The sequence below is a fragment of the Lathyrus oleraceus genome, chromosome 3, assembly GCF_024323335.1.
Source record: "Lathyrus oleraceus cultivar Zhongwan6 chromosome 3, CAAS_Psat_ZW6_1.0, whole genome shotgun sequence".
Taxonomy (NCBI): domain Eukaryota; kingdom Viridiplantae; phylum Streptophyta; class Magnoliopsida; order Fabales; family Fabaceae; genus Lathyrus; species Lathyrus oleraceus.
In genome coordinates this window covers 104874015-104946103 of record NC_066581.1, presented here as the reverse complement: position 1 = coordinate 104946103, position 72089 = coordinate 104874015, and the positions used below count along the sequence as shown (strand labels likewise).

Here is a 72089-nt window from a genome sequence, read left to right as displayed (position 1 = left end):
CTGCAAGACACTGAAGTAGACTCTGAAGGAGAAGTTATTCAGTGTGCCATGTTAGTAGACTCTGAACCCATAAGTACAGAAGAGGCTCTTAAGCAGAAGCTCTGGCTGAAGGCCATGAAAGAAGAACTTGATGCTATAGAGAGAAACAAGACTTGGAAGCTGACAGAACTTCCAAAAGACAAGAAAGCCATCAGCGTCAGATGGGTTTTCAAGCAGAAGTTAAAGCCAGATGGTTCAATTGGCAAACATAAAGCAAGGTTGGTAGCCAGAGGATTTCTACAGAAACCTGGGCTGGATTACTCTGAAGTGTTTGCACCTGTAGCAAGACATGAAACAATCAGAATGGTGATTGCAATATCTGCTAACAGGAATTGGCCTCTGATGCATTTAGATGTAAAATCTGCATTTCTGAACGGTCCATTAGAAGAAGAAGTTTACGTGTCACAACCTCCTGGATTTGTGAAAAAGAATCAGAAAGGGATGGTGTACAGATTATACAAAGCTCTATATGGATTGAAACAAGCACCCAGAGCTTGGAATCAGAAGATTGATTCATTTTTCAAGAAGCAAGGCTTTCAGAAATGTGAGATGGAGTACGGTGTCTATGTTCAGCATACTTCTGAAGGAAATATGACTCTGGTATGTTTATATGTTGATGATATACTGCTGACTGGAAGTTCTGAACAGGAGATAGCCAAGTTCAAGAAAGTTCTGATGAATGAATTCGAAATAACTGATCTAGGCAAAATGACATACTTTCTAGGGATGGAGTTCAGATACTCTGAGAAAGGTATTATTTTGCATCAGCTCAAGTATGAATTAGAACTTCTGAAGAGATTTAATCTGAAGAATTGTAAGATTGCTGTCACACCTTCTGATACAAATCAGAAACTGGATTCTGACTCTGATGGAAAGGATGTGGACGCTACAACCTTCAAACAGTTGGTTGGTTCTCTGAGGTATTTGTGCAATACCAGACTTGATATTTGCTATTCAGTTGGGATGGTTAGTGGGTTCATGAGTAAACCTAAGTGGTCCCATTACCAAGCTGCTGTCAGGATTCCGAGGTATATCAAGGGAACTCTGAAGTATGGAGTATTATTTCCTTCTAGAAGAAAGGATGAGTCAGAACTTCTGAGTTATTCAGATTCTGATTGGTGTGGAGACAGAGTTGACAGAAGAAGTACGTCTGGATACTTATTCAAATTTCTGGGAGGTCCCATTTCTTGGTGTTCCAAGAAGCAACCTGTTGTGGCGTTGTCAACTTGTGAAGCTGAATACATTGCAGGTGCTGTTACTACATGCCAAGCTGTGTGGATTCTGAATCTATTGCAAGATCTGAAGATTAAAGTAAACAAACCTCTGAAGCTGATGATTGACAACAAGTCTGCAATCAATCTTGCCAGAAACCCAGTGTTGCATGGTAGAAGCAAGCACATTGAGACCGAGTATCATTTTCTGAGACATCAAGTTCAGAGGGGAGTGTTAGAAGTTGTACACTGCAGCACTCAGAAACAGTTGGCAGATGTTCTGACGAAAGCTATCAAGACTGATCAATTTCTCAGATTAAGGGATGGAATTGGTGTTACAAGTTTTGATGGAATATGAATTAAGGGATGGTATTAGAAGTAATTCATATTTAGTTGTACTATTTTCTTAGCCCCTAAGTTTGTTAAAGGGTATTTTAGTATTTTATCCTATTCTAGTAACCCTAGTTTTAGCTTATAAATAGGGTGACAATCATTGTAACTTTTATCATGTTTTTTTAGCCGTCATTCTCTTAATAGAATATTTCCGTTCATCATTTATTCTACCTTTGCACCAACAATTCATCATCATTGGAGACAAACTCATATTCCACATCTTCACCATCTTCACTTCCAATTTGTTCTTCATTTTCACCATATATTTTAGCAACTTCCTAAACTCACTACTACTTGCATCATTGATCCCCTTTGGCAGATTCACAATAAATTATTTAACAAGCTTGGATAAAATAAGCCAATACCAGACACAATCTTCCTGATCAGTTCATCTTGCAACAACTCCATAATTTCATAACATTTTAAAGCTTCCTTTGAAGTTCTCTATCAATTGCAATGCGCCCGTGGTAGTCATATTTCCATTTTTGCAAACTCTCTTCGGAGTGGAAGGAGATGTTGTCCAAGGACATTGAAGGAATGTTGTCAGGTAATTTCTTACCTCCAACAACCTTTTTTATTTTCTTATTAATAGGAACTAACATTTCATGAGAATTGACAATGACATCTTCAATGACTTCCACTCCTCGAACCTTCTTTCTCTTCAACATAGACTTCTCCTTACTAGCAGACCTTTAAGCAACATTTTTTTTGTTACATCCAAACTTCTTTTTCTTTAGTACATCCTCCTTCTTCTTAGAGTTTTTTCTCTTCTTGTTTGGAGCGATAGACATTTTGGTGGTGTTTTACTTGGGTTTCCAAGCAGATTCATTTTTCTTGGCCTACTTCTTAGATCGTTTTGAAGACTTTTATTGTAGTTTCATTTTCATTAATAGCATGAATTTTATTTTCAGTATTGTCAATGACATTGTCATTGAAATCCGACATCACATCATTTTGTACTTCAACTTCTTCAGGACTTTCACTGATATCAAAGATATGTTGCTCAACATAATTCTAATTTGGAGCCTCAATCTCCAAAGTTTCCTCCAGATTGTTGTTGTCATCTATTGGAATATCTTTATCAGTGGTTATATCAACTTCATCATTGACATCATCATTTTTACCGCCTTCTTATCTCACATCTTGACTCAAGTCTTCTTTGCTTACCTCTGGTTCAACCATTTGTTTGTCTTCTTCAACCTCTTTAATACTTTTCTCACTTTCCTTTTCACTTATTTCAGAACCATCTTCTTCATTCTTATAATTATTATCTTAAAAGACATTTTCTTCTGACTCATTCTCTTAATTCCGAGGAATATCATCAATGTTGTTGGTGACATCCTTGTTGCCATCATCATGACTAGCATCAAGTTCTTCATTACTAGACTCTTCATCTTCTAACACAATGTCAATCATGATGTTTTTGACATCTTAAACAACATTTTTACAGATAGTACTAGGATAAATATTCACATACGTATTAGTAAAAGGTTTTCAAAATAGGTTTCTCACTTAGAATCTTATAAATAGTGTTTTCATTTGGAGGATTATCGCATGCATTAAGAGTTTCTAGGGTTTGAGTAATTTGTCTGAATCATTACCCACAACATCCTTAGTATCATTACTAGGTATGGGTGCTACAAAAACTAGCTTATGAGCTGAAAATTTTGAGGGAATACTAGATTTTGTTGGTTATGAGGATTTGGAAAACTTACCATTTTCTTAAGGATTGATGGATTCCTTGGTGTTTTTTGGTAGCTTTGTAGCAGTTTCCATGCCTTTCCATGTTATGTCATACATGTTGAGAGGAGCAGGTCACTGATTTTCTTGAGTTTATTTTTCTTAACCTCCTTAGGTTGTTCAATGGGAAAGCAACTTCGACCTGATCATTGGCCATCCCTCAATAATAACACATTTCATTTTTAATCCATGCAAGTTGACTACAACTTTATCCTTATTGGATGACTTCGTTACATTCTTTACATTCTTCTTTTCTTTGCCAACCATATTTTTAACTTGATGTATTCGAACCTGTTAAATTGTGGTATTTAAAATTCATGATTAATTTTAAAACTTTTTCAGTTAAGATCATTTTAGTAATTTTTAGGGGAGTAATTTGTAGAGTAAGTAAAATACAAAAAGTAAATTGCAAAAAATAAAAGGATATGGTTAAAATGATTGCACCTGAATTTTATACAGGTTTGGCCGAACGTTGGCCTAATCCCGTACCAAAGAGATTCTCTTGAGAGTTTGACTATAAATTTGAGCTCTTAAAGATTATGCCCATAAATCTGATCTTGAGATTTTAACAGGCTTATCCCTAACCACTAACATCTTACATCATATTACTGATCTCAATAACCAAAACAAAGATTTTAATGGTAAAGCTTAATAAACCACCGGTGAAGCTTCACTTACTAGCACTAAAGCAGTCAAAAGTGTATAAAAATATTTTCTAAAGAGAGGGAGAAAGATAAATTCTAAAGAAAATTAAAAAATTGGAAAGTGGCATGATTTGAAGTGAGGGCGTCTTTCTCTTATATAATATTTTAAAAAACCAAGAATAGAAATAATCCATGGGTCGAATTAATTATCTAATCGATTGGAAAAACTTTACAATCTATTAGATAACTCATTTACAATCGATTGGTAAACCAAAATTGGAAGGTTTAGATATAGAGATGTGACAAGTTATTAATGTGTTGCACTTATTGATTTTGTAATCGATTGACACTCTTATAATCAATTAGCATAGTGTTCTAATAGATTGGATGGTTAGAAAATTTTTACCAATCGATTGACATATCTTTCCAATCGATTAGATATTTAAAAATAATTTGAAAAAGGTTTTGAATAAATTTTTAATCACTTGGTTCTTGCTTAGAAAACAATTTTAGGATATAAGCCTTTTGAAAGATATTTTACGCGTGTTTGTGAGTTGCCTCAACACTCTTAAGACACTTCCTTACTTTTACAATACTTGATTCACTCAGACATACTGATAGACATGACTTGGCGAGCTTTCACTATTTTCTCCAAGATTTCAAGACTTTTTCTAGATAGTTTATTATTGTACAAGCACTTTGATCTTGAGTCCATTTGTTGATGAGTCATAAGATACTTTCTTTGTTTATACTATCATCATCGAGGTTGAAATTTATTACCATGCGTTGACGTCATCAAAAATTCAAATGCGGAACTTCATAGTCTACGAGCACATAGATCCATATTCTCCCCCTTTTTTATGATGACAACATATCTCTCACAGAAGGTGGTAACAAAAAGAGATACATGTATTTTTGAAGGAATCAAACTCCCTCTCAATTAATCTGAGAGTATACTCTACTCTCCCTAAGAGTACACTTCTCCTCCTTTGTCATAATCAAAAAAGAAAAAAAATTAAAGCATATAGATCACATGTAAGAGGAATAAGTTACCTTATAGCTATGGACATTAGCAGTCCAGAGTAAGGAGTAAGAAATATGATTTAAGATTTTATTTCTCCCCATAGAAAGTAGCATCCAACTTTGAAATCAACCAGTAGGTAAGCTTTGGATAACTTCTTCCTCTTGATTATTTCTTGAACAAAACTCAGAAGTCTTTGAAGCTTTCTAAACCGAGAGGGAATTATGTTGACTACTTATTTCTTTCTCACATTCTTTCTAATGGATAATCATTTCATTTTAGGAAATATTTTATAAAACTTCTCCTTGCACCTTAGATTAATCTTGATCTATGCATGTTGTATTTGGTACCCCTTTGCCTCAAAATAGCTTGAAACTCAACTATATGCTAGTAGAAAATTTAAATGATTAAGACGTTTAATAAATCACTTACTAGAGAATCGATCAGAGTTTTTTCGATTTTTCAATCTCTATTAATGTACTACCTCGAAATATCAAGATAACTTGAGAAACTTCCCCTTTTGAGGAAACGACAAGCCACCGTCGATTTTCCTTCTTTACTAATCATTTGATATGAAAGCCGATTCAACCAAAGAACTGATAAACCCATTAAATATATCATCTTTTCACCTTTTAATACGTTCCGTGATCACAATCGTTTAGTGATACCATCAACGTTAATAACTTGATCACATTAGTTGAGGGATATCATCAACATAAATAAAATTTGGACAAATGCCATAAGGTAACCATTTTTCTTGTACACCTACGATATTTCAGGAAGATATCCAATCTTTTGATATAAAAAACATCCATTCTAAAGGAGTGTTGAGACTATTTACCTTAGAAATATATCTATTAACATTCTAAATGAGATGGTCCTTCATTCTTTACTTCAACATTTATTCTCTTAAGTTAACTTCTTTGAATTTCTTCATTTGGACTTCTAACATTTTTCTTTCCCTTGATTGTCATCTTCCTATGATGTTCTCTAAGGGATACCAGAAAAAAAGTAACAACCTTTATTTCTACCTACTAGAGGTTAGTCCACAAAAAGTAATATGTATGAGTTCTTCCATAGTCACGGTGCTTTTGAAAATAGGTTTTAAAACGATTTCACATTAAGATTTTTATAGGCCATGCATAAAGAGGAACTAAACATACTTTATTACCTTTGTTACACAACTTACTTAATATTATGTAACTTGTGCAATAACGTTATAATTAATCAGGACAACTAAAGGGTGAGATTAGAGATCTTACCAAGACTCAAAGATCTATTGATTTTGTCTTGTTGTTATTAGACAAATGGATTTCTTCTCTCATAGGAGAGGAACAATAGAGCATATTTATTTCTTCACATGAAGAGCAACTGTCGGTATCATTATCTGCACCATAATTTGACTTTTCTACCTTTGGTATCCATGTCTTTTTGGATCCTTTAATTTTAATGGAATAAATATTATGACCAAACATATTTTTATTTTTATGTTTACAATGTTCTTTATAAAAGTGTGAAAGAGGATATCCTTCATTGCTCTCATAACTCTTTTTAATGAAACAAAACATGGTTACATGTATGTCTTTATTACAATAACTGCATTTAAGGGTTTTGCATTTAGATGTTTATTTGGCATTGTAGATATTGCTAAAACTTTGTTTATTGTTTTTGGGTTCATAACCAAGACCAATCCTATTGTAAGATGCTATTTGGTTACCTAAGAGTAGACTAAGGTTTTTCCCCCTTTAGTGAATTCATCAAGTGTGTTTTAAAGATCATCAATTTATTTTCAAAAATATCACTTTGATCACAATTGATCTATTCTTATAAGGCTTTATGAGATGATCAAGTATTTTGAGTTAGATCATATTCTCTCTCTCTCTCTCTCTCTCTCTCTCTCTCTCTCTCTCTCTCTCTCTCTCTCTCTCTCTGAGACTTTTTATTTCTTCCCGCATGTTTTGTATTTTTAAATTCAAGAAAAGAAATAGTGTCTTTGGAGGTAGAGATAATTTGTTATAATTTACTCGTCTCTTTTGTTAGCTTCTTACAAATGCAAAATAAATCTTGATAGGAAAATTGAGAGGTTACCTCATCATCTTGATATGTATGTTATCTTTTTGGATTAAACTTTATCTGAAGATTCCATATCATCGTTATCCCATGATATGTATGCTCTCTTTTTGGATTTCTTGAACTTTCTTTGATTTTGTTTTCTTCTCGGGTTTTGAGGATAATTTGGTCTTATATGCCCTTTCTCTCCGCATTTATGACATGTAGGAGTGTATGATGAACTTTCTTCACTTATGGAGTCATAAAGTTTGTTTTTCGTACCTTAGGAACTCCTTAAATTTTTGAAACATGAGCTTAAAAAATTATTAATCTCACTTTGATAGTCTTCATCTTCTTATTCCATACCTTCAATGTTAGTAGCTTTAATTGCAATACTTTTCCTCTTCTTCTTGTTATCTTCTTCATCAATAGCAAGTCCTTTCAGCTTCATCTCATGTTCCTGCAATTTACCAAAGAGAGTGTGTGTGTCCATGGTGTCTAAATTCTTAGATTCATAGATCATAGTGAATTTAGGTTGCCAACTATGGTTCAGGAATATAAGAATATTTATAACCAATTCTTCATTTGAAAATGTTTTTCCTAGAGTTCTAATATGACTCATAATATGGGTAAATCGTGTTTGCATCTGATTAATACTCTCTTTAGGTTTCATTATGAAGAGTTCATACTCATGGATTAATCTGCACAACCTTGTCTATTCACCTTAGTAGTACCTTCATGGGTGATTTGGAGGATGTGCCACATTTCTTTTGCAGTTTTGCAGTGAAAAACATGCAAAAACTCATCAAGATCGAGAGCGGTAGTGATGACAACTTTCACTTTCAATACTGCAAGTAAATTCATGATTAATTTTAAACCTTTCTCAATTAAGATCGTATTAGTAATTTGCAGGGGAAATAAAATACTGAAAGTAAATTCCTGAAAATAAAATGATATGGTTATAAAGATTGAACCGAGAATTTTTACAAGTTTCGCCGAACTGGTTTAGTTTTGTCCCTAAAAGATCTTCTTAAGAGATTTGTAATCACTGAGTGCAATCCAGGGGGTTTAGATTTTCTGGTATTTTAGACTTTTAAGTGATGGCTCTTATGTCCTTATTTTTCTTAGAATAAGTGTAAGTCCTTTAACTCGAAGATTTAAATGCAGAAAAATAAAGAACACAATGATGTATACTAGTTCCCTTTACCAACCAATGATACATCTAGTCCCCTCACACCCTGTGAGATATCTTCACTATTGTTAGTTATTTATACAAGCCTCACACCAAAACTCCTCCTACAATCTTCTAACAATAATAAAGAAGCAAACTAATTTCTTGATTTCACAAACACCAAACCTATGGTGGAATTTGATTCATGTCTATTCAAAGGACCTTTTACAACAATCACCAAAACCTTTGATGATCATAAAAAATAGAAAGTGCACCACTTTCTATTTACAAAACACGACACCATACACTTGGTGATTAAATACAACTTTTTAAACAAATATGAATATATGATAAGAATTATTGCACTTGAATCAATTTATGTATAGAGATTGATCTTCCCTTCCAATGAAAAATACAAATATAATACATCTAAGTTGCTCAAAAACTTTTCTTACTAATATGAAAGTGATGCGGAAAAAGTTTCATGTTAAACATATTTGAATTGATGTAAAAATTGAGTGGAAGAGATTAATTTTAATCTGAAAAATCTGGTTTAAATAGAAGATGAAATATCTCTTTTAAAAGTGACAATGTTTAATCAAAATAATCATGAATCATGTAGCAATGATTTGGAAAAGGTATGATAAATAATTGCATTGAAGAGGTATCCTAAAAGTTTCAAAATTTTCAAAAAGTATTAGGTGTAATCGGTTGCACAAAATGTTCAACTGGCTGCACATTTGAAAAATGCTTTGAAAAAGTGAACATTGCAAAGAGTGTAATCGATTGCATATTTTCTTCAATCGGTTGCACTTTTGAAAAACACGTTGAAAATGTTTGGACAGAACCAAAATGCAACCGGTTTCACTGTTTATGCAACTCGTTGCACAAATGTGATTTTTTGAAAATTTGCCTTTTAAAATGTATGATTTGAAAGAGCATGCAATATGCATAATTGGGAAATATTTAGAGAATATGAAATGAATTTTCTTGAGCATCTAAAGATTATAAAAATATATGAATTGCCATTAAAGTACCTTGACCAATCATCCAATCTTTTGAATTTCGAAGCTTATGCAATCTTGATACTTGATTCCAATCATTTTCTTCTTTGATCTTTCTTCTAAGATAAATTTTTGTCTTCACCAAAACTAAGTTAAGAAGGTGTTGAAACTAGTTTAAGTGTCGGGTTTTTGTTATCGTCTCCACAGGGATTGTGAGATATCGCCGCCGTTCGACAGTTGTTTTAATTCTTAACTCGTAGTAACAAGGGGGGTTTTGGTTTTAGTCACGGTAGCTTGCATAAAAGTGTAAGAAAATGCGGTAAAAGTTTTGGTTTTTCTATTTGAGAAAGATTGTCAAAGTTAGGGTTCGACGATCACTTTGCATGTATATGTTCGATCAACAAACTCATAAACTCCTTTAGATGATAAATCATTTCACAAAGTCCTCCCAATGTGTTTATCTCTAACACACATTATGGATTTTCCCATTTTGATCCATTGTTTATCTCTAACACAATCTATCAAAATGACAACTTTTTGGTTCAACTTTATCGTGAACAAAATCATTCATTACTATCTCTAGCTAACAAACAAGGTTGGATGAAAACCTAGGTAAAGAGTTGGTAAACATCTCTCGATCATAAACCAACACAAAGAGTTATCAATAAAACAAAGTTTTCACCATATATTCATCATTAAAGAGTTTACAAATGAAGATCATCCCATTTACACACAAAGCTAATGATCTTCTACATCTAACCTTGACAAAATGAAGGACTTAGCTACTCATTTTCATGGTAGCTTGGTCGATAAGTTTCGGAAGAAGGTTGATCAACATCCGAGTCGAAGAATCGAGATTGGATGGGAATCCACCTTCTTTTTGTAAAATATTGCTAAGAGAAGATCAAAGATGAAAAATGGGTTTCTAGGTTACAAAATATCTCTAGAGAAAATGCAGAAAATATCTAAAAAATGCTAAGTTAAAAGTACAAAAGTTTTTGTCTCCAAAAAGTAGCCCCTGCTACTTATAGTGCTGCTGTCTGAGCTGTCATGCTCGCTAGGCGAGCAGAATGGTTCGCCTAGCGAGCCCCAAAATAGGCCACCAGAAGTGCCTGCGCCCAGAAAATATCTAAGTCCAGATTTCACATGTTCGCTAGGCGAAGCCCACGCTTCCACCTTCGCTCCAGCGAGTTTAGGTGGTTTTGCTACTGGAATTGTTCGCAGGGAGCTCGCTAGTGGCTCGCATAGAGAGCAAGTGCTGACTGTGCTTTTGCCCAAGTCTGGGAGTGTTCGCTACCTCCTTCACTGGGTGCTCGCCTAACGAGTTTGCTGATTTTGCTACTGTAAAATTCTGGGGATGTTCGCTGGAAGCTCGCTGGGTGCTCGCCTAGCGAGCACTTCGCCACAGCACTCGCCTAGCGAGCATGCTGATGAATGCTTCCTTTTCTTGGTCCCTTTTCCAACTTTCTTGTGCCTTCATTTTCTATTATTTCATGCCTAATTCCTGCACAATAACGCACAAATTAAAGGTACCAAGATCGTTTAACATTGTATTGCAATTCATCTAAAACAAAGGCGGTTTCGAACACTTTAGAAACAAAAAGGAGTGAAAGATGCCCACATTTGATAGCTCAAATAAGCACTTTTGGGCATCTAATAGAAGGATGAACACATATTCTTCACAAGTTTGAATATAAACTTTGAGCTTTTAAAGGTTATTCCCACAAACCTTAATATAATACGATCTTGATATTTTAACAAGCTTATCCCTAACCACTAAATTTTTTATCCTAGGCTAAGCTAAGGAACCGTTTAGAGATCTATGGTTGATCTTATAATTTTATCATTTTTTTGTTGTGTTTAATGTATGATAACAAAAAAAAAGTAAATGACAGTAATAAACATGCGTGATGAGTTTAATAAACATGTGAGATGAGTTTATACAATGAATATGGTGATGATGAGCATGTAAATGACATAAAAGTAGATAACAATGAAATATGATAATAATAATAATAATAATAATAATAATAATAATAATAATAATAATAATAATAATAATAATAGGTTAGTAATAATCAAAGTTAGTAAAGTTAAGATTATGAACAATGGACCAACACTTGAGGATTATCTATCCTTAGGTCAATAGATTCAAAATATGACGCATCAAGCGATAACTTATCAATTGATGCAAAGTATGGAAGATGATCAATGGATCAACTTATCATAGATTTGTAGCAATGATAGTTATTCAAACCCAAGCCCATCTATCAATAGATTGACAAAAGGAAGACTATAACCAACCCAAGTTTGAAAGATTATGATTGATTAAGGGGTTAAGTTAGTAATCTATAAGGACAAGGTATAATATTAACAAGTTAGTAAATGGTTGGTGTATGATATAAACAAGTAAGTATAATGTTAGTGGGTTAGTATAATCAAGAGAAACAATAATGTATCAGATGAAATCACAAATTAACAAATGCACAAGTAAGACTTCATCCACAAGTCAAATGATCCAAGTTGTTTGAAATAGGGGCAACCTATCCATGCTTCAAAATACCATGGATGAATACTTGATCATCCAATGGTAGGTTTGACATATGGAAGGTTTAATCAATCCTAAACCAAACAAATCATGACCTAGGTAGATTTCATTAGTCCACAAGTTCAAGACTCCATAAGTCTCTCAAATATTATTCAAATAATTTGAAATAAAACAAAATCAAATACTTGAGGCGGAAATAATGAGGGTCTATGTTGGACAAATTTTCAGAATAAATAAAATAGGTGACATAAAAAATAGAAAGAAAATGGAAAGAAATGGTAAAAATAAATAAATAAAATAAGACAAGTGAAAAAGAAACAAAGGATTTACACACGCCAGCGGTTGAACCCATGACCCATGACCCATGACCTTGAGGTCATGGGGGGATCAACCCCCTCTCCCACTGGGCCAATGGCTCGGTGGTGTCAACAAACAGGCCAAAGTGAAGAAATAATAAAAACAAAGTGGAAATGGGATACGCACGTCGAATGCCCAATCTGAACACGCCACAACTTCGTTTCATATTCAAATATCGCGCGAAGCAACAACCTCGATGTCGTCTTCAACCTTGGAATTTTTGAAAATCGAAACTTGGAAATACACACTTTTAATCAGATTTCTTTTATGGAAACACATTGTATGATCATAAACAAATTGTTCTCAACACCCATGAACCATTGATTAGCTCTGAGTGTGGAGTATTCTACCATGAACCAGAAGAAAGAACTTGACCTAATATAAAAATTAAATCCTAAATATTGATTAATCGAAGCTGGAAACTTAGGGGAAATGATCAGAAGATCATTTCGAGGGGGATGGTAACTTCTTTTGATGATGTGGGTGAAGAGAACTATCTGATCATAAATAACTCAGGGAGGTTTTACGATGACTTGACTTACCTCATATGAAGCTTGGGGAAGGTAAGTTAGGAGTTTGGAAAGTTTGAATGAAGGTTGATAAAGGTTTCTGGATGGTTGTTTGAAGTTAAAACACTTTGAAACTCAGAAACACGATGTCTGTTTTGGATGCTTTGGTTCAACAGTGTAGTAGAGGTTTAAGGGGATTTGAAGCATGGTTTTAAAGTGGAACACCTTCCCCTATTTATAGGGAATGTGATGGAGTGGTTTAGAGGGAGAAAAGAGACGGTTTGCTCAGAAATGGGGAGTGGCTCAAAGCATGCTTGAGATTGACTTGGGGAAACATGAAATGGTTGTGTTTTGACCTTGCTTGCACCTCATACCAATTTTTTTGGCCCCTTGTATCAATTTGGAACAACTAAAGGACTTGGTGTTGTTTGCTACATATTTTACTTTTTGCCATTTTTAGAAATTTCTGATTTTGCACATGGGGTCGGGTTTTGATCCTTGACATGTTTTGGCTTGCAAGTTGACCTCCAAACACACAACAATACCATATGCAACATGTTTGGGAACCATTGGGATCAGATTGGATTGGTTTGGAGACTTGGATAATGGATTTGCAAATTCTGACTAAGGTGTGTTTGGTTTGTGCATCATGGCAAGTCAGGAACTTTGAACCAAGGCCATATAAAATTGGCTTGTGCATTTTATCTCAATTTTGGGCCATTTGTTCCTTGCCATGATCTTGATTAAATGCAAAAAGAACCAGGTAAAAATGGTTTGTGGTTCGGAAATGGCAAAGTGTCAAAGTAGTGGTCATGACATGATTTCAGGGCATGGTGGGCATGTTGGACCAGCTTGGGCAATAGCAAAATTGAAGCTCTTCCTCAATGAATTAGGCCTTGTACCTTGAAACAAAGTTGGAGAGGGAGTTATTTAGGACCTTTTGCTCGAAGTGGAATTTAAAAATCTTGAAAATGAGAAAGTTATGGTCTTTGGAACTTCCCATAGGCCATTCTTGCCAAAACGTGACCATCCAACATGACCTAAAAATGGGATTTTGTGATTTCTTGATTTCCAAGGCACAATGATGGATGTTTTGAGTTCATATGATCATACCATGATGGGAAATAAGTTTTGGACCTTTGTGGGATGATTTTAGGTAAAATTGATGGATGGATCAAAGCATTGAAAGTTGAAAAATGATGAACAAACCAACTACATGTAACATGGATTGAATGGATGTTTAAATGATGGATTTTGAGTGTAATGGTCAAGAAATGATGTTGAATGGGTGGTAGGGTGATTAGGTGATAAAAAATGAGCAAGGTCAATGGTTGAAGGATCTCCAAATTAGGGTTTCTTGAGCTTTAAGTTTCATCAAGATCCAAAGCCAAATGAATTAGGGTTTGAGATGCAGGGGTCAAGTTGAGATATTTAAAGGGTATAGGGCATGAAAAAACTTTGGATTTTAGGGATCCTCAATGTCATGGTCAAAATCCATGGTGAATCATGACTTGTACAAGTCAAAAGGGGGGGGGGGGGGGGGGGTTAAGAACTAGGGCTTGGTCCTTGGGTGACCAGATGAATCTTGAAACTTCTTCAAAGGGGACTCACCACCCAAATTAGGTTTATGGAGTGAGTGAGATGCCTTGAGTGATCTCCTAAACTTTGTGGGATGCTTGAGGATGAGATTAGGATTAAGATGGCCTGGGCACACCCTAACACGATCAGAAGATCTTGCGACTTTATAGATGACTGACATGCCTTGAGCTTGTGGATTATTGTGGTCATTAAGTACAAATACATATGAGATGATATGTATGGGATGTATGCTTAGGGTTTAGGGCTTAAGAAGATGGTATGGGGTAGGGAAAATTTGAGGGTATGACAATAGGTAAAATGACTTTCAAGACGTGATCCCCTACTGAAAAAACTTTTGACTTAATTTTTTTACTGTAAGCTTTAGTTATTTGTTCATTTTGTCTTATAAGAACGTTTCATAAGAACGTTCTTTTTTATTGTAAGCTTTAATTACATAGAATGTTATGCCATAGAATGTTATGCAAATTGTCATAAATTATTCTCATGGTGATAGTGGTGTATATCACTCTTCGACCTGAAACCACTATGGACCCTAGATGTGGAGTCGAGTACTTTATTGCTGATCAAATATTGTCCATAACTGATGATCGTAAAGACATATGATGGGTAATCCACAAACATGCAGAGGGACATGAGTGACCTAGATGGAATTTTCCCATCATGCTAACATGATAAATGTCTAAGTCCCCAATATTGAAATGGACAAGGGTGACACGGTTTATGCTTTGTGATCAATATATACATGATGGAAAAAAAGCATTATCACGTAAAGGTTTTTGTCAGATCACATGACATATTTGTGACTTGAGTAGTAGTGATGTGTTGCTAGATACCGCTCATTGTTTATTATATTAAATATGTGATTTAATATAACTGTCAACGTCATGAGAACCTACAGGGTCACACACTTAATGACAAATTGATGAGAGATAGAATAAATAAGGAACACCGTAAGGTATGGTGTACTTAAGACAATTATGAAACATTGTAAGGTACGATACATTTAAGTTGAATACGAAATACAATAAGGTACTATGGGCTTAAGTGAAATATAGTTCACCATCAAGTACCGTCCATTTTACTGGGTTTTTTAGCTTGTAGCACACATAAGTGATTCTATAAATAGAACCCTTGTGTAAACGCTTTTATACTTGATGCAATTTAATTTGTGAAACTCTACCCATAATTTCTCTATTTCTCTCTCATTATGTTAATCACCACAAGAGTTAATTGTTCTATTACTGGTCATGCATCATTCATAAGGATCAACTAAAGGGAATTTTTTGTTTTCTGTTGCGCCTTATATCACGATTTCCCTTCAAGCTCACTAGAAGATCTTAGAGAAGGAAAAGGCAAGGGCGAACTATATTGTTGATGTGTTATCGATATGTCACAATATTGTGGCTATTAAGAGATAGATCATCTAAGGGAGAGTTTCAGGAAGACACTTCTCATATGGTAACTCTATATGCCATCTTTGTAGAGCCACGACATGTGTTGCATCACCGAAACTAGAGGAGGGACAAAGGTGTTCGTTCTTTTTTACTCTGTATATTTCGATATTCTGTGTGGGAGTATTATGACATTTTGTATTTGACATTTTGACATTCAGATATATGCAATAGTTCTTCTATTTTGATCTAACTATTAAATGACAAATGTGTATGATTTATTACGAAATTTATTTATAAATGGCATATATTGCAAGGTTTATTATAAAGTATCAAAATTCTTCTAATTTACTGTCTAAGGATGTAAAATACTATCATGGGCTAATCCACAAATTTGAAATCGTGTTTTTCTCACTTGTTAGAAAATATAGAAAATATGCATGCAAGATTAATCCAAAAATTGGAATTTGGACCAATTTTGTTTTTGACAAAAGTAGGGTGTCACTCTAATAAAATATTATGCGTTCAAATTTTGAAATCTGAATTATACTAAGGAAATTTTGGAATTTTCATATAGTGTGTGATCACTGCTCTTTTCAAGTCTATTTAAATTTTGATTCGTATGAATTTGACTTTTTAAACCACAAGTTATGCAAATTTAATTTGGGGATTCACAGCTTTATTCGCAACTTGATTAAAAATTACTTCTAAGATTACTTTTAAGATTTACTACAATTTTATCCCATATAATTTTAATGATAAAAAAGTACATATACTTTTTTTTAAAATAACCATTTTTTTCAAAAAAAAAATCGAAAATAACCATTTATTCAAAAAAATTACTAAAATAACCAAGTTTGGTAGAGGATGCGCCAGATGAATTGGCGCATCCCCAATGCTTAAAGAGGAGGTGCCAATAGCATTGGCGCATGCATTGGGCTCCTCATGCGGAGGCGCCAATGCTAGTGGCGCCTACATTGGGCCTCATGAGGAGGCGTCAATGCTAGTGGCGCCTGTGTGTGTTTGGTTGTGTGGGCGCCAATTCATCTGGCGCCTGCATGTGATGGTCATGTGGGCGCCAATCCCTCAAGCGCCCACAAGTTTTGTACAATTGATGTTCCGTCTCTATAAATACCACGCATTGGATACAATATTTTTCACTCAAACTCATCTCCTAATACCATAATTTTTCTAGTTCAACCATCAGTTTCAATTCTCTCTGTTTCAACAATGTCTGCATACATTCAGAAATGAAATGCTGATGTAATATTTTTTGCCGTTGCGGCTCCGATACAGGTTCGACTTTGGAACACAGATACGTTTGAACGTCTTAATCGGACATTGTACAGTTGGTTAGAGGGAGAAATTGGAGAGGATGAACAGATTAGAAGAATACAATGACTTGTGTCCATGTTTAACCAACACGGAGAAGTGCGCGAATATGTGGATATTAAGACCGACCAAGACGCTCGTAGGATGATGCATTATATGTTCAAAATTGTTTTGATGGTTGTAATTGCATAGTTCTTGTATTGTATTTGTTACAATTATTTGTGTTACTATTTATGTAATGGTACTTTCGTCACAGACGTCTAATATGAAATAAATTTAGTTTTTCATATATTGCAATAGAGGTAGATGTAAATTTATCTGGTTGTGCTCGTTCCAACACTAGGACAATTATTACGATTGTGACTTGGTTGACGGCATGAACTACATAGTCTAACCATTTTGTTTATCGTATCCATTTCGGTTCGAATCCGAGTGCTGTTAGGGCTACCCTTTTTCTTCCTTCGCATAACTTCGTTGTGCCAAACGATGTCCCCTTGATATTCTGGCCAATAATCCTCTTTTACCACTACCGAAAAACTAATTTTATAAACATTTGAAATGCTGGCGACTTTGTAAACTTCAGATAGCAAGTAGGATGGATCCCTTCGAACCTTTGAGCATGCCGCAATGACATGGGAGCATGGGGTACGAAAGGCTTAGAACTTTCTGCAGTCACATCATCCTCTATCTAGTTCGACTCTGTGTTGTCCCATCGACATGCTCTCATTGTGATCCATGAACTCGGCAACACTAAACCAACCTTTAGATCGGTCAAATACCGTAACTACATGTGTGTTTGATTTGGCAGCTTCATGTCTGATGAATTTCATTGAAGCATCACAGAACAACTGTCCAGATTGCAACACTGAACTCCATTTTGAGCGTCTGGTTTCAAACAACGCCCCTAGCCTGAAATATGTAGCATGCACCAAAGCGGTTATTGGTAGGTTACGGATGCCTTTGAAGACAGAGTTCATTGATTCCACAAGATTTATTATCATGTAGCCCCAACGCTGACCGTTGTCGTATGCCATAGTCCACTTCTCCAACGGAATACTATCGATCCACCGTACCGCATCTTCGTTTGACAATCTTATTTCCTCGCGATAGTATTTGAAAGAAGGTTTTGATAATGCGTAACCTGCATTGACAACCTTCTTCCGCAACGTCTTATCTTTGATTTCCCGCATGAAATTCTGAGCAAAATGTCTAATACAGAAGACATGCGTCGAAGGAGGATTTTGCCAGCCGTTGTCAATGTTATTATATGCATTGATGATTGAGGGGTGTCTGTCGGAGATCAAACACAAGTTAGGCTGAGGTGCAACGTGCAATCGGAGATTTTTTAGGAAAAAACTTCATCCCTCAGCAGTCTCCCCTTCAACTAGGGCAAAGGCGATTGGAAAAATATTATTGTTCCCATCTTATGCCACTACCATCAGTAACGTTCCTTTGTATTTTCCGTACAACCATGTACCATCAATTTGTATAATTGGTTTACATAAAGAAAAACCTAAGATACATGGTTGATACACCCAGAATAGACGGTGAAATATTCTATTTCCAACAGCACATGTACCATCTGGTGTATTGGCGAGCAACCTTTCCATCTTGACAATTGTCCCGGGAGCATATTATTTTAGAGCCAACAAGTATTTTGGAAGTTGTTTGTAAGACTCCTCCCAATTGCCAAACACTTTTTCAACAGCTTTTGTTCTAACTATCCATGTCTTCCTATATGATGGAGTGTACTCGTACTCTGCCCTAATATGCGAGATTATTGTACTCACCTTTAATGATGGATTATCACCAATGACAGACAATATTTCATCGCATATTAGCTGAGAGCTTAATTTACGATGATCCTGCATTGGGTTTGTCAGCATGCATGTGTGATCTGGACCCATTAATCCAATCTCCCAAGACTCGCTCCTCTTCCGGTACGAAGCTGACAACCTAAAAAGGCAGTGCTTATTCGGACAATAAACTTTATACCTCGATGCGTCAGTTCTGTTATGGGCAGTATACATGACTTGCTGGTATTGACTCCTCTTCCTCTTCAGCGTTCACCATCGAATCAACCATGATCTCAGGTTCCTCTTCTTCGTCGTCTGGAACATTCACCTCAGCTTGTTCGTCATCAGTATCACAAAACACTTGTGACTGATCAATGTACTGAGACACTTGTTGTTTTGATGTGATAATATATACAACTCTATATCATTGTAACCGGATTGTTCATGACTGACAAACATATGTTGAACATCATCATCATCATCTCGAATCTTCTACTGATAAAAATTTACCTGGTTTTCTACAAATCGAACTGGATTTTTATAGATAATTTGGCTCACATTATTGTACTGCAATTTCTTTTCTATTCTTTGTTTCAGATGTGAAAAATTTGATCGTCGATTTATTGTAAACCGAGTTACCTCTGTGTTTCGAAAACAAAAACCGAACAACTGATGATCAAATATTTCACCGTCGACATGGGCACTGATCATGTAATGTTGTGTGGAAGATATTTTATTGAAATATTAAATATGTAGATAGCTTGAATGGAATTGAATGCATTTCTAAGTTGTTCATTTGCACAACATCAATAGCTTGGTCATTGCTAAGTTGGTCGTTGCATTGATAACTTGGTCATTGTCTGTACAGACTTGACCGTGCATGCAGTAGAAAGAATCAACCATGCAGAGAAAAGAGTGAAAAGAACACACATGCGCCAGGGAATCAAAGAATCTTTGAACCCTGAGCCCTAAGATTCCCACCTAGGCGCCCATTCCCTGGACGCCATAAAGTAACTGGGCGCCAAAGGGTTGGGCGCCTCTTCACAAAAAATGGTCTTAGGCGCCACTAGGAAGGGCGCCCCTTCCTATTGCCCTACACTAAGGCGTGAAGAGGAAGGACGCCTCTTCCTTGCATGTGATTTCTTCACATGCGCCTAGAAGAGATTCCTCACATGCTTTGTCTCACACGCATTCCGAAGTTTGTCATTCCCCTGTCTCCTCTTGCCATTCCATGCAACCAATTACATTCATTTTAGGTTGCAAACCTACTCACTCATTTATCTATAAATATCCTCTCATATCAACAATATCAAATCATCTTCATCAATACTCAATTATATTTTTCTACCACACTTCTTTCATCTACCACACTCAAGCTTTGCAAAATCAAATCATGTCTTTGTTGACTATGGGCGATGCACACATAGGCACACTCAAGAATATCTCGACATTTGTATGTTATCTCTCTCTTTTTACTTTTTATGTTTTTAGTCTTATACCTTTGTTATCTCTCTCTTTTTACTTTCTATGTTTTTCTTACTTCTTATAGATGTGTGTTTGTTGAGTATGTATTTCTTCTTCTAATTGTATTTTCTTACTTTTTTGTTATTAGGATCCGAAGCGGTTTAGATGTCATGTACATGAATATGTACCCCACGATCCTTTAATAGAACCATATATTAGAGGATGTGGATTTGGAAATCTACTAAACATTGTTTCGTACTCGATGGACTACAAGTTCATTCTGGCTTTGTTGGAGAGGTGGAGACCCGAGACCCACACATTTCACCTTCCGATTGGTGAGTGTATCGTCACACTTGAGGACATGTACATATCTGCAATGAATCGCATAGACGGAAAGACAGTGATGGTCAAGTTAACCAAGACAACAATATATGCAATGAATTATTAGGTGCCCCTTTGTTAGACGATGAAACTGAGGGAAACACATCCGGTCAAGCAAGGGGGCAAGGTATAAATTTAAAATACCTAAAACAATATTATGCCAGTATAGTATTGTCCGAAGATTCAACAGAGTATGAGAAAATAATAAAAGCTCGGTGTTATATTATGATTTTATTTGATAACTTTTTGTTTCCAGAAAGTACAGGTAATTTTGTGAATATAATGTATTTATCTTTATTACGTAACATTAATAAGGTAAACACTTATACTTGTGGTTCAGCTGTGTTAGCCCATCTATATAGTGCAATGTGTAGAACTGCAAAAAAGAATACCTGTACTTTTTTTCATGTGCGTATTTGCTTCAAGCTTGGGGGTGGTCAAGAATGTCGTCGCTCGCCCCGATAAATGAGCGCCCATTCGTGTTCCCGTTTACAACCAAGTAAGTCTAACACTTTATCATTCACCATTTAGTTAATTATTTTATTATTATAATTAACAGTAAATAATATTTTTCACTTCTTTTTATCTTAGGTGGTCAGTAAGGGGAATGAACTACAACAGGTGTCCGAAACACGTTATTGTAGTCTATCGAAATCTATTAGACCACATTGGACATGACGATGTAATAATCCTACCCAACTATATTTTAATTTAAAAATACATCTCAAATTATTTTCCATCTAACCGTTTCGTATTGTTTTACAGTTTGTTTAGAGGCCATATCTGGGTCTGAATCATGATGTGAACCATGACGACGCTGCAGTTTGGACAGCGAAGACACCGATTATCCGATTCACTACGGTGAAAATGCACCAGAGTGACCGGGTCAAACTACAGTTCGGAATGCTACAACAGATTCCAAAATCTCCCACGTGTTTGGGGAATTGGCATCAAAAAAGGGTTGATGCACAGTGAGATTATTCTGACTTGAGAGACTTTGTAAAAGACATGTGTCGTCAATGGAGGAATCGACGACAACACATCTTGAACGAACCAGTCATCCATGGTGCAAGATCCACTCAACAATATATGGCATGGTTTAGGTCGGTAATAACTCAGCAATTTGTATATGAGTCGCGGTATTTGATGGATCCACGCTAACTTGCTTCGTCATCGTATGCCCCACAACAATTCACCACCCAACACCAATATGAACCCACCCAAACCCAACAATCAACCACACAACATCAATCAACCACATACACACAACAACCAAACACCCAACATCGCAACCCGTTCATGCCAATCACCCAACAACCAACCATCCAACGTCGCACCCCGTTCATACCACCCACCCAAACTCAAAACCAAGAATCAAACCTCGGATCCATAACCGTCTACAACCCGGATAATTCATATGAGTCACTTCATCGTAGCCCCCCACCAATGAACATTCAACCATTGTTTAACTATAGTACGCCCCAAGAACCATTGTTTCGTTTCCAAAACGACTAAACGGCCCAATTTGGACAACTATATCGTCCCCAATTCACCCAACTCCAACGTCCTAACTACGATGATATGGACACCGAACTCCATTACGGAAGCGCTGTTGGCCATAGCCCCTTCGGATATTGGGAGCAAATGATGACACATTTGTCAAATACCGCTGAAACTTCTGCCGAACCTTCCAACCAGCCATCGCTCGATCAAGTCAGTACCCAAAGACCACAAACACCTCAAGAAAATCGTGGGAGACCTCATAAGACAAAATAACGCACCGGGATGTGGAACCGGGAGACGTTATAATCGGGCCGGTCATTAGTTTATTGTCAGTCCAATATAACCAATTATTACATATTCAATGAATTTTTTTTCATTACTATTTCTTATTTATTAAATAATAAAAATTAAATATTAAAAATTAAAAAATTAAAAAACTAAAAAAAATTTAAAATTTTTTTTAAAAAAAATGAGGGGGTGTATGCGCCAGATGAATTAGCGCATACACCAACCAAATGAACCTAGGCGCCGCCAGCATTAGCGTCTCCTCATGATGCCCAATGTAGACGCCACTAGCATTGACGCCTCCTCATGAGGTGTCTGATGCATGCGCGAATACTATTGACACCTCCTCTTTAAGCATTGGGGATGCGCCAACTCATCTGGCGTATCATCTACCAAACTTGATTATTTTGATAATTTTTTTAAATAATTAGTTATTTTCGGTTTTTTTTTTTAAAAAAAGATTTTTTAAAAAAAAAAATCAAAAAGTACAGCTACAGAGTATATAAATACTACAAATAGTTAATTTATTTATAAAATATTTAAAAAGAATTGGTTTTGCCATCCAAATAATATATATATAGACAGAGTATATAAAGTACAACTATATATATATATATATATATATAGACAGAGTATATAAAGTACAACTATATATATATATATATATATATATATATATATATATATATATTATATATATATATATATATATATATATATATATATATATATATATATATATATTAAATTTTAATAAGACCGGAGAATGGAGGGAGTATGCAGATTTATGTGGCACTGGTTATAACAGGGCGGACCAACAGCCCGCATCACCAGCTCTAGCAAGGTTTACCACCAAGTCATTGTCATTAAATGGCATCAAACAAGCAACTTGTTGCTGCAAACTGTAAATACATTTGCAGGCTTCATTTAATATACACCAAAAGACATTAGAACAGGCTAGACTGAAATGCCTGCTAACTTATTACCAATACACCAACTGTATGTTACATTGATATCATTATACAAACAATAATTTAATCAATTGTTTCTTGAGTTAGAAAAATCATGTTCATAATATTTGTTCATTGAGTATATATCTGAGCAGTGGAGGAAGTTGAGGAGGGGAGTACCAAGATAGCTAACTACTGTTTCACCATGAAGGAACTTTTACAGCTACAACCGCCAACTGCACTGGGGTTCTCAGTCACCTGAAAATGAAACCAGTAAAACATTGTAAATTTGTCTTTGTTTAAATGTCTTAAGAATGACATTCAATGTTATAATGAGCAGATGTAGGCACAATTACATCAACTCTAAGGATGTGTAAATGTGTCTTCTTCTATTATGAAAGTGATGCCATCAAACATGTAAGACAACATCACTGTGAAATTTGGCAAGAGCAGTTTTTTTTTTGCGCAAAATAATTACCTAAATAACTGGACCACTATGGCAAACTGTGATTGCAAAGGATAGTTAACGACAAAAGCAAAGGGAGAGACACTAATTACCCACTCTTTTCGATATTCTTTAGTATTAGGTGAAATCTCTCACCAATCTCACATATAGAGATCGGGCTAAGGTTATTTAGTTTGAGTAACATGTGGCATCACCCAACAATGGAGAAAGTGTCAACAAATTTTTTTGTCAAATAGTATATTATTAACATTCTTTAATCAAAGTTCACGGAATGATGCACCTTAAGATTGGAAGTATCTTTGGTGCTTCACGTATTTAAGGAGCACATCATGCTTTAAAGTTGTTTAAGACCCCAAAAGTAGGATAGCGGGATATGACCGCTATTTGATCACTTTTTGGACAAATCACATGAATAATAATTATAAACATATGAGGTCCAAAGGGAAGAACGAAGTGCAGAGAGATGTAAGGGAGGAACTTGTGATTTTTCTTTGGAAGGACTGAAGTGCAAAAATGTCGGTGAAGGAAGGTTAGGGTTGAGTCTCAACTAAAATTTGATTGAAACTCCAAATTACCCTTAAAACAGTTTAAATTTAAGGGGTAATTTCGGTTTTTCAGAGGGGAAAAGGATAGCGGGACAGAAACAGCTCCGGACCAGAAACCGCTACGCCCCCGCTACCTGCTATTTACCCTATAGCGGCCGTTATAGTGTTCTGCACCGCTAAGGCTCTTTCTAGTGTCCGGCCTCCGCTCCGCTCTGCTATAGCAGGACAGCGCTGCTATTGGCCGCTATTGACTACACTGGTTTAACAAATTACACAACTGACATGTGTGCTTGGTTTAGGTTGCAGTGCTACAGTTGCTCCTCTCGACCACTATTTTGCATGAACAATTTTATTCTAATGTTAAATTTTCCAAGGCATATCTCAACGGTAGCTTTATTTTTGTTTGAACTGGATGGAGGTGTGCCTATGAATGGTTTTGGGAGAGAGGAGTCTAAAGCAAAAGCTTCGTCAGGAGAGAAACTGCATCATCCACATAACATGAAATGAAACTTGCGTCTGTTGTTCACAAAATAGTTCACGGCATAATATGCAACCAAAATAGATAAGGTGCAAGACTAAGGCCCATTTTGGATGAACAGACTAATTAAGCGTTTATGTGTAAGCTATATAGACTCCAAATACATATAAAATCTAAATACATTGCTTGGATGATGACGAAAGAAGTCACCTCTATATAGAACAGGCTCATCCTGAAAATATACAACTTTCGATTCAAATCTGAACCTGAATATGGTTGGGACGTTTTATATTTTTCATCTTTCATAAAAGATAAAATTGTTAAATGTATGCTCATGGACAATTTTACAACCTAACATACCCACTCTTAGAAGAGCCCCGTGGGCTTGAACCATGTTCAATTTACACATACCTATTCGACCTTGTTCTGTTCAACTTTCTATTATAGGGGCAGGGGCTTTAATTTCTTGATCAGAGACTCTATGATTTTGCGTTAGGCGGTCAGCTACGTGGCACCGACACCTCTGAAAAAAGGCGTGTCCATGTCCTTGTCAGACATCTGCACGGACACTTGTGATTACATTTGATTTATTCATTTTTTCAAATTATTATTTGTGTCGTCTTGTCAGTGTCGGGGTCGTATTTGGGGTGTCCGTGTTTCATAGGCGGTCAGGCTAAGGCTGACGAATGATAGAAAAGAAATGAGTAGAAGAAACAAGCTCCCTGCTACTCCTGAGAGCTATGCTCACTGACTCAGAATTCCTTAATACTCAGCAACTAATTCCTTAGATTCTCCACAATGCCTTCTCTCTCCACTACCCAACCCAATAAAATAGAATTGGGTCACACATTACACCCCACTACTGCTGGCTCATCATTCTCTCCTTTCTTCCTATTTTTCCTAACAGATGCCCTCCATATTTTGTGAACAGCGTGTGGGTGACCATACACGTCATCAACACCCAAATTCTCATCTCTAGCTCTATAAGAAGATCTCAAATGTTTCAAGATTTAACTTGATAACAGGATGTGAATGTGGATAGCTACTATAGTTCACCGAAAAACGTCCTAGGAGAATACAATCAAAACAATTTCTTCCCTGATTATTTCCATGTTGTATCATAGTTAATGTGATTGGAATGGAAAGAATGTGAAGATAGTTAAATTACTAATTTTCAATAAACACCAGTCTACACATGGTTCACAAGTCACAAATGTGCATGACTTACTACGAAAGCCGAACGGATTAGCTCCTCGACATAATCAACAGTCGCGCCTTTAACAAAGTCGTATGAAATATTGTCAACAACCAATTTAATTCCTTCCTTCTCGAAAACTCTGCCAATACATTAAAGTAAAACTACATTATAATTTATCAACATATGACAAGCATATCAACATTGAAATTCGACTATCCAAGACGTAATACCTATCGTCCGAGTTGACTCTGTCTTCCAGATTAAAAGCATACTGGAATCCCGAACATCCGCCAGTTTCTACACTCAAACGAAGCATTTTTCCAGCAGATGATGGTTCATTAGAATCCAGTTCCTTAATTCTCTGTTACAAATTCAAAATTCAAAAAGTTAGAATCAATTACATGTAATGAATGATACACATAGTTCCTGAGTCATATATTACATGAATATAAATAATAACCGGTATAACCGATAAATAAGGTCCATCAATAAAAAAACCTAATGTAAATTTCCTAAACGTGCAATTAGATCACAAAATCAGTAATATAGAAAATCATAAAAGGAATAATTGAAAAGTAAGCAATTGAGAGAACAAAGAACATACTCGAACGCAGTTTTCGGTTATGTGAACAGGTTCCACGTCAGCAGAAGAAGAAGACGAAGACGTGGCATGGTGAAGAACCGAAGAAGCCGAAGAAGAAGAAGAAAAAGATAAAGAAGAGAAAGAGGTTAGAAGATTCTCGTTGCGTTGATATCGTGCTGCCAACGATGGAGCGAGCCGTCGAAACAGCGTCCTTTGCATCTCTCTCGCTATGATCTTCTCTGATTCGTTTTTTTTTCTTACACCCTCAAAATCGAAGTTCAACCTAACTCACGGTCCATAATTCGCCACGTCATCATAATAAATATCAATGGCTCAGATTTTAATAAATAGCCGAAAATTTGTGAATATATAAGGAACGCAAAATTACCTTTCGTCAAACGGCGTCGTTATCCATCGGAAATTCCTTCATCGTGAAACCCAAGTAAGTAAGCGTAAAATTTCCGAATTTCTCTCTCTGTTTGATTGTAAAATTATTTCAGTTTTTACTTTCTGTTTCCGTTCAGATCTGAGATTCATACTATGAACTGTAAAACTTTCGTTTTTTTTTTGAACTTTGAATTTCAATATTCGCAGATTGTTTAGAAATGCAAAACAGCGAGGAACAAAACTTTAGAATCCGAAGATTAGAGATTACAGATAAGAGAAAAGGATTCATAGAGTTACTGCAACAGCTTACAGTTTGCGATTCAGTTTCTGAGAAGGATTTTGAGGATCGATTTCGGGAGGTTGATTCACTTGGAGATGATCATGTTATCGGCGTTATTGAAGATGAGGTTGCCGGAAAGATTATCGCAACGGGGTGTGTGTTTGTTGAGAAGAAATTTATAAGAAATTGTGGTAAAGTTGGACATATTGAAGATGTTGTTGTTGATTCCAGTGCTCGTGGGAAGCAATTGGGGAAGAAAGTGGTTGAATTTCTCACTGATCATGCTCGTTCTGTTGGGTGCTACAAGGTTATTCTTGATTGCACGGTTAAGAATACGGTATTCTATGAGAAGTGTGGTTTTAAGCAGAAGGATGTTCAAATGGCTATGTATTTTGGTTGATTGATTCTCTGTTTTTTTAGATTCTGAGTTTGTTTTATTTCTCATGTGTTTGATGTCTTTGGAAGGCATGGTTGATGTCAGATACTATTGTTATATTCAATAGTTCATTTTCTCAAATTGTTGCTTATGTGTTCTTTGTGAGTTCTTAGTTGATTTTAGCAAAGATATTCAAGCTAAAAGGTAAGGAGTATGAGATGCTTGTACTCAGGTGGCAAATTTTTGCTGGTTAAATCTAGAGAGAGGTGTTTATAGATGCAAATCTAGAGAGAGGTGTTTATGGATACAGTTTGTTTTCTCAAATCAACTTACTAATCACTCAATCCGTTTATTTAGAGTTAATTAGGTTCAGTTTTATCATTAAAATTACATAAGCATACAAACTATGTAATATTCACATTCATGATCTACTTGCCTTTTTCTTTTTAGTTCTTGAATCACTAGCATATTAGTGTTAGAAACAAACAAACATCAAACTGTAATCAAGACACCTGCTACAACAACAGAATTTTTTAAACTAATCCATTTTGAAATTTGAGCATAATCCTGTTCAATAGACCGAAGGTGCTTGCAGCAGTGATAATGTGGATTACACATACATAAGGTTAAGAGTGGAAGGACACTTGACTAGAGAGAAAACTAAAACACTAAAGGCACAATCGAAATACAAGTTGTTAAGTTTCTTGGTCTCAAAGTTCATGATAAGAGATTGGTTCTCTTCATACTAGTTTTTTCATCACAAAATTAACTTGTTAAGTTTCTTGGTCTAAGTTCATGAACAGATTGGTTCACTTCATACTAATTTTTTCACCACAAAATTAACTTGATTTTATTATATTTTTGGGATATATCACACTTTTAAATTAAGAACTATGTTAGGATTTTTGTGTGCCTGGGCAGTTTCTAGCATAAGCAAGTAGAAGTGTTATGTTTTTACGTGGTTTGTAACTTAACTAACATTTCCTTGTGTTACCCAAAATGTCATTATAAAAAGACAGCACATATAGTCTAAAATAAAGACATTATAACATAAAGATATGATGTCTAAGCTACATTTTACTTAAAATAATCATGGTGCCTAAGCTGCAACATATGCTACTAAATGCTTCAGCATACAAAACAGACATAATTTCTTATAAAAATGTAATGATTATTAAATCCCAAAATTAAAAGAAAGTCTTTACTAATTCTATGATCAAAAGATTAGTATAATGCGAACCAATCTTGTCACATGATTCAAGACTAAGAAAACTAACAACTTGTAGCTTCAATAATGCCTTTAGCTTTCAGCTATTCCCTAATCAATATCCTTTACACTGTTAGCTCTTAAAATTCCGTAGTCTTCACTAGGATTGGTCCACATCAAGCAGCATGCATAAGATCCGCGGAGCCTAATGTTTTATGAGCATCTTTATACTTGAGCTTGTGAGAACCCCAAGGAGGATATTGCATCTCTCACTCATCTCCATTCCACAATGGACACATCTAGTACATTCAAAGAAAACAGTGTGGTGGCTGCACTGCAGGCAATAACGATATACAGGCAACAAGAAAGGAGCTTGAGAACCTGAAATTCCAATGACAAATCAATTAGTATGGCAACACGTTACTCAGCACAATTTCACCCATACAGATTGATGAATTTTAACCTTAACCAGAGAAACTGACATGTATCTAAAGCACAAAAGAAGAGAATCGAAAGATGAACCTAAGAAATTAATTTTATTGTACAAAAAAATTATATACTTCACAAATGATAGCTCATATAAATAACTGACATTACAGCTGCAACAACTAACCCCAATACATTCAAAACTTCAACTCTCCTAAGCCTATTTTTCATAGGAAGGAATGGACCAGCCTCTTAATTTACAAATGACATGAACCATTTCCCTTTTGTTGTTCTTTAGCTTATACTCAAAGAGTAGATATCTACACTTGATTGAGTTCTAAAAAGACAATTTTGTAACAACAGCATCCACATTAATGTGTGCATACATCAGTATAAATCTACTAAATAAACATCTAAGAGAAATTAATTGTTGTAGCTTATATAGTTGTAGTCACTGAAAATATATCCTAAAATATGCATACATGGGGATGAATTCTTTTAAGTATAACTTTCTTTTGGCAGATTGTTAAGGCATTGATCTCTTAACTAATTAAAATGCTATTACAAAATAGATTAGTTTTCTTCTCTCCAATACTCTAATTAAAATGCTATCATTATTGAAATCTTCAACACTCAGTTATGCCATGTTGTATTTAATTTAATCACTTTGTCATATAATAAAAAATTAAGCACATCAGCACAATGTCTCTTTAGGCTACAAAGCTTCTAAGCTACACTTCAATTCAATGGTGCACAAATGCATGTAAAACTGTCATACTACTTTGGTGTAAGATGCTGTTACATTATGACAGTGTCATATTCTTTAATTTAATCATACCTTAGTAATTACAAATTCTCATGTATGAGTATTGAATTAAATTATCAAATGATCGAACCAATCCAATAACACCAACATCTGAAATCTATTCATGCCATAAAGACACAGAAGCAACAATTTATAATGGATGATCATTGCACTAAATCTTAGTATCTGGGATCATCTATTGAAATGAAGGCACAAAATACAAGTTAAGAAGCACAAGCCAAACATCACCTACAATTGGAAGCGATGCAGGTTCAACATCAAATATCACCTCAAATGCAGAACATTCCAGCTAATAAAAAGGACACCAGGTAGAAAAATGATTACCAAGCTAATGGAATGAACTCAACCAATGCACTCAATCCGCAAGAACATTCCAACATAATTCAACAACTGGAATAAACTATGGTTTAGCATCAAAATGCAATTCAAATAACGGACACTCTATTTCAGAGGAAACAGGACACAATGCAAAACCCTGTCACTCAAGCTTAGGGAATGAAGCCAACTAATGCACACCAGCAAGAACAGGTCAACCTATGTCAACAAATGGGCACCTCTCAGGTTCAACAACAAAAAGCAACTTCAACAAAGGGCACTCTAGTTCAGAGGAAACAAGATACATTGCAACAAATTAGCACATAAGCTCAGGAAAAAAAAGGCACATAAGCTGCAGCAGTTAAAAATTGAGAATCATCGTACTCAGATCCGACACCTCAAGAACACTTGGTAGCAAATGATAACTCAAACAACGGACAATCCAATTAGGAGGCACCAGGAAACCGCACATCACACTGTCGAACAATCTCAGGGAAGGGTTCCAGCCAATGCACACCAGCAGCAAATACTAGTCACACTGACTCAACACCCAACAAATTCGCAGGTTCAGCAACAAGGGCAGCAGCAAACAAGCAATATGAGAAAGCATGATTATGTTAATAGAGTTGTGCATCAATCATTTAATTCAAAGACTCAAGATTATATACAGCTGCAACCAACTCATCCTGATACCAAACATGAACTCAATCCAATTGGAGTCCTTCCAATAACAATGTTCACTAGCATCAGGAAAACATAATCTTGATAATTAAATGATTTTTAAAAGATGGGAATTAAAAGCACTAACCATCTTCAAAGTGAACTTGCAAGCTATCTTCATTGTTGTGCAAAACAACCTGTATTTATCATTTCACAATTTTATAGGCTCACTTCTCAGTCATTCCACAATCGTCTCAGGCCAAGCAAGAATCATACTTGAAAACAAAGTGAGATCTCATCTTGTTTGCATTTTCAGCTGCCAATTTTGTTCATTTGATAACGCCTCAGGCGTTGACAATTAGAGAGTCCATCCATCAGCTTATTGTATGAAGCAAGATCAGGTATAAACCCCCTATCCAACATTTCATTTACTACCAACTCTCCATCCGTTCGATTTCCCTCTCCTCTGTACCCAGTAACCAGAATTTTATAAGTCATGCAATCGGGTTCCAAACCCTTGCTCGAAGCCAGTAATCTTAACCTATTGGCCTCTTCAGTCCTTCCCGCATCGCAAAGATCTTGAAGGACATAATTGAAAGTCACAACATCAAGTACCATGCCCTCCTCTTTAAGCATTTTTTCCACCAATCTCATTGCCTCATCTGTCTTCCCTAATTCTCTCAAACCATCAATCATCACAATACAAGAAATTAAGCTAGGAACACAACCTTTACTCCACAACTCATAAATAACATCCAAAGCTTTAAAAGCATCTCCATTCCCACACAAAACTTCCACCAAGACAAAATAATCATATCCTTTAGGCAAAACCTCTCTCTTAGATAACTCCATTAACAACTCACACGCCTTCGAAACCCGACCTTCCTTACAAAGCCCATCAACCAAAATCTCACAAGTGACATTGGAAAGTTGACACCCCAATTCAATCATTTCATAAACCATTCCAATCCCTTCATCAACTCTACATTCCCTAAACAACCCTTTAATCAAAGTATTAAAAGTAACAACATTTGGATGACACCCCATTTTCCGCATTTCATCAAACATCTCCAATGCAGAACCAAACTTAAAATTCCTACAATAACCACTAATCAAAATATTAAAAGTAAAAACATCAGGCTTAACTCTATCCTTAACCATCTCATTATAAAACTCAAAAGCTCTATCAAATCTACCAGATTTAACAAACCCATGAATCAAAATATTACAAAGAGAAACACTCGGCTTTCCATCAATTAACCTCCTCATACAGTTAAATGCAAAAAGGGCGTCATCAAATTTGGAAGCTTTACAGTAAGCATGAATTGCAAAACGGAAAATGGATTCAGTTTTGGGGCAAGAGAAAATGGCGTGGGAGCAAGTGCAAGGGTTGGAGGAGATGAAATTGAGGAGGGTACGGAGGAGAGAGAAACGATGAGAGATAGCGAGGGTGCGTGTCATCCATTCATATGAAGTGTGATTGTGAGAGAAAGTGTCGAGGGTTGACGCCCAATTGAAGAGATGAAAATCGTAGTGAGTGAAAGAAGGGTGGTGGTGGAGCTTTGATTTGAGGAAATGGGTTAGGGTTTGTGGGGTGAGTGGAGGGGTGAGATGAGTGTTGAGGAATTGGAGGAAGTGGGTGTAGTGTTGGGTGGGAGAGAGTGTGGGAGGGAAAAAAGATGGGTTTGGTTGCGGCGGTGGTTGTGGTGGGTTGAGGATCGGTGGTGCTGGTGCTGGTGCTGGTGGTTTTGTTATTGATTTTAGTAAATGTTTCTTCATGTCAAAAAGAAGAAGAAGATAAAGAAGAGAAAGAGCTTATATGACTCTCGCTATGATCTTCGATCCGTTTCCTATGTTACAACTTACACGTAAAAATCCAGGGGGGTGTTCATGTTTACGGACTTAAATATAGGTGTCACAAAACTCTATGACTTATACTTGACCTCTTATTTTTGAGTCACTATTAAATGATTACTATTTTTTAGGTCTCTTAGTTTTAAGTTTCCGTAGATTTTTATTTTTTATGGGAATTAAGGTTAAAATTTTAATTTATTTATAATAAAAATATTTTTATTTTTTTAAAATAATATATTTTAAAAAAAGATTGAAAATTAATTCCAAAAATATTTTTTCCTAAAAAATAAAAAAAAATATTTCTTTTATGAAAATAAAACAAATCCATGATTTTTCATATATATATATATATATATATATATATATATATATATATATATATATATAATATATATATATATATATATATATATATATATATATATATATATATATATATATATATATATATATATATATATATATATATATATATATATATTCTCTAGTATATTTTAGAATAGACTAGGATATATATATTTTTATATATAAATCATTTTTCACTATGATTTTCAACACCGAGTTTAATCTAAATGTCTCATTGTATCACTTATTTCAATATGATATGCAGAGTCTGCTAAGAGACAATTCTTTTTTTGTCGTACTTTACCCGGTTAATTCACTGTCTTTCGGTGAGATTTTTTTTAGCAAACCGTATTATGACTCGATTTGCCTCGCAGTTTTCACAATTCTCTGGTAACCATATTGTCGCCGTTACTGTTTCGACAAAACTTTCGGCGACGTTTCGAGAAACTGACCTCCATCATTCGACTTGACGCCCTCAAATCCGGTTGTCGCCCTTTTTCCTGCTGTCAGACACCCGAGCACGCACCCCCACGCGTTGCTCGTCTCCCTATGCGTGGGCCTCACACGCCACCGCTGCCCCAGCGCGTTCGGCGACCGATTTTAGTCGGTTTTCCTCCCACTTACTCGCCTCCCCCCCCCCCCCCGATTCCAGATACGACCTCTATTTTACTTTCCGACTCACAAAAAATAATGCTCTAGTGTAAACAACCCCAATTTTACTCCTTTTTTTTATTGTCAGCCATGGGAGTCACTGATTCTGGTTTCAGTGATTCGTTTATCAAAGTTTCGCTTATCCCATGTGAAAAGCAAACTGACTCATCCAACTACAACATATGAGTTGGTGATGTCAAGATGTGGTTTCACAATCAGGGATATGAAGATCACTTAACCACAAAAGTGAATGTTGTCATCGCCGTCAAACTTGCTAAATGGGAGAAAACTAATGCATCGATGTGCATTGTGTTATGGTTTTCCATAGCACCTAATCTCCAAGCACAATACCAAGCTTTCTCAACTTGCCTTGTCTATATATTGTCATCCGCAAAATCAACACTCTGAAGGTGGAGAATATGGATATGCAAGCATGTCTGAGTAAGCTTGATGTCTTGCAAGCTAATTATGCCACATGCATGCCTTACGCAAAAGATGCAACAGCTCATGCCAAACATCCGAGTAAATTTTTCATGATCATTGCATTTGTCGAAATACCATCAAAACTTGAGTTCGTTCATAACTAGATTTTATCAGGTACTATTGTTCCTAACTATGACACAGTTAGTGAACAACTGTTGCGCTTGGCTACACCACATGTTTTTGGCCCGGCTTCCCCTCCATCTATTACTGCTCTGACACCATGTGACACTATTGCCCTTGCATCTCTTGGCAACAATCAGGAATCGCTTTCGATGAGGGTCATTCAACTCCAAACCTCGTCCCAAGTGTGACCATTGTAACCGGCTTAGGCATACTATTGATTGTTGCTGGAAGTTGCATGGCATACCTCCATGCCAGGTAAATGCAGCTTAAATTGATCACCCAGACACTCTGCAAACTTCACCTTCTCTACAGAACTCTACGTCAAGCTACGAGGATTTTCTCAGGTGGTGTCAAACTAATCAGAACTCTGGTTCCATGGCTTCGGTTGCACACACTGGTAATACATTTGTTTGCTTCTCTCAATCATCCCCTTTTGGTCCTCGAGTCCTCGATTCTGGTGCATCTGATCATGTTACCGATAATAAAGGGTTTTTTTATCTTCCCTCTCTTCCTCTGGTTTCTTACTTAGTATAACTGCCGCAAATGGTTTTCAAACCCGATCTCAAGGGATTGGCACTATTCAAATTCTACCATCTATCTATGTTACTTGTGTCTTATACGTACCTAATTGTCCATTTAATTTACTGTCAGTCAGTCATTTAACTCGGTCCCTTAACTGTTCTATCACCTTTACTAACAGTAATTGTTACCTTGCAGGATCGGACTTCGGGGCAGACGATTGGCGTCGGATGTGAGTCTTTAGGCCTCTACTACTTCTCTACGTCATCTACCACATGCTCCACCATAAATTCTCCACTCATTATACATGCGCAATTAGGTCATCCAGGTCTTCCCAAACTACAATAGTTGGTGCCCAATTTATCTAAATTATTCACTTTACATTGTGAGTTTTGTTAGTTAGGGAAACATAATCGTAGTCACTTTCCCGATCGAGTCAATAAACGAGCTACGTCCCCTTTTGCTTTAGTTCTCTCTGATGTTTGGGGTCCCTCACATACTGAGACTACTTTTGAGTCTAGGTATTTTGTGACTTTTATTGATGATTTTTCACGTTGCACATGGCTATTTTTAATGAAGAACAAATCTAAACTATTTTCTATTTTTGAACAGTTTTATCGGAAAATTAGAATCCAATTTGGCTTGTCTATTCGTACCATAAGAAGTGACAATTCACGTGAATATTTATCCCAACAATTTCAAACTTTTATGCCATCCAATGGTATTCTCCATCAAACATCTTGCCCTCATACACCTCAATAAAACGGGGTAGCCAAACGCAAAAATCGACATCTCATATAAACCACTCAGATCCTACTTCTCCATGGTAATATTCCTCTCCGGTTTTGGGGAGATGTTGTGCTCACGACATGTTACCTTTTAAATCAAATGCCTCTCTCTCTCTCTCTCTCTCTCTCTCTATATATATATATATATATATATATATATATATATATATATATATATATATATATATATATATATATATATATATATGAAAACACACGGTTTAAATTAAATGTCTCATTGTCTCGCTTACTTAAACATGGCGTCCAGAGTCTGCTAAGAGACAATTCTTTTTTTGTTGTGCTTTACCTGGTTGACTCACCGTCTTCCAGTGAGATTTTTTCTTACAAACCGTGTTATCACTCGATTTTCCTCTCAATTTTCACAATTCTCTGATAACCACATCGTCGTCGTTACTGTTCCAGCAAAACTTTCGACGACGTTTCGAAAAACTGCCCCCCATCATCCGACTCACCGCCCTCAAATCCGGTTGTCGCCCTTTTTCCCGCCGCCAGCCACCCGAGCATGCACCCACACGCGTCGCTCGTCTCCCTACACGTGGGCCTCACGTGGCACCACTGCCTCGCGCGTAGTGCGGCCGATTCCGGCCACTTTTCCTTCGGCTTACTCGCCTCCCCCACGGTTCCAGATTTGACCTCTGTTTTACTTTACGACTCATAGAAAATGGTACTCAAGTGCTGAAATTCTAGTAACAGACTATCGATGTCACACTGGATGTTATGACATCCAATTTTGCGTTCGATGACAAACACACCTACTCTTGAAGGTAAGAAAAACAAGAAAGGGGGGGTTTGAATTGTTTGAAAAATAAGCGCTTTTTCAAAATGAAAAACACACAATGATTTTATACTGGTTCGCTTATAACACAAAGCTACTCCAGTCCACCCGGCCAAGGTGATTTCGCCTTCAACAAGGACTTAATCCACTAATCTTGAAAGATTACAAACAACGTCTAAGAGAAAAATCTCTTAGTCCTCTCAAGTATACAGACTACACAGAGTCACTTGAGGAAATCAACAAACAAATAAATGAAAGATTAATGTAATCTAGAATGCTTCTAAGAAAGCAGATATTACAATAGTAAGAACAAGAGTTTTTCACGTAATAAGCAAAAGCTTCGTGAAGATCTTAGAGAGCAAGAGTGTTTTTCTTGAGTGTTGATGTTTCAGTATAATTTTGGCTTGTTGGCTAATACTTGTGTGTACTGAATGTTGATTTGCAGTCCTTTATATATAGAAGTGAGGTAGTAATTGAAACTGGTGGATATTGAAATGAATTTACGCCATCACTTAAATAGCTTCTGCAGGATAACTTTCTCTCCTTGAAATGACTACTTACCACAAGTAGTATCTTCTTTATTGAAATTGGAGATTAACGTCTCTTTCTTAATTAGGAAAACCATTTGCAAATCTTTACTTGACTTTAACGTTACTCTTTCATGATTAGCAATACCATGCTCAGAGTCTTCAAGTATCTGAGAATCTTGGAATCTTGCTTCTGATGTAGATCTCTTTTGAGTTCTGATGGATTTCTTCAGATAGCGCTGAGAGTTTCTGGAGTTAGACAATCGTTGTTCAGAGTCAGAACTTCTAGAGCGTATTCTTGTTCAGATGCTTCTGATGTATTGCTCAGAGTTAGACTTTCTTGAACGTGTTTCCACTTCAGATGCTTCTGATCATTTGATAATTTGTATCTGATCTGGTTTTGTATCTGATGACATCATCAGATTTCTTCCTTCTTTCTTTAGAACCCTGCACACTTAGAAACTTTTCGTTAGGGTGCCATTTTTGGTTTCATCCTTTGTTATCATCAAAATCAAGGAATCTGTTGTAGAACAATTTTTGTTCTTACAACTCTGGGGGCTACCAAGCCAGGGAGGAAATCCACTATAAGAGGTATTAATTCAGGACTTAAACCACCAGTTTAGTCCTATCACTTAAGACCTACCCAATGCAATTTCAATCTAAGCTAAGACCTGAGTACCTACTCACTCCCCCTCAATCACAGCAGTGATTACAACCATTAAGAATTTTAAAGTCAGTGGTGAAGATATACTTCAAACAACTCTTGATTGTGCTTAAAAGCTTTAATCAAGAAACACAGCACTCACGCTTAAAAGCTTAGAGTGACACAACAATTACAACTCAATAAGCACCCTAGTCCAATGCAATCATCTAAGTGATAATTGCTTGGCTCACAAGTAAAACCTAATTCAAGACACAATGAAAGTACATCAATGATATATAATGATATATTGAATTCTTCACGCTTCAAATCACTCAGTTGTTGAAAGTAGGATTGCCATCCTTTTATAATGCAGTACTTGGGCCTTGAACTTGAATTTCATAAAATTAGGGTTAAGTAAGTTAACCTAATTTCCACACATTAGGGTGCTAACAAATAGGCTATATGCTAGGTCTCTTAATTTTAGCACAGTTGTTAGTTTCCTGAAAATCAGCCTGAGATAAATACTGAAACATAACAGAAAAGTTAGCCTATACTTTAGTTTGAAAATCTGTTGTCATGGATGAATGTCATAACATTCAGTTTGACATCCAGAAAATGTTGTCATGAATGAATGTCATAACATTCAGTTTGACATCCAGTAAATCATGTATTAGCTAATCATGCAGCATACTACTTAAGCATGTCATGACATCAGTCAAGACATCTAAGTACAGTAAGTGTTTTAACATAAAATGCAGTCAATCAAAAACATCTACAAACTCCCCCTTTGGCAAATTTTTGGCTAAAACAACTTGGCATCACAACAGAGTTCACAACAGCAGAAAGCACACATCCAAGCAGAGAATCAAATTAGCTAATACACTTAGCAAACATAGAAGTTAAACTTCAAAACAGCAGTAGCACAAGAGAAGATCAAGCAGAGAGCAAACAGCAACATAACCTCTTGTTTAGAGGACCTTCAACTTCAAAGAAATCTGTTGTCCTGGGGTACAAGTGTTACTCCCCCTTTTTGTTAAAAATGTTGCCAAAGCAACACTTAATATTACAGACCAAAAAAAATAAAAATACAAGCAATTATCAGAAACACAAGAATTGTTCTAGTCATCTGACTCAGAGTCAGCATCATCATCTGTGCCATCATCAGGACTGGCATCTGCTTCCTTGTTTTTCTTGCTTGTCCATTCTGGCCCGGAGTTCATTCTGATCTTGCTTAAGTTCTTTCAGAGTCTGAAGAACCATAGGGATCACAAAAGAGGACTCCCCCAGAGTCAGAGCCTGCTGAGCTTCAGCTTCAGCAGCGGCTTGTGCTTCTGCATCCGCCAGAGCCTTAGCTTCAGCTTCCTTTTCCCTTAGGATTTCAGCTTGACGAGCTTTTTCTTCTTCTTCCAGTCTTCTTGCTTCTTCTTCAGCTTCCTTTGCCAATCTCTCTTCCTCTAGCCTTCTAGCTTCAGCTTCTCTGGCTAATCTCTCTTGGAGTCTTGCCTCAGCATCTCTGATGTAGCCATTTCTGACTTGTTCAGAGATACTCTTCAGCCTAAAAGCCTCAGAGGTCATCCAGCCAATGACTCTGTTCCAGTGTGTCCTTACAGATTCAGGATCATCACTGACTTCAGAGTTAGTGGTCAGAGACTTGACCTTTTGTACTGAAGCCCCTGCTACCAGCATGATGGATTCCTCAAGGGTAGGTACAGAAAGGTCAGGTTCAGAGGTAAGAGGTGGAGATGTTGGAGGGCTGAGATTTAGAGTTAGAGGTTCTGGTTCAGTTTCTGATTCAGGATGAGGTTCAGATGTTTGGGGTGAAGCGTAAAGAGGATTTAAATCTAAAGGTTCAGTTTCAGTTTCAGATTCAGGTGCAGCAGAGGTGTTTGGTGGGTTGATAACAGAAGTGGGATGGTCAGAGGGTTTGTTCCCAAAAGGTTGGATTTCAGAAATAAGGGTAGTTGTTTGTTGTGGTGGTGAAGTTATTTCAGGTTCTGTTGGTTGTTGTGAAGCGAGTTTTTGAGCAAAAATTTGAGCTATGGTTGGGGAGTCAGGGTCAGAAGAGATAGAAACATAAGGGGGTGAGTCTGGTGCTGAGGATGATGAAGATGAAGTGCTTTGGTGGGTTTGTGCAGGTTTAGAGGGAGGTATGAAAGTACGGGCGATATTTAAAACTGGTGTAGGCTGAGAGGTTCTGATGATTGAAGGTGGGATTTCAGAGGTTGTATAGATGGGATTAGAGGGAGGAGTAGAGGAAACCATCGAAGGTACAGAGGTAAGGGGAGAAACAGACATACCAGTAGAAATTTGCAGAGGAGCTGGAGATCTGCTTCCAGAGGATTCTCCAAGTCTTGCCTTCTTTGCCTGTGATGTTATCTTCTTCTCAGAGAGACCTCTCTTGTATCTGACGAAGTCTTCTTCTGAATCTAGACAATCGTCGAGGCTGAAGTCAGAGATGTCAACACCTTCATCCAGCAGACGATTAAGATAGATGGCAACCGCATCTCTGGGTTCGTTCTTGAAGAACCTGGCAAGGCCATGATGCATCTTCCTCTGATCTTTCAAACAATCCCAGGATGTGTCCAGAGTGGGTCTGACTTGAATCTTCTTAATTATCCCCATACTCTTGAGATTTCTGGCATTCAGAGGCTTCCCAACATCTATTGCCAGATCATCCATCAGTTTGGTCTTCTCCAGATGATCTACCAATCCATTTTCAATGAAGACATCAGATAGCAATCTTCCCAAAGGGATGTAGGATCTGGGCTTCATGTTGTTTCTGGTTTCTCTGACAGAATCTCTCAGATATCTGAAAAGGAGAGCAGGGAGGCAGATCTTCACACCCTTCTGAATGCAATACAGAATGCATTTCTGGTCTGCATTGATGTAGTCAGAGGAGTTAGAGGCTGGACGGTGGTGAATAGTTCCCAGAATGATCTTCAGCCACACTCTGAGGTTCTGATGCAGCTCTTTGTTCTTTGAAGGATTTCCTTCAGTGTTGGGTTTGAAGATTGTTGGATTGATTACATCAGTAATGCGCTTTGACCTAGGAGGGATGTTGTAAATCCTTTTTCCTCCAGCTCTCTCCATGTTCAGTAAGGAGGCAATTGATCCTTCAGTAATAACAATTTTTACCCCCAGAACATAGGAGACGATGAAGTGGTCATCTGCATCTGCAAATCTCCAGAACTCCTTGATGAGAAGAGGGTAAACAGGACCATAAAGCCTTTGGAAGTAGTTTTCCCATCCTTGTTTGCGAAGCTCTTCAGTAAGATCAACGCCATTTCTCTTCAAGTTGTCGAAATCAACTAGTGATTCACACAACACGTCCAGTCCTTCAAAAGGGGTTGAAAGGTTAATATGTTGTTCACGGTCAAGAACATGGGGTTCTTTGTAAATAGGGGTGATGGTGACGCCTGTAACCGTTGGTGTTGGAATGCTTGAGGTTTGAGCAGTAGAGCTTGATTCCATTTCTTGAGAGAAGTTAAAGACTTGTTGTTGTTGAGCGTCCATGGTGAAGGAGAAGAAGATTGATGAAGATGAAGAGCTTTCAGAGAATGCTTGAGAGAGGTTTAGGGTTTTAGAGTGAGTGAGAGTGATAAGTGTGTGAAATGTGAGAAAAGTGTTTATATACTCTAAGTAAAACACATGCAAAACGACACATTAAATTGCGTTAGCACAACGCTCAAGTAAGCACGCTTGGGGGGAAAAATGATTACAGCTAATTAATGAATGTCCAATCCCACAGTACGCACACTGCTCGAGGAGAACTCAAACGTCTGCCTTTTGAATTTCTTTTGACAGCTGTCTAGAAGTTCTAAGGTTAGACGCTCAGAGCTCCACGTGTTGATGTATCTGATCTTCAGGAATACCAAGGGGTTTGTTCCTGGAGATTTCTAACTCAGATATCTTCTTAACTGGTAGAAGTATCAGAGTCAGAGGCAGAGGTGCATTTGTTTTTATCAGAGTCTCATTTTACATTTTCAGATGCCATACTTTACTCAGGGCAATTTTTAATGTTCAGATGTTCTAAGATAAACAGAAATCTATCTTCAGCTAGAGGCTTAGTAAAGATATCTGCCCATTGATGTTTAGTATCAATGAACTTCAATGTTACTATCCCTTTCTGAACATAGTCTCTGATAAAATGATGTTTTATTTCAATGTGTTTGGCTCTGGAATGTAGAATGGGATTCTTACTTAAACAAATAGCAGCAGTATTATCACAAAAGATAGGAATGTTACTCTCAAAGATTTGCAGATCTTCTAACTGATGCTTCATCCAGAGCATCTGAGTTGTGCACAGTGACGCTGAGATATATTCTGCTTCTGCAGTTGATAGAGCAATTGTTGATTGTCTTTTGCTAGCCCAGGATATCAGATTGTTTCCCAGAAGCTGGCAATTTCCAGAAGTGCTTTTTCGTTTTATTCTATCTCCTGCATAATCTGCATCACAATAACCCGAGAGTCTATACTCTGATGTTTTCTCATACATCAGGCCCAGGTTAGGAGTTCCTTTCAGATACTTAAGAATTCTTTTAACTGCTGTTAAATGAGATTCTCTAGGATCTGATTGGAATCTGGCACAAAGACAGACACTAAAGAGAATATCAGGACGAGTAGCAGTCAGATAGAGAAGAGAGCCTATCATACCTCGATAGAGCTTCTGACAAACCTTGTTGCTTACCTCTTCCTTTTCAAGAATGCAAGTTGGGTGCATGGGAGTTTTTGCAGAGTTGCATTCAGTCATGTCAAACTTCTTCAGAACGTCTTTAATATATTTACTTTGATGGACGTACGTGACTTCTGGAGTTTGATTAATTTGAATTCCCAGAAAGAACTTTAGTTCTTGCATTAAACTCATCTCAAATTCTGCCTGCATTAACTTAGAAAATTCTTGGCAAACAAAGATATTAGCAGAACCAAAAATAATATCATCAACATAAATCTGGCATATCATGAGATCATTATTAAGGTTTTTACAGAAGAGTGTAAAATCAACCTTCCCTCTGATAAAATTTTGTTCCAGAAGAAAATTGCTTAAACGTTCATACCAAGCTCTGGGAGCTTGTTTAAGTCCATATAAGGATTTCTTAAGTTTAAAAACATGTTCTGGAAAATTTGAATTTTCAAAACCTGGAGGTTGATTGACATACACTTCTTCTGAAATATAACCATTAAGAAATGCACTCTTGACATCCATTTGATATAATTTGATAGAGTGATTAATAGCAAAAGATACAAGAAGACGAATAGATTCTAACCTTGCGACTGGAGCAAAGGTTTCATTATAGTCAATACCTTCTTGTTCACTGTAACCTTGAGCTACCAGTCGAGCTTTGTTTCTGACAACTTCTCCTTTCTCGTTCAGCTTGTTTCTGAAAACCCATCTGGTTCCAATGACATGAGTGCCTTTGGGTTTAGGAACGAGATCCCAGACATCATTCTTTGAGAATTGATCCAATTCTTCTTGCATAGCTGCCACCCAGTCGTTATCCTGAAGTGCTTCATCACAAGACGTAGGCTCAATCAGAGATACTAGTCCTAGAGGAGTATCTTCAGAAGTCCTGAAGGTAGATCTGGTTCTGACAGGTTCGTCCTTGTTTCCCAGAATCAAATCTTCAGATACATTGATACGACTTTTGACTTTCTTTGGGATTTCTGGAGATTTAATTTCTTCAGAGTTCTGAGTGACAGTTGCTTCTGGAGTTTTATCAGATTCTACAAGAGTGATTTCCAAATCTGCAAACTTTTCAACTAGCTTTGACTTTTCAGGGTCAAGCTTATCATCAAATCTGACATGAATTGATTCTTCCACAATTTTGGTTTCTGTGTTGTATACTCTGTAGCCTTTAGAGCGTTCTGAGTATCCTAACATAATACCTTTCTGTGATTTGGAATCAAACTTGTTCAGATGTTCTTTAGTATTTAATATAAAGCAAGAACATCCAAAAGGATGAAAATATGAAATGTTTGGTTTTCTTCCTTTACACAGTTCATAGGGAGTCTTTTCTAGAATAGGTCTTATAGAGATTCTATTCTGAATGTAACACGCTGTATTTACAGCTTCTGCCCAAAAGTGCTTTGCTACATTAGTTTCATTGATCATGGTTCTGGCCATCTCTTGGAGTGTCCTATTCTTCCTCTCTACAACTCCATTTTGTTGTGGAGTTGTAGGGCAGGAGAAATCATGGGATATTCCATTAGAATCAAATAATTCCTCAAAATCTTTGTTTTCAAATTCTCCACCATGATCACTTCTGACTCTAATAATTTTAGAGTCAAATTCTTTTTGCACTTTGGAACAGAAACTGGTGAATACAGAGTGAGACTCACTCTTGTGCTTTAGGAATTTTACCCATGTCCAGCGACTGTAATCATCAACAATGACTAGTCCATACTTCTTTCCATTAACTGATGCTGTTTTCACATGACCAAATAAGTCAATGTGAAGAAGTTCCAGAGGCTTAGAGGTAGAAACAACATTTTTCTTTTTAAAAGATGTTTTTGAAAATTTTCGTTTCTGACAAGCCTCACACAGAGCATCTGAAGAAAACTTCAGTTTAGGTAGGCCTCTGACTAACTCGAGTTTAGTTAGCTGAGAAAGTTTCCTCATGCTAATGTGGCCCAAGCGTCTATGCCATACCCATTGCTCTTCGTGAACTGACATTAGACATTTAACATTTTGATCTTTTAAATCAGAAAGATTTATTTTGTAAATGTTGTTTTTCCTCTTGCCTGTGAAAAGGACAGAGCCATCGTTCTGATTAATGGCTTTACATGTTTTTTGATTGAAGATTACATCATAACCGTTATCACTTAATTGACTTATGGATAACAAGTTATGCATTAATCCTTCTACATAAAGAACATCAGATATAGAGGGAAGAGTACCATTACCAATAGTTCCGGAGCCTCTGATCCTTCCTTTCTGATCTCCTCCGAAGCCTACAAATCCAGCATCTTTAAGTTCCAGACTTTGGAACATAGACTTTCTTCCCGTCATGTGTCGCGAGCATCCAGAGTCCAGGTACCATGACTGGTGTCTGAACTTTGTTGCATAGGATATCTGCAACATACACAATCTTATCTTTTGGTACCCAGAATCTCTTGGGTCCTTTCAGATTAGTTTTCCCAGAGTTTCTTATAACTTTGGGTTTTCTAGCATTTTTAAATTTTTGTTCTTGTGTGTGTGTGTAATGATATGAAAAGGGAGACTTAAGTTGGTTACTGGTAGAAGTTTTATCTTCCTTAGAATCATACCCAATTCCCTTTTTATTGTTCTGACTAACTCCATAAATCATGGATGCCATAATACTCCTATCTATCCCATTTTTCAGAAATTCTTGAAAGGCTTCTTCGTATTTATAAATTATTGCATTTGAAGTTTGTGGAGTTTGAGATAACGCTTCTTCTAATTCTAAGCTTTTTCTTTTTGCTCCATCTCTTTCTAATGTTAACAATTTAATTGTATCTTCTTGTGCTAGAATTGTCATCTCAAGCTCGCCACAATCTTCAAATTTTGCTTTAAGACAGCCTTTAATGTTTTTAAACTTTTGTTTTAATTTCTGATATGAGCTAAGAGTTTCTGACAAACAAGATTCTAGATCAGATCGAGAAAGTTCAGAAAATACCTCTTCAGATTCTTCATCTGAGCTACTCCTGGATGTGGTAGCCATAAGTGCCACATTGGCCTGTTCATCAGAGTCAGATTCTGATGATCCAGATTCACTATCATCCCAGGTAGCCATCAGTCCTTTCTTTGTCCTGAAGGTATTCTTTTTGAAGCTTTCTTTTCTAGGGTTGTCTTTCTTTAGCTTGGGGCATTCATTTCTGTAATGACCTGTTTCTTTACATTCATAACAGGTAATATCTTTGTTAGATTTACCTTTTGAAGTTGATTCAGATCGATCCCCTCTGGGTCTTGGCCTTCTGAAGTTGTTGTTCCTCTTTTTCCAGAGTTGCTTAACTCTTCTGGTTAGTAGGGACAACTCTTCTTCATCATCAGAGTCTTCTGGTTCAGAGTCGTCAGCATCTTCAGTTTCTGCCTGGAGAGCTTTGGTTCTGTCAGGTTTCCGTCTTTCAGATCTGGACTTTAGCGCTACGGACTTGTTCCTTTTCTGAGGCTCATCTTCCTCTAGTTCTATCTCATGGCTTCTGAGAGAACTGACAAGTTCTTCAAGGCTGATATTGTTCAGATCCTTTGACAGCTTCAGAGCAGTAACCATAGGTCTCCATTTCTTTGGCAGACTTCTGAATATCTTCTTAACATGATCTGCAGTTGTGTATCCTTTATCTAGCACCTTGAGACCTGCAATAAGAGTTTGGAATCTAGAAAACATAGCCTCTATAGCTTCGTCATCTTCCATCTTGAAGGCTTCATATTTCTGGATAAGCGCCAGAGCCTTCGTCTCTTTGACTTGGGAGTTTCCTTCATGAGTCATCTTCAGAGAGTCAAGTATATCTTTGGCTGTCTCTCTGTTGGTGATCTTTTCATATTCGTTGTATGATATAGCATTTAGAAGTATTGTTCTGGCCTTGTGGTGATTTTTGAAGATACGTTTCTGATCTTCTGACATCTTATTTCTGGGAACTTCAGCTCCATTTTCTGAGACTGGAGGTGTGTATCCATCTGTGACAATGTCCCAGAGGTCAGCGTCATAACCAAGAAAGAAACTTTCGATTCTATCTTTCCAGTAATCAAATTTCTCTCCATCAAAAACAGGAGGCTTAACATTGTAACTATCTCTTTCATTTGAGTGGGCCATGGTTTTTCTCGTACTGGATCTCTCTACACTGTTAAGTGTTTGATTAGAAAATCAATAACAGAGCCGGAGCTCTGATACCAATTGAAGGTGAGAAAAACAAGAAAGGGGGGGTTTGAATTGTTTGAAAAATAAGCGCTTTTTCAAAATGAAAAACACACAATGATTTTATACTGGTTCGCTTATAACACAAAGCTACTCCAGTCCACCCGGCCAAGGTGATTTCGCCTTCAACAAGGACTTAATCCACTAATCTTGAAAGATTACAAACAACGTCTAAGAGAAAAATCTCTTAGTCCTCTCAAGTATACAGACTACACAGAGTCACTTGAGGAAATCAACAAACAAATAAATGAAAGATTAATGTAATCTAGAATGCTTCTAAGAAAGCAGATATTACAATAGTAAGAACAAGAGTTTTTCACGTAATAAGCAAAAGCTTCGTGAAGATCTTAGAGAGCAAGAGTGTTTTTCTTGAGTGTTGATGTTTCAGTATAATTTTGGCTTGTTGGCTAATACTTGTGTGTACTGAATGTTGATTTGCAGTCCTTTATATATAGAAGTGAGGTAGTAATTGAAACTGGTGGATATTGAAATGAATTTACGCCATCACTTAAATAGCTTCTGCAGGATAACTTTCTCTCCTTGAAATGACTACTTACCACAAGTAGTATCTTCTTTATTGAAATTGGAGATTAACGTCTCTTTCTTAATTAGGAAAACCATTTGCAAATCTTTACTTGACTTTAACGTTACTCTTTCATGATTAGCAATACCATGCTCAGAGTCTTCAAGTATCTGAGAATCTTGGAATCTTGCTTCTGATGTAGATCTCTTTTGAGTTCTGATGGATTTCTTCAGATAGCGCTGAGAGTTTCTGGAGTTAGACAATCGTTGTTCAGAGTCAGAACTTCTAGAGCGTATTCTTGTTCAGATGCTTCTGATGTATTGCTCAGAGTTAGACTTTCTTGAACGTGTTTCCACTTCAGATGCTTCTGATCATTTGATAATTTGTATCTGATCTGGTTTTGTATCTGATGACATCATCAGATTTCTTCCTTCTTTCTTTAGAACCCTGCACACTTAGAAACTTTTCGTTAGGGTGCCATTTTTGGTTTCATCCTTTGTTATCATCAAAATCAAGGAATCTGTTGTAGAACAATTTTTGTTCTTACAACTCTGGGGGCTACCAAGCCAGGGAGGAAATCCACTATAAGAGGTATTAATTCAGGACTTAAACCACCAGTTTAATCCTATCACTTAAGACCTACCCAATGCAATTTCAATCTAAGCTAAGACCTGAGTACCTACTCACTCCCCCTCAATCACAGCAGTGATTACAACCATTAAGAATTTTAAAGTCAGTGGTGAAGATATACTTCAAACAACTCTTGATTGTGCTTAAAAGCTTTAATCAAGAAACACAGCACTCACGCTTAAAAGCTTAGAGTGACACAACAATTACAACTCAATAAGCACCCTAGTCCAATGCAATCATCTAAGTGATAATTGCTTGGCTCACAAGTAAAACCTAATTCAAGACACAATGAAAGTACATCAATGATATATAATGATATATTGAATTCTTCACGCTTCAAATCACTCAGTTGCTGAAAGTAGGATTGCCATCCTTTTATAATGCAGTACTTGGGCCTTGAACTTGAATTTCATAAAATTAGGGTTAAGTAAGTTAACCTAATTTCCACACATTAGGGTGCTAACAAATAGGCTATATGCTAGGTCTCTTAATTTTAGCACAGTTGTTAGTTTCCTGAAAATCAGCCTGAGATAAATACTGAAACATAACAGAAAAGTTAGCCTATACTTTAGTTTGAAAATCTGTTGTCCTGGATGAATGTCATAACATTCAGTTTGACATCCAGAAAATGTTGTCATGAATGAATGTCATAAAATTCAGTTTGACATCCAGTAAATCATGTATTAGCTAATCATGCAGCATACTACTTAAGCATGTCATGACATCAGTCAAGACATCTAAGTACAGTAAGTGTTTTAACATAAAATGCAGCCAATCAAAAACATCTACAAACTCCCCCTTTGGCAAATTTTTGGCTAAAATAACTTGGCATCACAACAGAGTTCACAACAGCAGAAAGCACACATCCAAGCAGAGAATCAAATTAGCTAATACACTTAGCAAACATAGAAGTTAAACTTCAAAACAGCAGTAGCACAAGAGAAGATCAAGCAGAGAGCAAACAACAACATAACCTCTTGTTTAGAGGACCTTCAACTTCAAAGAAATCTGTTGTCCTGGGGTACAAGTGTTACTCCCCCTTTTTGTTAAAAATGTTGCCAAAGCAACACTTAATATTACAGACCAAAAAAAATAAAAATACAAGCAATTATCAGAAACACAAGAATTGTTCTAGTCATCTGACTCAGAGTCAGCATCATCATCTGTGCCATCATCAGGACTGGCATCTGCTTCTCCCTCTTCACCTTGTCTTTCAGCTTCTTCTACAACAGCAACAACTTCACCAAATTCTCCACCATCAACTAGCACATCACCTTCAGTCATCTCCAAAGAGCTAATCAATTTTTCCAAGTTCAACTTCCTTGCCTCTTATTCCCTGCAGGTTTCTTTGAGCATTGCAATGACAGCAGCTTTACCTGGCTGATTGCTTACACGTGATGTCTCACCTGATGTCATGACAATGTCAGAGACATGGGTACCTAGGAACAGCTTATGATTGAAAGACATAGGGCTGTCTCTTTTCTTCACAGAATCATTCTCAGTTAAGATGTTTGGAAACTTATTCAAAATAATACCACAGATGAGAGAAGGAAAGGTTATAGGACCTTTCACACTGAAGCTTTATGCATGCTTCAAAGTTTGATAAAAAATATAGGAGCCATAGTCAAATTTGGCTTTGGTTCCAACAGCATATATAAACTTTCCAAGCATTACAACAACTGTAGATTTATGATTGGTGGGCACCCAGTTAGCAGCTCCAATCTTGTGCAGCATTGCATACTTGACACTCAGTTTACTTGCCACCAATTTTCCTTTGAGAGGCCACTTCCTTACCTGATTAGTAGTGATGACTTGACAGATTTTGTTGTCAGTCACCTCAAGCTCAGGTTGAGCTTCATCAGGCCTTCCCAAATACTTGTTGATCACTGAAGGAGAGAAATTTACACACTTGCCTCTCACATACACTTTCCTGAATTCCTTAGACTTGCCATCAGCATATTCTTCAGACAAATTAACAATAAATTCCTTTACCAACATCTCATAGCACTTTGAAAACTGAGTCACAGTCTCCATTAAACCAGCCTCTTGAATAAGATCCATAATATCCTTACAGTCTAGGACATTCTGAGCTAATTCCCTTTCCAAAGCCAGCCTCTTCTGATAAACATATTTCCACCTGTTTACACTTGAAGCAAAATGAAAAGATATGTTGTCAATTGGTACCTCAGGGACACTAGCTACAAGCTTGCTAGTGGTTGGCTTCTTCTTTGACAGAATGTCAGAGACATTACAAGGAACATCTGAGTCAGACTCAACAACAACAAACTTGGTCTTCTTTTTCTTGGGCACCACTTTGCTCCAAGATTTGGTTGGACATGAACTTTCCTCTTGAGGGAACTCTCGACTGCCACCGTTGTCTTGGAAGAGGTTGGAACATCAATCTTCTTTCTGGGGGACCTTTGAGCCACAGTTTTCTTTTCTCTCCTAGTCCTAACCCTTTTGGCTATGCTAGGGAGGACAAAGGACAACAGCTCATTATCAGAAAATCCCTCCAGGTCTACTGTTTCAGCCTCACAGTTAGGGTTGTCACTGACATCATGAGTGACATGAACTTCCTCACCAGCCACATTATCTAAGGGTTTGTCAACATTTGACTCCTTATGGGCATCAGTTTGCTCAACATCATCAGAGATATTCTTTCCTAAAGACTCAGTATTTTCTTGATCAGCAACACTATCAGGTTCAATAGTGTTTAAGGGAATGGAAACCCCAGGGACCTCACGATTTCCAGACAGTATTCTAGTCACTATAGTGGCAATGGCATTGTGAACATACCTGGAACCTTCTTTGGTTCGTTCCTCAAGAACAATAGATGAGGAGAAGCCTGATACAGTTTCTTTAGGTCTTCTTGCATGTGGGGTATTCACAGAGTCAACAATAGGATCTTCTCTGTTAGGGTTGCTTGGTTCAGCGCTAGGAGAACAAGGCATGTTCTTGGAAGGAGAAAAGTTGGATTATTGAGACATGATGAGTATCTTAGAGACGAAATGAAAAATTTCTCTGAGAGGATGCTTGCGTGAATGGAAGTTGAAAGAGTGGAAGAAGTAACGCTTGTTGCAAGTGAAATAACTATTATCTGTTGACCAATTAGAGCACACTTTTAATGGTTTAATAATTTGAAATATTAAATAGTAAATTCCTAACATCCTTAGTTGCTATAATTCCTCAGAAAGACATATTCCCAACTTGCCCCTTAAATTTTCAAACTGAGTCGCATCCAAAGCCTTTATAAATATGTCAGCAAGTTGTAGTTCAGTTGCCACATGTTCCAAGGTAATCACTTTGTCTTCTACCAGATCTCTTATGAAGTGATGTCTAATGTCAATATGTTTGGTCCTGCTGTGTTGGATAGGATTCTTTGAAATATTGATGGCACTGAGATTGTCACAGAACAATGTCATGACATTCTGAGTGGCATTGTACTCAGTCAGCATCTGTTTCATCCATACCAGTTGGGAACAACTGCTTCCAGCTGCTATGTACTCAGCTTCTGTAGTGGATAATGATACACAGTTCTGTTTCTTGCTGAACCAAGATATGAGATTGTTTCCCAAGAAGAAACATCCTCCTGATGTGCTTTTTCTGTCATCAGCACTCCCAGCCCAATCAGCATCACAATACCTAGATAAGATAGGCTCAGAGCCATGAGAGTAGAGCATACCATAATCAAAAGTCCCATTAATATACTTGAGAATCCTCTTGACTTGATTTAAGTGACTCATTTTGGGTTCTGCTTGGTATCTAGCACACACACACCAACTGCATAGGCAATATCAGGTATACTAGCAGTTAGATATAGTAGGCTACCTATCATGCTTCTATACAAGCATTGATCAATACTAGAACCTCCTTCATCTTTAGTTAACTTTAAATGAGTAGGTGCAGGATTTCTTTTGTGACTAGCATTATCCATACCAAACTTCTTAAGTATGTTCTTGGCATATTTGCTTTGGGAGTGTAATACCCCAAAATTTACCCTTCATTTTTCCTGGAAGCATACGCTTTACACCTCATGCATGCATTCATTTTTAGGTCATTTAGTATTTGCATTTCATCATGGCAATCGGTTTTAAAAAAAAGATGAAGAAAAAAAAAATGAAAAACGAAAAAAAAAAATTAAATTAAATTAAATTAAATTAAATAAATAAATAAAAGAAAATTTTGGACTTGGGCCTCTCTCATTTGAGCCCACAGGTCCACAAAAATCAGGTTATAAATTCAGAGTTTCAGTGAAACAAAATTTCATTCTATTCCTATTACCCTGGCTGGAGAAAAAAGATAGTGAGAGAAGAGCTAACAGAGTTCAGAGCAACCTCCAAACCCTGAAGGGAACTCAACTGCACAGAATCACCTCTGCCTCACATAAACCCTAAAGATTGTTTTGTAAACCTCACGGGTGCAACTCAATTTCAATCAAGCTCTCCAATCAGGTTTGCCCTATTCCCATTGTTTTACGCCTTCAATTTGAATGTTCTAAATGTGTGATGTATTATGTATAAATGTATAAATAATGCCTTGAATGCTTAATCGTTTAATTTATGAAGCGTATGCCACAGGGTTTGAGGTTTCTGAAACCATAATGTTATCCATGAAAAACCATACTGTTTTGCTCTAATCTGACTTACGTTTGTCATAGCATGTTTTCTCCTAATCCTTATCTTGTTTCACTAACCCTTTTGTTGAGTTTTTGTGAAGGCTCACATGACTTTTGCAGGGATAGCTCGTTGGATATTCCACTTTGCTTGTGGGATACCATTTGGGAGATTTATTCTGATTGCCTTGTTGGCACATTTACTTTATACATGTTTGTTTTGTATGTGTTCGTATCCCCGCAGGTAGCGCGGTTCCTTCGTCAAGGACTGCCTTTTTGCATGAGCATCCCAAACCCTAACCCTTCATTGATTTTTCTTCTCCTAAACACATGTTTACTCCTTCTACTACAGGCGAGTAAGTCTCCAAAGGTCGAGCATCCGGTAGATTGCGTAGTAACGTCGTTCGTCCAAAACCCAATCCATAACCCCGTAGTTAGCCGAACTACGGCTTGCTCTGATTCTCATTCCAGATGAGATACGTAGGTATAAGACGCGATGTCTTAGCGAGCACACATCCCCCAACCCATAGGTCAGCCGAGCTACGAAGACTCTGATTCTCATATTCAGATGAGATACGTATGCAGTGGATGCGACATCCGCGCGAGTCATTTTCATTTAACCCCCTTTTTTAGTAAATAGCACAAGATAAGCTCACACCCTTTAGACAAGAACTACAAAAGTGGATCCCGTAGAGTACTACGGATGCGTAGGGGTGCTAATACCTTCCCTTCGCATAACCGATTCCCGAACCCAAGATTTGGTTGCGAGACCTTGTCTTTTCCTTTCCTCTTTTCAGGTTTACTTCGAGCATTTCCTTTCCCTCCTTTGGGATAAATAACGCACGGTGGCGACTCTTCTGTCATTTTCTTTCGCCGGTTGTTTTTTCGCACACTGTATTTTTCAGGTTGCGACAGCTGGCGACTCTGCTGGGGACCCGGTTTCCCTAAGCGAGTCCCTCCTAGCTTTTGTAGTTTGTTTGTTTATTGGGTGTTCATGCTTTTGTATAGTTATTTATTTACCTGCTTTACCTTATTGCATTGTGTACATATCATTGCTGTATCTGTTGGCTGGCTATGGCTGCTTGGTGATCTTTGTGAGATGAGTTCTATACCCGAACTCGAGTGCACTTAGGATAGGAGAATGACATAGTCTTGTCGACTTGTGTGGAGTTATTCCTTAGCGAGTTGACTTGCAAGCCCATTCACTTGGTGGAGGTCATGTTGAGATCAATAATGTCACACAAGTAAGTTGTGGTTAGACATTACTTTTTCCAATATAGACCTTAGAAGCCGAGGACCTTAGTTTACCAAACCCATCTTGGCCTATTTGTAGGACGTAATGCGAAAGTCGTTCAAGTGTAAGATTTGATACGATTGTTACGCGATACTACACTCATAAGAGTCTCTCTTGAGAATATTTTTGGAATACGAGTAGTCGTTCCTCCGATAATATCCGAAAGATGGGATTATGACTATGGGAACCTTTTGTAGAACATGTTTAGCAGGTTTAAACCTTAGTACACTCCTTTTGGGTGGTTCTTAACCTAAACTCCATGCTCGTGACTTGCAACAAACCATTGATTCATGGTTGATCCGATCAGGTATCCTTAATATCAATGAAACTTGGGTGTTGATAAGGTGTAAACCATAATCCACCAAAATGGATGGTTGATATTAAGGATAACATGATCCATCCCATGACCTTTGTTTGGTGTGCTCTTAATTTCTCTCCAGACAGTGCAACCTGACAGATGTTCAAGCAAATACAGCGATCCTGATTCCCATGCCACTGCACTGCATTCACATCATTTTGCATCACATCATTTTGCATTCATAATCATTCACACATGTTTATCCATTTCTGTGGGGTTTATATCTTTTACTTGATTCTAGTCGGAATTTTCTTGGTCCTCATCAACGACTTAGTTTTTTTTTTACATCGTTTATCTATTGAGAGACTGGAATCAAGGGGGTAGAATACCTTTGGAATTGATAAACATGTCATTGCATTTACATATTCATTAGCATGTCTTGCATAACAGGTACCGCCACAGTGTTCTCAGTTTGTTTGGTGTTCCATCAGCAGGATAGTTGACCCAGGCATTCACCGGTACGGTACCCGCAGAAACCAACAGAGAGTAATGGAAAGCCTACAGGCAGAGTTCGCCGAGATGAAAATCCGCATGAATCAATTCATGGATGTGGTTCAAGGGGTGGCTCAGGGACAGCAAGAGCTCAGGCAGATGATACAGAGGAATCCCCCTGCTCAACCAGAGACGGTGACTGATCCTCCAGCTGGAGAGGCTAATGGACCCGATGGACCGGAGCCTATCTCAATCCTACATGTCACCTCCGGTCAACAACCCGTTCATGATGATCAGGACGATCAGTTCCCTCTGCTGCAGGAAGACTTTGGTATGGGTCATGGTGTGGACCCCATGTTTAGAAGATTGGAAGAGAGGTTGAAGGCAGTGGAAGGACAGAATCCTCTGGGAGTAGATGTTGCTGACTTGGGGTTGGTCCCAGGCGTGAAAGTGCCACCGAAATTCAAGGTCCCGATATTTGACAAATACAATGGCAACTCTTGCCCGAAGACCCATGTGCAAGCCTATTTTCGTAAAATGGTTGCATACTCCGATGACGAAAAGTTGCTTATGTACTTTTTCCAGGACAGCCTAGCTGGGGCATCCCTGGAATGGTATATGAGGCTGGACATAGACCACATCCGTTGCTGGAGGGATTTGGTTGAGGCTTTCGTGAAGCAGTATCAGTATAATGCAGACATGGCTCCGGACAGAACTCAACTTCAAAATATGTCTCTTAAAAGCAATGAGTGCTTCAGAGAATACGCTCAACGCTGGAGAGAAACAGCTTCCCGTGTTCAACCTCCTATGTTGGAGAAGGAAATGGCTAACATGTTCATGAACACTCTGCCCGGACCTTATTTGGAGCGCCTGGTGGGTTGCAATGCCTCCAATTTTGCTGATGTAGTCTCTACCGGAGAGAGGATGGAGAATTACCTGAGGACATACAAGACCCAGAGTGGAGATGGATCCTCATCAGGGGTGAAGAAGCCGTTCATTCAGGGACAGAAGGGGATGCAAGTGCCATATCTTCTTATCAAAACAGGGATAACCGGAGGAATAACTTTCAGAACTATCATCAGCAACTGTATGTTGCGGCTGTGACCATTCCAGCTGTAGCACCACTACAACAACAACCACAGCGTCAACCAGCTCAGTACCAACCACAACAACCGGGTAACAGACCCGCCTATCAACCGAGGCCAAGGACGATGGACCGGCGTTTCGACACTCTTCCAATGTCATACGCTCAGTTGCTTTCTAGTCTTCAACAACTACAACTTGTGCAGTTGCGCACTCTGGCTCCTCCCGTTGGCAGGCTTCCGGTGGGTTATGACGCCAACACTAGGTGTAGCTTCCACTCTGGGGCACCTGGCCATAATATTGAGAACTGCAAAGCTTTTAAGCACGTAGTTCAGGACCTCATTGATTCAAAGGCCGTTAACTTTGCACCAGCTCCTAATGTCGTCAACAATCCCATGCCCCAGCATGGTGGAGCCAACATTAACATGGTTGAAGGAGAAGTCAAATTAGTCTCTGCGGTCAACAATGAAGATGGGGATAGTGATTGCGACATCGATAATTGGGTGCGTCCGAGGATCCCGGGTGAAGTTCTCAACAATTGGTCTTCTGAGGAGATTGTCCAAGCCACTTGTCTGGAGGAGTAATTTTCTTTGTTTATTCATGCATATCCAAGTCTTACGTTCCACCAGGGCGTAATGACTCATTGTAGGGCTCATCTATGTGACACTTGCATTTTTTATCATAAATAAAGGACGTCTTTTTTTGCATTCAAATATTTTGTTCACTGTCTTTCTATTTTTGCAGTTTTCAAAAATCAAAAAATATTTGGCAATGTTTTGTTTAGTTTTCATTCCTTGTTCACACTCATAAGCACATACCATCACTCATGCAGATGCACATCACCGGATCTTATTGATAACGGTTCTGCTATGGCTCACTTCGACTTTGAAAATCCAATCTTTCAAGCTGAAGAAGAGGGTGATGAAGACTGTGAACTCCCTGAAGAACTTACCAGGTTATTAAAACAAGAGGAAACGGTCATTCAACCGCATCAAGAGTCTGTTGAAGTGATTAATCTCGGCACCGAGGACGCCAAGAGAGAAATCAAGAAAGGGGCCGCTTTGGAAGACAATGTGAAGAAGGGGTTGATTGAATTGCTGCAAGAATATGTTGACATCTTCGCATGGTCTTATCAGGACATGCCAGGGCTTGACACAGACATCGTGGTACATCGTTTGCCTCTCAAAGAAGGTTGTCCTCCGGTCAAGCAGAAGCTCAGAAGAACAAGACCAGAGATGGCTGTCAAGATAAAGGAAGAAGTGCAAAAACAGTTGGATGCAGGGTTTCTGGCAGTCACAAATTATCCGCCATGGGTTGCAAATATCGTTCCGGTACCTAAGAAGGATGGAAAGGTACGGATGTGTGTTGACTATCGGGATCTGAACAAAGCTAGTCCTAAAGATGATTTCCCCTTACCTCACATTGATGTTTTGGTGGATAACACGACTCAGTTCTCGGTATTCTCCTTCATGGATGGCTTTTCTGGCTATAATCAAATTAAGATGGCACCAGAACACATGGAGAAGACAACATTCATAACCCCATGGGGCACCTTCTGCTACAAGGTGATGCCGTTTGGTTTGAAAAATGCCGGAGCAACATATCAGCGAGCGATGGTGACTCTGTTCCATGATATGATTCATCATGAAATCGAGGTTTATGTTGATGATATGATTGCCAAATCTCAAACAGAAGAAGAACATTTGGTGAATTTGCAGAAACTGTTCGAGCGTTTGAGGAAATTCAAGTTGAGGCTTAATCCGAACAAGTGTACTTTTGGGGTGAGATCTGGAAAACTACTGGGTTTTGTTGTTAGCGGAAAAAGGATTGAGGTGGATCCGGCCAAAGTGAAAGCGATACAGGAAATGCCTGAGCCAAGAATAGAGAAACAAGTCTGTGGTTTCTTAGGGAGGTTGAACTACATTGCAAGGTTCATCTCTCACCTAACAGCCACGTGTGAGCCAATATTCAAATTGTTGAGAAAAGATCAGGCTATCAGGTGGAATGATGATTGTCAAAGGGCTTTCGAGAAGATAAAAGAGTATTTGCAGAATCCTCCTATCCTTGTGCCTCCGGTCCCAGGGAGACCGTTGATTATGTACTTGACAGTACTAGACAATTCTATGGGTTGTGTTCTCGGTCAACACGACGAGACAGGTAGGAAAGAGCATGCCATCTACTACCTGAGTAAGAAATTCACAGATTACGAGTCGAGATACTCAATGCTTGAAAAAACATGTTGTGCACTTGCATGGGCTGCTAAGCGATTGAGACAATACATGCTGTCTCACACAACCTTACTGATCTCCAAAATGGATCCAGTCAAGTATATATTTGAGAAGTCAGCTCTCACCGGAAGAGTTGCTCGTTGGCAAATGGTACTGACAGAGTACGACATCCAGTATACTTCCCAGAAAGCCATCAAGGGGAGTATTCTGTCAGACTATCTTGCTCAATAGCCGGTTGAAGATTATGAACCGATGAAGTTTGATTTTTCAGATGAAGACATCATGTTCCTCAAGATGAAAGACTGTGAAGAGCCAGTTGTTGAAGAGGGACCTGATCCAGACGAAAAGTGGACTTTAATGTTTGATGGGGCCGTCAACGCCAGAGGAAGTGGAATTGGTGTTGTCATTACAACTCCGAAAGGTGCCCACATGCCTTTCACCGCTCGTCTGACTTTCGAGTGCACCAATAATGAAGCTGAGTATGAAGCCTGTATCTTGGGTATTGAGCAAGCCATTGATTTGAGAATCAAGACTTTGGACATCTTCGGAGATTTAGCTCTGGTAATCAATCAAGTGAAGGGTGATTGGAACACTCTCCATCCTACTCTGGTCCCTTACAGAGATTACACGAGAAGACTATTGACTTTCTTCACAACAGTAAAGTTGTATCATATACCTCGGGATGAGAATCAGATGGCAGATGCTCTTGCTACTCTATCCTCCATGATCAAGGTGATTCGGTGGAACCATGCTCCCAAGATCGACGTGATGCGCCTTGATAGGGCCGCGTATGTGTTTGTTGCTGAACTGGTAGTTCATGACAAGCCCTGGTATCATGACATCAAGTGCTTTCTGAAGAATCAAGAGTACCCTGCAGGGGCATCCAACAATGATAGAAAGACTTTGAGAAGATTGGCAGGCAGTTTCTTCTTGAACAAAGACGATGTGTTGTATAAGAGGAACTTCGACATGGTTTTGCTCAGATGCGTGGATAGACACGAAGCAGACATGTTAATGCAGGAAGTTCATGAAGGCTCCTTCGGTACTCATGCCGGCGGACATGCAATGGCTAAGAAATTGTTGAGAGCAGGTTATTACTGGATGACCATGGAATCTAATTGTTTCAAATATGCTCGGAAGTGTCATAAATGCCAGATTTATGCTGATAAGGTACATGTGCCGCCAAATCCTTTGAATGTGATGTCTTCGCCATGGCCTTTCGCTATGTGGGGCATTGATATGATTGGAAAGATTGAGCCAACCGCTTCCAATGGGCATCGCTTCATCCTTGTTGCCATCGACTATTTCACCAAGTGGGTCGAAGCAGCGTCGTTTGCGAATGTCACCAGACATGTGGTTGCCCGATTCATTAAAAAAGAAATCATTTGTCGCTATGGGATTCCCGAAAGAATCATTACTGATAATGGTTCTAATCTCAACAACAAAATGATGAAGGAGTTGTGCCAGAACTTCAACATTCAGCATCACAATTCTTCCCCTTACCGCACTAAGATGAACGGTGTTGTTGAGGCGGCAAATAAGAACATAAAGAAGATTGTGCAGAAGATGGTCGTTACGTATAGAGATTGGCATGAGATGCTACCCTTCGCCTTGCATGGGTACCGTACTTCAGTACGTACATCGACCAGGGCAACCCCTTACTCCCTTGTGTATGGTATGGAAGCAGTCCTACCTGTTGAAGTGGAGATTCCTTCTCTAAGAGTCCTGTTGGATGTCAAGTTAGACGAAGCTGAATGGATTCGGACAAGGTTCAATGAGTTGAGTCTTATCGAAGAGAAGCGAATGGCAGCCATTTATCATGGGCAGTTGTATCAGAGTCGGATGAAGAGAGCCTTTGATCAGAAAGTGCGTCCTCGATGTTTCCAAGTCAGAGATTTAGTGTTGAAAAGGATCCTTCCTCCTCAGATAGATCACAGGGGCAAGTGGACTCCTAACTATGATGGACCGTATATTGTCACCAAGGTTTTTGATGGTGGGGCCTTAATGCTTGCAACGATGGATGGTGAAAACTTCACTTCCCCTGTGAACTCAGACGCAGTTAAAAAATACTTCGCATAAAATAGACCCGCTGGACAGTAAAAAGAATAGTCCAGGCAAAAATGGGCATCCCGGCGAACCAAGAAAATGAAAAAGGTTCGGGCAAAAATTAGGGATTAAAAGTGAAAAGATTGTACACCCGGTAAGTTTAAAACCTGAAAAGGCAACTTAGGCAAAAATGGGTATCCTGGTGGATTGAAAACCCGAAAAGGGCGATCCAGGCAAAAGTTAGGGAGTAAGCGAATGACTGCGTTCTGAGTAGTTCTGAATCTCATCTCGTGTCAATGACTGGAAACTTTTGAAGGATAGGAAACAGTCCAATCACTCTTTCAGAAAGCTGATCATCTGGAGGATCTTGAAGACGAGCAAGTCATAGCAGAATTGGAACCCAATAGAAATCCATTTCACATTGCCATTAAATTAATTTCTGTTTTTATCTTTTGTGCGATTACCTCTTTCCAGGGATTACTTCCTGATGTAAATGCCTATTCAGAGGCCATTCAATCAATAAAATCATGTTATTCAGTATATCTCTGTTTTCATTTTCATTTTTCTGTTTTGTTTGCAAAAATGACGTCCGAATTTTTTGATAAACATTGCATCATGACACATAAGAGCTTTAAGGTACATGCTTAATAAACATTTAAAATTGCTGTAAATTTTAAGTGCTTTGGATCGTCTATTCAGAACAAGTACCCTCGGGGAATTTCCTTAAAATCCCATGCAGATGATCGTGAATGTTTTCCCCAGTGAAGTCGTCAACAGACGAATTCGGTATCTTATCCCTGCAGAGCTGATCAGAGCGTTGGATTCTTCAATCCTCAGCAGGTTCTCACTACTGTACCCCCCCCCAAGCGGTGGTTTCAGATTATACACTCCCTAGTAGAGTTGACAGTGTCAGACTATATACCCCCAACGGAGTTGACAAGTGTCAGACTATATCTTCCCAGCAGAAGTGGCTGCTCCTTAGAGTTCGAGGCCAGATCGATAATCCCAATGCCAGATCCATGGTTTCTTTCCTCGAAGCAGAACCTCGGTACTGTATCGGTGTTTGCTTCCCCCGCTGAGTCATCTCTCGCAGATCGTGGTTGCCAAAACCACTATCGCTTTCCCCTACAGCAGGTTTTCAGTGCCGTTCTCTCCCCAGTCAGAATCTCGGTATTTCGTCATTACTAAAACACCGTGTGGCGGGTCATTTCCCCACAGAATTCTTTGCGCTGTGCATCTCCAGCAGCCTTGCCAGGGTCCAGAAGATGGTGATCATTTCCCCAGCAGATCCCCTTGCCTCAGCTTGGCATTCTACCCAGCATTTCGCATCCCTGCATGTAGAATCATATTGCATTGCATCTTCCGAAATCGCGTAGCATTTCCATTTTCATGGAGCATTACGCCATTGAAAAATTCAAACATACGCATGTAAGCATAAAACATTCTCGGTATTCCAAGTGATAAGGCAAAAGTTGTTTCCAGTACTCAGACTGAAGATTATTCATGACTTACCTTTATTATCCCCAGCAAGTGTCATTAGCCCATGCGCCGCCTCTATTATCTTTCCCTATTTCTGCCGATGCTGACAGGCATGAAGTTTTTCCGGTATTCAGACCGAAGTGGCGTTCAGGCCAGTTTTCCGATGTTCAGATCGAAGAAGTTTCCGACGTTCAGGTCGACGCAACTTGTGGCATTCAGGCCAATTTTCTGATGTTCAGATCGAAGAAGTTTCCGACGTTCAAGTCAATGCAACTTGTGGCGTTTAGGCCAGTTTTCCGATGTTCAGATCGAAGAAGTTTCTGACATTCAGGTCGATGCAACTTTTGGCGTTCAAGCCAGTTTTCCGATGTTCAGATCGAAGAAGTTTCCGACGTTCAGGTCGATGCAACTTGTGGCATTCAGGCCAATTTTCCGGTATTCAGACCGAAGTGGCATTCAGGCCAGTTTTCTGATGTTCAAATCGAAGAAGTTTCCGACATTCAGGTCGACAAAACTTGTGGCATTCAGGCCAGCCTCTCGGTGTTTAGACCGATATTAATAATCTCATATCTTTCGATGTTCAGATCGAAGTCATTTCCAATATTCAGACTGATGAGCGGCATTCAGGCCATGGTTATTTCTATGTTACCATTTATTTTGGTATCCAGGTTAACATTCTTTTTCGGTATTCAGACTGATGAGCGGCATTCAAGCCATGGTTATTTCTGTGTTACCATTTATTTTGGTATCCAGGTTAACATTCTTTTTCGGTATTCAGACTGACTCTCACCGTACCAGACGGATTCTTCTTTCAAGACCACCTCTTTGCCGATTCTGACAGGTATTGTTACTTTACTTCACTTCAGTGTAAATTTTCGGGCTTTTATTGTATTCAATCCCTTGATACCTCGAAAGCACGAAAGCCGCTGCTATCTTCTTTCCAGGTCTCTAGTTGATTGAATAGGGGTATCTGTAATACCCCAAAATTTACCCTTCATTTTTCCTGGAAGCATACGCTTTATACCTCATACATGCATTCATTTTTAGGTCATTTAGCATTTGCATTTCATCATGGCAATCGGTTTTAAAAAAAAACGAAAAAAAAAAAATGGAAAACGAAAAAAAAACGAAAAACGAAAAAAAAAATTTAAATTAAATAAAATAAATAAATAAATAAAAGAAAATTTTGGACTTGGGCCTCTCTCATTTGAACCTACAGGTCCACAAAAATCAGGTTATAAATTCAGAGTTTCAGTGAAACAAAATTTCATTCTATTCCTATTACCCTGGCTGGAGGAAAAAGATAGTGAGAGAAGAGCTAACAGAGTTCAGAGCAACCTCCAAACCCTGAAGGGAACTCAACAGCACAGAATCACATCTGCCTCACATAAACCCTAAAGATTGTTTTGTAAACCTCACGGGTGCAACTCAATTTCAATCAAGCTCTCCAATCAGGTTTGCCCTATTCCCATTATTTTACGCCTTCAATTTGAATGTTCTAAATGTGTGATGTATTATGTATGAATGTATAAATAATGCCTTGAATGCTTAATCGTTTAATTTCTGAAGCGTATGCCATAGGGTTTGAGGTTTCTGAAACCATACTGTTATCCATGAAAAACCATACTGTTTTGCTCTAATCTGACTTACGTTTGTCATAGCATGTTTTCTCCTAATCCTTATCTTGTTTCACTAACCCTTTTGTTGAGTTTTTGTGAAGGCTCACATGACTTTTGCAGGGATAGCTCGCTGGATATTCCACTTTGCTTGTGGGATACCATTTGGGAGATTTATTCTGATTGTCTTGTTGGCACATTTACTTTATACATGTTTGTTTTGTATGTGTCCGTATCCCCGCAGGTAGCGCGGTTCCTTCGTCAAGGACTGCCTTTTTGCATGAGCATCCCAAACCCTAACCCTTCATTGATTTTTCTTCTCCTAAACACACGTTTACTCCTTCTATTACAGGCGAGTAAGTCTCCAAAGGTCGAGCATCCGGTAGATTGCGTAGTAACGTCGTTCGTCCAAAACCCAATCCATAACCCCGTAGTTAGCCGAACTACGGCTTGCTCTGATTCTCATTCCATATGAGATACGTAGGCATAAGACGCGATGTCTTAGCGAGCACACATCCCCCAACCCATAGGTCAGCCGAGCTACGAAGACTCTGATTCTCATATTCAGATGAGATACGTATGCAGTGGATGCGACATCCGCGCGAGTCATTTTCATTTAACCCCCTTTTTTAGTAAATAGCACAAGATAAGCTCACACCCTTTAGACAAGAACTACAAAAGTGGATCCCGTAGAGTACTACGGATGCGTAGGGGTGCTAATACCTTCCCTTCGCATAACCGACTCCCGAACCCAAGATTTGGTTGCGAGACCTTGTCTTTTCCTTTCCTCTTTTCAGGTTTACTTCGAGCGTTTCCTTTCCCTCCTTTGGGATAAATAACGCACGGTGGCGACTCTTATGTCATTTTCTTTCGCCGGTTGTTTTTTCGCACACTGTATTTTTCAGGTTGCGACAGGGAGAGAAACATAGAATCTTCCATCTGTTTAACTTGCAGTCCAAGAAAATAAGTCAATTCCCCAACCAAACTCATTTCAAATTCAGATTGCATCTGGTTAACAAAATGTTTCACCATTCTATCTGACATTCCACCAAAGACAATATCATCCACATATATTTGGGCAATCATGATTTTTCCATCTTCATCCTTCACACATAAAGCCTTATCTATCCCTCCTTTTCTATAACCATTAGTAGTCAGAAATTCAGTCAGCCTCTCATACCAAGCTCTAGGAGCTTGCTTCAATCCATATAGAGCTTTCCTCAACTTGTACACATGTTTTGGTAGATTAGGATCACTGAACCCTTTAGGTTATTCCACATAGACTTCTTCATTCAAGTAGCCATTTAAAAAGGCACTCTTCACATCCATTTGGAACAATTTGAACTTCAGAATGCAGGCAACACCTAACAGCAACCTTATTGACTTAAGTCTTGCAACAGGTGCAAAAGTCTCATCAAAATCAACCCCTTCAACTTGAGTATACACTTGTGCCACTAGTCTTGCTTTATTTCTAGTGATTACTCCTTTCTCATCAGACTTGTTCTTATAAATCCACTTGGTACCAATGATGTTAGTCCCTTCAGGTCTTGGAACTAACTCCCATACTCCATTCCTTTTAAACTGCTCCAGTTCATCTTGCATAGCATTGATCCTATATTCATCAGTCAGAGCTTCTTTCACATTTTTAGGTTCAACCTTGGATACAAAGCAGGAATTTGAGCTATTCTCCCTTGATCTGGTAATCACACCATTATTGGGATCTCCTATGATAAGATCCTTAGGGTGGTCTTTCTGAATCCTGATAGAAGGCACTTTGTTGGATGCTTCTAACTCAAGTCCAGGAGGAGTATCTTGTACATTTTCTGTTGAAGTCTCAAGGAATGTTCCAACATCCTCTATGACATTGGATTCTTCATCTTTATCATCAACAATAACATTTATGGATTCCATCGGGACATTAGTTATGGAGTTGAAAACTTTATATGCTCTGCTGTTAGTAGAGTATCCCAGGAATATACCCTCATCACTTTTGGGGTCCATTTTTCTTCTCTGTTCACGATCCGTAAGAATGTAACATTTGCTTCCAAAGATATGAAAGTACTTCACAATAGGTTTTCTGCCTTTCCATATTTCATACAGAGTGGAAGAGGTTCCCTTTCTCAAGGTAACTCTGTTATGAATATAGCGAGCTGTATTCATAGCTTCAGCCCGAAAGTGCATAGGAAGCTTCTTTGCATGAATCATAGCTCTAGCAGATTCTTGAATAGTTCCGTTCTTCCTTTCAACTACTCCATTTTGCTGAGGAGTAATAGGTGAGGAAAACTCATGACTTATTCCTTCAGATGAGCAGAAATCATCAAACTTGGAATTTTTAAACTCCTTTCCATGGTCACTTCTTATTCTGATAATACTACTATCCTTTTCTCTTTGGAGTCTTATGCATAGATCTTTGAAGACATCAAATGCATCTGATTTTTCTCTGATGAAGCTTATCCATGTGTATCTGGAATGGTCATCAACAACCACATAAGCATATCTCTTCCCACCAAGACTTTCAACCTGCATAGGTCCCATTAAGTCCATGTGCAAAAGTTCCAGAGTTTTGGATGTTGTAGGATGTCCAAGCTTAGGATGTGACATCTTGGTTTGCTTGCCAACCTGACATTCTCCACATACTTTTCCTTCATCAATAAGCAGCTTTAGGATTCCTCTAACTGCTTCCTTGGATATGATCTTCTTCATTCCTCTTAAATGAAGATGTCCAAGTCTTCTATGCCACAACTTCACTTCCTTTTCTTCCTTGGCTAAGAAGCACATTGAGGAGTAGTTTGAGACATTAGGTTCCCATAGATAGCAGTTATCTTTGGACCTGGATCCTCTCATAACTTCCTTATTTTCTCCATTTGTCACAACACATTCTTCCTTAGTGAACTGTACATTGAAGCCTTGATCACATAGCTGGCTTATGCTGATGAGATTAGCAGTTAGTCCTTTTACTAACAACACATTATTCAGTTCTGGAACTCCAGGACTGTCCAGCTTACCAACACCTTTGATTTTTCCTTTAGCTCCATCACCAAAGTTCACATAACTGGTAGTATGAGGTTGTATATCTACCAATAAGTTATTCATCCCAGTCATATGTCTTGAGCAACCACTATCAAAATACCAGTCTTCTTTGGTAGATGCCCTTAGAGATGTGTGAGCTATTCTAGCAACCCATTGTTGGTTCTTGACAGGGGCATTATGCTTAGGTGCCTTCTGCTTAGGTATGACTTGAGGGGTCTGGTTAGGATAACCATGCAACCTGTAACAGAAGGGTTTTATGTGACCAAATCTTCCACAGTAGTGGCATCTCCATCTTTGAAATTTCTTCTTTTGATGGTTAATCCTCCTGTTTCCATGATGTTGTGACATTGGTTGTGACTTCTGCTTGATTTTCTGAACTTCAGCCTTTGAGCTTTTGAATTCAGATGAGGATTCCTTAACAAAGCCTAAACCAGACATGGTTCCTGATTTCTGTCCCACCTTTAGAATTTCTTCCAAAGTGTCAGTTCCTTTATTCAACATTCTGATGGATTTTGTCATTTGATCTAGCTTAGAGTGCCGCAGCCTAAAAAATATAGTATGCGAAAAGGCAACCGGCGGAAAAGAAATGACAGAAGAGTCGCCATCGTGCGTTATTTATCCCAAAGGAGGGAAAGGAAACGCTCGAAGTAAACCTGGAGAAAGGAAAGGAAAAGACAAGGTCTCGCAACCAAATCTTGGGTTTGGGAGTCGATTATGCGAAGGGAAGGTATTAGCACCCCTACGCATCGGTAGTACTCTACGGGATCCACTCTTGTTGTTTCTTGTCTAAAGGGTGTGTGTTTATCTAATGTACTATTTACTAAAAGAGGGTCAAAGGAAAATGACTCGCACAGATGTCGCATCCACTGCATACGTATCTCATCTGAATATGAGAATCAGAGTCTTCGCAGCTCGGCTACCTATGGGTTAAGGATAAGTGTGCTCGCTAAGACATCGCGTCTTATGCCTACGTATCTCATCTGGAATGAGAATCAGAGAAAAACGTAGTTCAACTAACTACGGGAACAAGGGTCTCGATTGCAACTAGGGCAAGAGAAAGGGAAGGTCTCGATCACAACGAGGGCGAGAGAAAAGAATCGCAACAAGGGCGAAAACAAGCAAAGATTAGTTGTTAGTTGTCAGTCAAACTCGGCAAGACATCACATCTTGTGCCTACGTATCTCATCTGAACATGAGAATCAGAGTTGCCGTAGTTCGGCTAACTAGGGGCTGCCATCTGAACATGGACTTACAAAGGAGGACACCAGTTGTGTCAAAGGAGAGTGGGCAATGTGTTCACGTCCTAGCAGCAGGTGTCGCAGCTTGCTGAATCGAGTCTTAGGCAGTTACCTCTTTGCAATAGAACGGACTACATGCCACAAGATCGGAGACGCTCGGAAAGGTCTAAAGATGGGGAAGCTCTGCCCTAGAGTTGTCATGCAATGTGGACCTATGTGTTAGGATATACAAATGGGAACATCTACCTAATGTTAGCATGCAAAGTAATGAGGGAATTCTACCTATGTTATCATACAAAAGAATAAGGGAATTCTACCTATGTTATCATACAAAAGAATATGGGAATCCTACCTATGTTATCATACAAAAGGATATGGGAATCCTACCTATGTTATCATACAAAGGATATGGGAATCCTACCTATGTTATCATACAAAGGGTTCTACCTAATGGGTGCTACCTAAACGGAACAAGAATCGACGAATGGAGCAAGGAGAGGTGTTAGGGATAAGGGTAGATGGCGATGCATGAAGCAATCGACTTACAAGGTTGATGGCGATGCATAAAGCAATCGACTTACAAGGTTGATGGCGATGCATAAAGCAATCGACTTACAAGGTTGATGGCGATGCATAAAGCAATCGACTTACAAGGTAAATGGATGAATACATGTTGGTTCTGTTAGGTTTTGAAAAAAATGATTACTCGACGTTGGATCGAGGTTTTGGTCTTGTTTTGAAATGGTTATCGGATGCTCATTTTAATTCTTTGTATTAACAGATGAATAAAGAATGAAAGAATAAATATTATACATTTCATGGGAGAGGGATACATTTGTTATGAATGGGGATTGTTCATGGCAATCAAACAATAATAATATATGCCTCATACATCATACAAGTAGGCAACAATTATTAATCAGACAGATAAGATATATAAAAAAGTATATGATCAAGTCAAATAATCAAAGAATGAAATAATAAGACATTAAACAATGTATGACAAGTATAAACATGTTAAACAATCAAACAATAGAAGCATGGATGAAAGAAACAAGTGTAAAAAATATCAGATGAAATCAGACAAGTGAAACTATGCACACAAAGAACCAATGAATAATTTAATCGGGAAATGATGCAAGGATCAAATAAAATCAAGATGAAAGGCCTCTAATATGTGGCACATGAGATGAACAAGGGAGGATCAAAAGATCTCTTCAATTGCCCTAAGCAATCCCTATGTCAAACATCAATCATAGAAAAGTCAACCGAAAAGTCAAGTCAACTTAAAAAATGTCAAATAAATAGTGAATTAATCACAAAAATTATGAAAAATTAAACTAAGTTAGGTGGGGTCAGGACATCATCATCCCCCAAAAAGATTTTAAAAATAATGAAAATTGGTTATTAAATTAATTGAAATAAAACAGAAGTCAAATGAAAAGTCAACCAAGCAAACTAGGTCAAAAATAAATCCAAAATAAACTAAAAATGGAAAATAAAATTCTAATAAAAGGTCAAGTTGACCATGAGACATTGGTCAATCCTCTTCCCAAAAATCAGAAATTAAAAATAATTTTAAGTCAAGAAAATAAAAAAAATAAAAAAATGTGTATTAGAATGAACCATTTGAAATGAATAATTGAAATAAAATATTAATATTAAATAAAATATGAAAATAAAATTAAACAAATTAAATGAAACATTAAAGAATGTGAAAATTATTTTTTGATATTTTTGTGAGCAAATAACTTTTTTTATTAATTAAATAAAAAAAGAATAAAAGAATTGAAGGAAGTAAATAAAAAGGAAATAGTGATGATGGGCCTCGTGTGTGGTGGGGGGAGGATAGCATATCCAGCGTCAAGCCCAGCCCAGCAGAAAAAAGAAAAAAAAAATGTGACAGCAAAATAATGTTCATTTAAAAATAATATGTGGACTATGCATCAATAGGTCAGCTTCCACTTATGCACTAGCGGACAAAACAAGGGGCGGATGGCTGGACGCGCGCGGGTTTGAACCGTGTCTGTGTTATTTTTTATGCAAAATGGAAAAAAAAATCCCTACAGCCATGCATGCATATTCGTGAAACACAGGAAATTTTTCCAAACTTCCAACTAACATATCTCCCTCTATGGTGCTCCAAATAAAATGATGTAAAAACCAAAATTCAAGTTTGAAACATGTAGAACACAATGGTGTCTTGTTTTATTAAAAATAGTGGCTTAAACATGTAGAAAAGCGAACAACAAGGGGGCTTCATGCACCCGGATTCAGTACACATGAAAAACGCAGCCCATTTCCTCCATTTTCAAACCAACATAACTAATGCTACAGGGCTCCAAATGAGGTGATGTAAAAAATCAAAGTTTGAGTTTGGAACATGTAGAACACAATGGTGCTTTGTTTCATTAAAAATAATGGCCTTAACATGTAGAAAAGCGAACAACAAGGGGGCTTCATGCAAGGATACGACAAAAATTCAAATGTTGCAAAATCAAAGTTTAATGAACATGCTTCAATGAAGGGTCCATAAGACAAACATAGCATAATATTAACATGTAAAATAAGCACGGAAAAAAAACATGGCAATAAATGAAAAATACATGAAGTATGGATGGATAGCATGAAATGAACATGGAAGATATGATGAGCAAGCATAGCATAAGCATGGAAGAGAGTGATAAGATGCTTACCTAGTGGATGAAAGGTCCACTGCCCCTTGAAGATGGAGAGGGTGGAAGAAAAAAAAGGTGCTCTTTTGATGCTTGTGCTTGAAAAAATGAGAAATGGATCTTGAAATGAAAAACCAAGTTTGCCTTTACTTGCCTTGCCCTAAAGTTCTGCAGCCACCAACCTTCAAGCTAGGGTTTAGCAGCTCTTAAATATGTAGGGTTTGAAGTGTGTAAATGGGCTGAAATGTGACTTGGATTCATGAGCAAAAAGTGCAAAAAGTGAGGTGGTATTAGGAAATCCAATTGTGGCAAAGCTTAAGTGAGTTGACAACAAAAGTACATAAGGCAAATGGCCAAATGAGGAAGTGCAAGGGCTGGTTGGTTTATGCAGCAAAACATGGAAATAAGTCCAACAGGGTGACTTTAAGACTTTATATCTTGATGAATAAATGTCCAAATGGCAAGGCAATGGAAACAGTAGAAAGAGGGCATGGAACTTAACATTTTTCATGTTGAACACATCTTGAAATGGTGAGTGGAAAGAGGTGAAAAATGGCCATAAAGTTCAGGTCTCATGGCTGCAAAATGGTTGGGCCAGTTTGGCCTAAATGCTGTCAGCCTATGATACCAACTTTAGATGAGTGTATCTTCCAAACCAATGATCCAAATGGGGTGGTTCCAAAAATGTGTGAAAGAGGACATATCAAGGTACAACTGTCATGAAGAAAGTGTTTTCAAAAGATGCCTTGAAGTGCAAGAAATCTGGCCCATAAGTCTTGACAAATTTTGCGAATTTTGGACTTAGAAAAATTTCTAAGTGTTCTAAAATAATGTCTTACTTTGACCAAGCCTAACTTTCTCACTTTTAATCCAAATGAAACAAACTTTATATCTCTAGAAAGCTTGAAACCAGAGGAACAACTTTCATGTTGAAGAAATTTTCAAATGGAGCTTGCATCTTAATGGAATATAGGCTTAAAGTGGGTGCAAAAACCATAAAAACTTGCCTTAAATGGAAAGTCAACTATTTCCAAATTTGGTAATTTTTCCAACTCCTGATTAAATGATGAATCCATGATCCAACCTTGATCAAATTTCACATGTAGGCTTCCTTAGGCATGAATTTTGAGATTCCACTTTCAAAATGTCGGGAGTTGACTTTTCTGGCCCCACGGTTGACTTTCCCCAATCTGTCTGATTTACGATTCCATTGATCAATTGAAGCACCTCCGACTCAAATAAAGAGCTGATTTTTTGTATGTGGTCCCTTGTGAACATATGGAGGGCCATGGAAATGAGTTTCACCAAAGGAATCAGAAATAAACCGATTTTATGCCAAAACCCTAGTTTAGGGCAAAAATGACTAGGAACTGATTGCACTGATTGCCAATGGATCTTTGTGAGATAATTGTGAATCTTCCTAGGCCAAGATGCCTCTCTAATCATGACATGAGCGACCCCCTCTACTTCAAATCAAACATTTCCTGTTGCAGATAGCCATGAATCCCTAATTTCTTAATCAAATACAGATGCACACTCTGAGAGCTCTGAATCTTTCACTGATGAACTAGGGACCATAATAAGACACATGGAACCCCCTGAGACTTGTATATCTGGAGAATGAAGTTCACTTCTCAGTCTTGCTTTGTGTAGGCTCCTTCTGGTAAGGAGTGACCAATCAAACCCTGATTTCCTAAGTCATTGATGCAGTATGCAATGAGTATGACCTAGTATGATGCTAATGCGATGTGAAACAAAATCCCATGCTTCCAAGAAAAATGAAGGGTAAATTTTGGGGTATTACATAGAGGTCAGCAAGGTTATCTCACCATTTAGATCATCTATGACTGTCAGATGCTTCTTCTTCTCAACTTCCAGCTCCTTGATAAGTTTCTTCTGCTTTTCTCCTTGTAGACACACTTCTGCACTTTTGACACATAACTCTTTATATGAAGCAGCAAGTTCATCAAATGTAAGTTCATCTCCACTTGAGTCATCATCAGAGGCACAGGCACTAGTTAGTGCAGTGACATGTTTTGCAGATTCTCCTTCTGATTCACTCTCAGAGTCTCCATTAGACCAGGTGACAGATAGTCCCTTCTTTTGCTTCTT

At 37.9% G+C, this 72089-nt stretch overlaps 4 protein-coding genes across 8 annotated transcripts; 1 reads left to right on the top strand and 3 right to left on the bottom strand.

Annotated features, from left to right (window-relative positions):
* Positions 1 to 23282: 23282 nt before the first annotated feature.
* LOC127125650 (iron-sulfur assembly protein IscA-like 2, mitochondrial) lies at positions 23283 to 26882 on the bottom strand. The gene is made up of 4 exons (XM_051054437.1): positions 26679 to 26882; positions 26305 to 26435; positions 26105 to 26213; positions 23283 to 23645 (listed from the first exon to the last, which is right to left on the bottom strand). Exons 1-4 carry the CDS (start codon positions 26874 to 26876, stop codon positions 23580 to 23582), a joined length of 504 nt encoding a protein of 167 aa, XP_050910394.1. The 5' UTR covers positions 26877 to 26882; the 3' UTR covers positions 23283 to 23579.
* Positions 26883 to 26950: 68 nt separating this feature from the next.
* LOC127125651 (glucosamine 6-phosphate N-acetyltransferase) lies at positions 26951 to 27841 on the top strand. The gene is made up of 2 exons (XM_051054439.1): positions 26951 to 27099; positions 27252 to 27841. Exon 2 carries the CDS (start codon positions 27263 to 27265, stop codon positions 27722 to 27724), a length of 462 nt encoding a protein of 153 aa, XP_050910396.1. The 5' UTR covers positions 26951 to 27099; positions 27252 to 27262; the 3' UTR covers positions 27725 to 27841.
* Positions 27842 to 28725: 884 nt separating this feature from the next.
* On the bottom strand, positions 28726 to 33041 carry LOC127125648 (pentatricopeptide repeat-containing protein At2g36240). Of its 5 annotated transcripts, none has more exons than XM_051054434.1 (3): positions 31283 to 33041; positions 30388 to 31012; positions 28726 to 29288 (listed from the first exon to the last, which is right to left on the bottom strand). In XM_051054434.1, exon 1 carries the CDS (start codon positions 32911 to 32913, stop codon positions 31447 to 31449), a length of 1467 nt encoding a protein of 488 aa, XP_050910391.1. In that variant the 5' UTR covers positions 32914 to 33041; the 3' UTR covers positions 28726 to 29288; positions 30388 to 31012; positions 31283 to 31446. The 5 variants fall into 5 exon arrangements, with proteins under 5 accessions (XP_050910391.1, XP_050910390.1, XP_050910392.1 ...); XM_051054433.1 differs by having other exon boundaries at positions 30392 to 31012; XM_051054435.1 differs by having other exon boundaries at positions 30859 to 31012.
* A 15976-nt stretch (positions 33042 to 49017) lies between these two features.
* Positions 49018 to 50837, bottom strand: LOC127129922 (uncharacterized). The gene is made up of 4 exons (XM_051059025.1): positions 50197 to 50837; positions 49723 to 50023; positions 49263 to 49404; positions 49018 to 49160 (listed from the first exon to the last, which is right to left on the bottom strand). The coding sequence occupies exons 1-4, from the start codon at positions 50835 to 50837 to the stop codon at positions 49018 to 49020; spliced, it is 1227 nt and encodes a 408-aa protein (XP_050914982.1).
* Between the last annotated feature and the right edge of the window lie 21252 nt (positions 50838 to 72089).

What these genes read in the sequence shown, in the direction of transcription:
- LOC127125651 (XM_051054439.1), top strand. Translation starts at nt 27,263, where the DNA reads ATGCAAAACAGCGAGGAACAAAACTTTAGAATCCGAAGATTAGAGATT.
- LOC127129922 (XM_051059025.1), bottom strand. Translation starts at nt 50,837, where the DNA reads ATGCCTTGTTCTCCTAGCGCTGAACCAAGCAACCCTAACAGAGAAGAT. An exon ending in AAGCTCAACCTGAGCTTGAG is followed by an intron (nt 49,405 to 49,722) that starts GTGACTGACAAC and finishes ATTTTGAATAAG; the next exon opens with TTTCCAAACATCTTAACTGA. An exon ending in ACGTGTAAGCAATCAGCCAG is followed by an intron (nt 49,161 to 49,262) that starts GTAAAGCTGCTG and finishes AGATGACTGAAG; the next exon opens with GTGATGTGCTAGTTGATGGT.
- LOC127125648 (XM_051054434.1), bottom strand. Translation starts at nt 32,913, where the DNA reads ATGAAGAAACATTTACTAAAATCAATAACAAAACCACCAGCACCAGCA.
- LOC127125650 (XM_051054437.1), bottom strand. Translation starts at nt 26,876, where the DNA reads ATGCAAAGGACGCTGTTTCGACGGCTCGCTCCATCGTTGGCAGCACGA. An exon ending in AGAGTCAACTCGGACGATAG is followed by an intron (nt 26,214 to 26,304) that starts GTATTACGTCTT and finishes ATGTATTGGCAG; the next exon opens with AGTTTTCGAGAAGGAAGGAA. An exon ending in TAATCCGTTCGGCTTTCGTA is followed by an intron (nt 23,646 to 26,104) that starts GTAAGTCATGCA and finishes TTTCATTTTCAG; the next exon opens with GTGACTGAGAACCCCAGTGC.